This window comes from Hermetia illucens, chromosome 2 (genome assembly GCF_905115235.1).
Source record: "Hermetia illucens chromosome 2, iHerIll2.2.curated.20191125, whole genome shotgun sequence".
In the NCBI taxonomy this organism is placed as follows: Eukaryota; Metazoa; Arthropoda; class Insecta; order Diptera; family Stratiomyidae; genus Hermetia; species Hermetia illucens.
In genome coordinates, this window is record NC_051850.1 from 47,224,287 (window position 1) to 47,296,375 (window position 72,089).

Genomic DNA, 72,089 nt, shown 5'->3' on the forward strand with positions numbered 1-72,089 from the left:
AGCTATTATGGGAACCAAATTATTTAATATTAATTTGTACCATGCGACATCTTACCTAGACCAAAGTGTCTTCGTCAAATAATGCCGCTTAAGTGATTACTTGTTCAGCTGGACAAACACCGCCATAATTAAATCACGTAATTTCCAAAAGACTTCCATCTTAAAAGCAACTCCTGGATTTAATATTTATTGCTCTCCCTTTTCGTAATCCTGGAATCGGATTATGTAGAATCTCTTCCGAGCCGGTCACTTTTGTTGCATTTCGTAAGTAGTCCAAGTACCAAATATGATAATGAGCCGAGCAGCTTACGCTCCGACTAGACAGAAACATTAAGGGTTTGTTGTTTTTCAATTAAACCTGGATAAGCTGTGACGACAACAACGTTACGTAAAGTGCAAGGATAAGCAAACGACGAGATGTTTTCTTAACAGGGACGGGGAGTATGCAGACGCGGGCTCCTGCTTCCTGCTTTTTCATAATGGCAGTTCAAATCATGGTGGATTAGTTAGTCTGCTATACATAAGATATCGCGGACTTTTCCAAGGTCATAATAGCTCCGAAACATGTCATATTAATATATTTTTTTCTTAAATTGAGCAAGCCAATATTATCAGTTGGGGAGCAGTACAGTAGTTTACTACTACACTAAGGGTATCCAAAGCACATAAAAATGGAATCAATGAATTGTAATTCTTCAAGTCAAAGGGAGTTGTAAACTTTGTTGTCACCCGCAACTTTGTTGTCAGCCTTTGAAGTCAGGTCACGGCCGAGGCACGGATTCTCGCCAGATTCATGTTTGTCAAATCTATGGAAGGCATGTTCTCTGCTTCAGTGGAAAGCTTGTATCCAGTATTTATTTCGCGGTCAGCCAGAAAATATTGCACACCAGCTACCTTGATGAGTGGAATTGGAAACCTGTCTGCGGCCAGCCAATCGATGCCACTTTTGCCTAACTCTTCGAGAAAACGGGAGAGGAAGGCTTTGCAGAAGAAACTTCAACCGCAAAGGAGAAGGGACTACAGGCTTATCTACCAGAACCTCCTCTTCAGTCTCTACCATCAGCGGAAGTGGAAAATCCATCTAGTCCGGCGACAACAAAAGGCACTAGGCAAGAAGGATTGGGAGATAGGCGCCAATTGTGGTGATATCCAAGAAAGTCGGACGAAAGGAAACGGTACTTTCAGCAGAAGGTAAAGACAAGCTGGTAACCGCGGTCCACATTAGAAGCAGCAGACTTTTCAGTTAGCGGCGATTTTCACATTATATTATACTTATGTCTACAAATAAAAAGGTTAGTCAAATTAACCTGCAACATGCCGAAGCCTCTGCTATCTGGCAGCAAGAATGCCAAAATTGCAGAACCGTCCTTATATATTTCTAGCACAACAGCCATAGAATCCTTTTAACAAAATTTGTGGTACTGGGTTAGTAAAGAGGACTGAGATCTTCTTTGATGAAACATCCGAGAGACCGAGAGCCTGCGTCTTGTTGTCAACATTGGTAGAGGCAATTGGTTTCCAGGGCCTAGGTACAATGACATGTTGGAAGTTAACAGTCTATAATACAAGGACGCAGTCCTAGGAAAATGGATTGGACAAAGTTTAATGAACTTGTAGTGACCGCGGCTGCGCGACGGTAGCGGAATTTCATTCGGCTCTTTCTTAATTAATTTGCTTAAACAATGCATTTAATAGTGTGCAATTGCCTTAATGTTCGCCGCAGATTGCACATTATTCAATGCATTCGAGCGAATTGATCTTGACAGGAGGCGAATGATTTGCCGCATCTGCAGGCGCATGCGCATGTTGCCGCAACATTGCCGAGTGAGAAAGGCTATGTAGCGGGAACAGAAGCGGTGCACGAACAAAGCACAGCGAGAATGTTGCTGGGTGGAACAGTTTTTGGGCTAGAGAATCGAGGAGGAGGAACGGAATTGAATTTTGATAAAAGGAGATTTGGTTTTTGGTGCGGAGTGGAAGACAGAGGAAAAAGAAGCAGCGGGTTTTGGCTAGAGAATCGAGGAAGAGGAACGGAATTCAATTTTGAGAAAAGGAGATTGGTTTTTGATGCTGAGAGTGAGGACGGAGGAAAGAAAAGAGGAGCGGTTTTTTTTTTTGTTTGCTGGCTGGAGAATCGAGGAAGAAAAGAGGAAGGAATTGGAAAAGTCTTGGAGAAGAGGTTCAGGAACGCAAGTGATTGTTAAACGAAGGTTCGGGAGCGCTAGTGATTTTCAAGCGGAAGTGCCGTGAATAAGTTCAAATCGTTGACAAATCGATCAATCGTTAACAGATAATAAAGGCACAGTGATTTGAAGCAAAGAAATAGAAAAACAATTGAAGGGACATCCTCTAATCGAATAACTGGCCGGAGGATGTCGAGGAAGGGCGGGAGCCTCAGAGGCCGCGCCTCATATAAGATCTGAGGCGGAAGAGACAGCAGTTGAGACAGTGATCCGTCGTGGATCTTCCCCTCCTTGATCGCGGCACTCGGGTCCGGAGACTTACGGCTCCACGCGCGCGGTCGAGCCGGTTTTTTTTTTCTTTTCTTCTTTCTAATTTCCAACATTAGCTCGCGTTCTGGTTTTCATTCGATAGGCCGTCGCGAAATCCTACTTAGAGTCGAATTTAAAATCCGGTGCGGACCCACGCATCGGAAAAGGCACGTTGTTTTTAGTAATGAAGCGTGAGGGATCAAAGCGCTCAAAGGACCCCCCAACATTCCCGAGCCTGGCTAGCACAGAGGCGTGCAAGAACGTGTCGATCGACCACTTTGATGGAGCTTCAATCTTTGTGGGCGGACCTTCACGGTCAATTTAGCCAAATTGTTTAGATTTTTGGGGATAGCTCTGCCCTCTAGGTCGTTATCGGCCACTCAGGATGATCGACCTGATCGCCTATCCCCACTCATATCATTACAAACTTCTTGGCTACAAAGTGCAGCCTGGTAGGCTCCTAGCAAGAGTTATTGAAAGAACTGGATCCAGTTTTCGTAATGCCTTCTGATTGCCGGAACAAGCTCATAGACACTACAGGATTCTGCAGCCGGAGTCTACTTTTCAAATAAAAGTGATGAGTAGGCTTTGCCTTTGGGACAATATTGAACGGTCTTTCAGGTTAAAGTGTATGCGATCTTAAGAAAGGCAACCTGGCTAATTGACAAGTAGTTGAACGGCAGACGCAGCGCATCTGAAGCGATATTCAAGCTGCATTGAGCGCTTGGTCAGTCCTTTGATCACTACAAAAATCTTTAAGGATTCAAAACGGTAGAACTGTAGAGAGAAATGAAATCTTGGATGCCCGGATAGTCAGGTAGTAGCATTGGGTAATTTTGCTATCAAAAACTGGGAGAAAGCTTTCCATAATGGCAGGTAACAGAGACTTAATGCTGCTAACAAACATACACCAAAGTTTGTCCTGTCGGAAAGCAGGAGGACTTGCAGAAGTATTATGGGCATTTTGACCGGCAATAATTCACTAGTTACGCATATGTTCATAATGGGAATTTTTCGAGATGATATGTCTCCATTCTGTAATAAGGAACCGGGATCCACAGAACATTTTCCACGTGAGTTTTCCACCTATGGACGCATCAGAAAGCAGATTTTTGCTGCTTATGTGCTGCAACTGCAACTGATCATGAGAATAGTACTCCATTTGCATTAGAGTCTGCCTTCATAGAAAGAGTTGAGCATTATTTAGTAAGTACACAGAAGTTAATTTAAAACAAATTCAAGCAAGTCGGGAAAGGAGATGCTGCGCGAAGGCTCAATTTTTGTGTGACTATATCAGAATATTCACTTCAATGTGATTCTGAAATTCCATGCTACATTGAATTCACAAAAAACAAACAACTTTGTAGTAGACTACAACTTTGCTAATAAAGGTATCGATGCCCTTCAAAATGAATTTGTTCCTAGGCTTCCGGAAAAATGTTCAATCCTATGAAAATTTTGTAACCTCGTTCTCAGTGGGTAGCAGGTTCACTTCCCTGCTCCATCCTGACTTCTATGGCGATCTTGCGATCTTGGTAGAATAATACTATTTCGAATTTAATTTGAATATAGAACCGATGAATAATAAATAGAGAGCAGTATGGATGTCAACCCAAATTTCAGAGAGGCCATTTTCAGATTTGATGGCTGGGTAGTTTACTTAAATGGTGGTGAAAGGGTAATATAGGTCTCAGGGCGAAACGTGGATTGGTACCCACAATGGAGCATAAAACCTGGGAAATGCCTGTTGAACCAACCCCAACAGCTCTACTACCAAACCCTGTCTCCACCTCCAGGTGGTGACCGTTGGGAGCTCTTTCTTAACGCAAAAACTGCAGATGAAGAAGGCGAATCACCTGCGCCTAAAAACAGAACAAATTCTACCAACTGGTCTTTCAGGTTGGGGGTTGGGTAGGGCTGACAACCCTACACGGAAAACCAATGTTACAAAGCCACAGAAGGGCAAGCGACGAACCCGGGCAACGACAACGGAATAACGATTTGCACATTTTCTCATGGAACGTGCGCTCCCTGTGCAGAGATGGAGCTGCCAAGCAGTTAGCTGACACCCTGTCCCAATATAGAGCAGATGTAACAGCGTTGCAGGAAATGTGTTGGGCAGGGACCGGTATCCTGGAGAAGAGCGACCCTCCAGTAAACCATGTGTTCGGAGTAGGTTTCGTAGTCAGTCAAAAAATGAAACCTGCTGTTATCGGCTTTGAAAATATAAACAAAAGGCTATGCACACTGCGTTTGCGATGCAAATTTAGAAATGTAAGCTTCATAAATGTTCACGCTCCTATAGAGGAGACTGCAGAGTCGGACAAGTATCAAAGTCATACTTGGAGATTTCAACAGTCAAGTAGGGATGGAGCCCGTATTCCGGCGATACGTCGTTGCTGCAATAACTATAATTCATTTATTATTCCTCCACCAAACAGGATCAAATAACTCCATAGCTCCCATAGCTTACATGAGAATGCTAATGACAACGGACTGATTGACGGAATGGTTGTTGGAAGTACCTGGTTTGCGCGGAAAGTGGTCCACAACCATTTATGGGCGTCTTCTGATGGGACCACTTTTAACCAAATTGACCACGTGCTGATCGAACGCCAGACTCGGATCACTATCTCGTCCGCATAGTACTCTGGAGATGAAGCATCAACAAATGATCTTCACAACCACCTGAAGAACGTTATAATTGATACGGCCACAAACATACTTGGCCCCAGCCGCAAAAGGAGTCGGAACGGCTGGTTTGACGATGAATGTAAACTAGCAACGGAACGGAAGAATGCTGCATACGGAGTAATGTTGCATTCGCGAAGAACGCAAGCGCGCGTAGAGACTTATCACGAATTTTGTCGAGCGGGGAAGCGACTTCACAGACGGAAAAAGGAAGCCAGGGGGAACCAAAAAGTCTTGAAGTAGAAAAGGGGAGCAACCGCACCAGGCGCGGAAGTTTTACCAACAAGTCAGCAGGATGAAGCCTTATACACCTCGATGCTCATCCTGCCGAGACAAAGAGGGAAATCTGATTTCCAATAGAATGGGCATATTAGAGTGATGGATTGAGTATTTTGATGAACTGCTCAACAACCAAAATATCGGCGACGGGCAAATGCTGCCACCACCAAACATAGAAGAATCAATCCGTACAATTCATCGGCTAAAAAATCATAAGTCGCCAGGAGCCGATGGAATTACAGCCGAATTGGTTAAATATCGAGTCGAACTACTACACTAAACGGTTCGTCCACTGATGCTCAAGGTATGAGACAGCGAATCAGTGCCTGACGACTGGGAACGAGGGATTATCTGTCCCGTACATTAAAAGGAGGATATCTCACAGTGGGGCAATTATAGAGGTATCACGTTGCTAAGTACCATCTCTAGGATGCCGGCTAGGATAGACTGGAGAGCCGATACGCCCAGAACATCATTGGCCCATACCAAAGGGGCAGCCTATGACGATGAAATCCGCGCGCGGTTTTTGGCAGTCAACAGATTTTCAGCTTTCAAAAATTGTTTCGTTCGAAACGTCTCAGTAAGAGCTTTGATCCCATAGCTCTTACTGTACATGACTATGATCTTGCCAGTCCTCATGTATTCCTCGGAGACTTGGTTACTTAGCAAAACAATGCGAACTCTTGGCCGCGTTCGAAAGCAGAATCCTGCGCAGAATTTTTGACCCCCTACATCAGGATGGAGGAAATCTATGAGCGATACCATGACCGTCGTGGATACTATCCGGCTCAACAGGCTGCGGTGGGTGGGTCACTTAATCCGTATGGATGAGGTTGACCCAGCCCGGAACGCCTATAAGGGCAATGGTAGAAAAAAAAGACGATGCAGACCCTGCCTGAGATGGAGCGATGGCATTGGACAGGACGCCCGACAGCTTTTACGGGTATCGGATTGGTGGACCTCGGCGCAAAGCCGAGATGTCTGGAGTTCCTTAGTAAGACAGGGTTAAACCGATTACCGGTTGTTGGGCCGTCGATGATGTTGATGATATCTAGTGCTCATCGTTATAGATTTTTTTCCTGGACGGGCTAATGCACCATTCGAACGGTGGAGCTAACGGACAACCTGTGTGTTCCAAAGGGATCAGTCCTCTGTCATCTCCTGTGGATAATAATATACGACGGAATATTACGTTTAAGTTCTCCAAAGGAGCCACCGTTTTCGGTTTGTAGATGATATAATTTGCTATCATGACACAAAATATTACGGATGAGTTGCTCTCTTGACGCAAAATATTAGGGGGGTCAAGATTTTAATAAATGAAACAATTTAGGAAAACAGATCAAGGCAGATGCTAGTCTCGGGGTCGCAGATCACAAAACTGATGTAGTTCTATAGTTTTTAAAGATTGGAAGTCATTGAAACCATCGAGCTAAAATATATATCTAGGGGTCATTAAAAAGTAAACTTCAAGCCGCATCTTTAAAGTTTAGCAGCGGTATCTGGAGTTACTACATTCGTAGCGAAAATGTTGTCGATTGTAGTAGGCGAAAGGCCAAGCCATCGGCTCTTTATTTCCAGAGATGTTAGCTCGATTTTGATTTATGCAGCTCTTACCTGGTCGTCGAATTGGAGGAAGAAGCAAATAGGAGAAACATTGCTACCTGATACCGATTAAGGGCACTGCAAACATTGTTCGCCTACCGTACTTGTGCAATTGACGACTCTTATCGTCAGTGGTAAATACGGATTAAATCTACCCTGGATAGGCAAAATAAATATGAAGAGTCACATAAAGGATGCTACACGTACAGAATTATTCCAAATGTTTTGAAAATTATTAAACGACGGCAGCAGTTACTAAGCAGATATTGAGGATATCGGCAATACCTTTTTCGCTCCCGGCGTGATGACTTAAAATATTACCCATGACATGTGAGATGTTAATTGACCGATATATGCCGAGCACAGGGTGGAGGTGGAAATTGTCGCAAGGGCACCAATCGAGAATACCATAGGCTAGATAGCTGAGCTTAGAAACAACTTTATGGGTGGAAGAAAAATTTAAAAAAGAGGTCCACGATAAGTTGAGGAACGAGAAACTATGGACAATAGTGACAAATAACAGCAAGAGCCGCAGTTCGTAAATTAACTTACCGCCGAACTTAATACCGAAATAGCAGCGAAGAAGAAGGGGATTTTTTTATTGGCTAAAAGTGCCATATAACTATATGGCATGAGCCAACTGTAGGTTTTGAACCTTTCTACCTTCTAACGACTAAGAAAAGACGGACAGACAGTAAACCGATTTAAATAAGGTTTGGTTTTTACGCAAAATTTTAACCAGAAACTTCGTTCATAATAGCAGAATTTGCACGAAACTTTCCAGCAATTCCTTTCTATTCGCTAGACTTTGAAAAGTTGGCAATATGTTATTATTACGTTTATTGGAGTTGCTATCAAAATAGGATGTGATTTAGATTTGGTGTAAATTCCTCAGCGTGATTTCTTTGGATTTTTCGGTTGGATAATTCCCGAAAATTAGTGCTAGAAGTATGTTGCCGACGCCAGTCTTCTTTCGTCTTGTTTTGTATAAAGTTTTCCCTCTGGACAGTCAAGGCCTGGACCCCTCTTTCCATTTTTTTGCAAAGTTACCTTCGAAAACCATGGAACCTCTAAGAAGCGACCAATAAAATCTGCCTCCAGTAAAGACCTCCGGTTAAGAACTTTTAGGAGATATTGCTGCAAGCAATCGGGCTGTGATGGTGGGGATGGTGCAAGAAAGTGTGCAGCAGGTGCTCCAAATTAAAGTATGTGTTGTTGATTGGTTTTGTTTGTCCCCTGGGACCCGGAAGGCTAAGAATCCAAAAAGAACCTGATACTACACAACAGGACTGATGGCAGGCACTTAGCCTATGTTGCCTGAAACACCAAAAAAAGGCCAAACACGAATTTTGTAAAATTAGATTCTTTTTTGATTAGCCGATGGAGTTGCAAACATATGAGTGTCATAGCCTGCTCGAACACGCTTGTTAATATTAGTCGTTAATATTTTGGGATTATGAACATTTAGTCGTTAATGATTTGCCATCGTTAAGTTGATAATATTAATTCAAGGGATGCTGCATGTTAGCAGTTTTAGTCGTTATCCAATGAATGGCCAAGATTTATTTTCAGTTATTTAGTTGTTGTTGCATTGATGAAGTTAAAGTGATGATATTAAATCTCCATCGAAAAGGCCCAGAACGGGGTAAAACTTGACGCACGAACGTATGCAGGCTGCTCGGTAATATACCTGCATCCAACTCTACTCACCACAGCGAACCATTGGAACACATTATAGATAAACTCGTATGAATGTTGGCGAAAAAATATCCTTTCACCCGTGACGCTGCCAAAAAGTCATCCTCCCACTCCTTGCATGAATGCTCTTAAACGGCCTTCAGAACATCAACAGGGGAGGCCTCGACCAATCTTGTGCGATACAAACCCAGAAACTTGCGGGCCTCTACATGCGCAAGTTCATGAGTCAGGCACCAGAGAATTTTCAGTGGCTTAAAACAGGGGTCAGAAGCCCACTAGCAAAAAATTCAAGGAAAAGCGTTAGACCTGGGTTCCCGCAACACAAACCACCGCACAGGTCGAACCATCACACCAGGACCTAATTAAAGTATCTCAAGTAAAAAAGCTCCGTCAGAATGTTAAATTCAAATGAACAAAATAGCAACTGTTTGCATGAAACGTCCTTTGAGGCTCCACCGCTAGCATCTGCTAGCAACGTGTATTCTTCTTCGAAATTGTCCAATTTCAGCACAGTTAGGGAGGTCGCTCTATCTTCTTCTCCATGAATTCCCTCTGAGATTCATTGCACATAAATGAACTTCATTTCGCTGCAATTTTCGCGTAATCTGGCATGATTTTCCGGTAATAATTATTTAATTTGTCTAACGGTTTTCGGTTACGCCTAGATCCGGTCTTATATCCTCTTCGAGTGCATGGCCCAGGGAAGTTACCTCTTTCTTCAAAAATTGGCTGATTTTAAGGTTAGCCATTGGAAACTGCAGGAAGATTGTAATTAACTTTTGGATATTCGCGCAAATTGTTAGCGAAAACACAATCTATTACTGCATCCTTATATAAGAATGTCCTACCTTGCCTCTCACCGCCTAGAAATTTAACCTATGCAGTATTGAATTCAAACTCAGGGAAGTACTGCAATAATCAGTACTCTCTTGTCTTCCCATATAACCAACTAATGCTGACTTTCAACTATATCTAACGTATGTCCTCACTAAACATTTCTTAATTAAATTATACCTCACTTCTGTCTGTATACGTGTAATGGACTTTTTCTCAAACTTACAAAAATGGGAACCTCGATGATACACCTTCCGTAGGAAGGGTATTCTAGTGCGTAGGTATCGTATATGGACAACTACACAATTTTTCCACTTCCTTGGGTTAGGTGGTTTCTGAAAATATGTAACTTTTTTTAAAATTCAAAAACCCGTCCGTTATAAGAAATTTTATAACTAAGACCTTCGGAAAGTACTATTTGAGACTTTTCATTTGATATTCACATGGTTCTATATAAATAGAGCGATTACCACCTGTCGCCACTTTCGGTTACGCTGCTCCCAGGCCAGAGGTGAGACAGCGTCTGATGAGTTCCCCCTGCCCTGGACGAAACCGTCAGTCAACCTTTTTTAAAAATGTTATAAGTACTTCGGAAGCTTTACGTACACTGGACAGCAGCGGGGTGAAGGTAGTGGCGTATGCCGTCGACTTGGTGATATTAGTATTAGGGATGTTTCTGTCCATTATGACATCATGGAAGGAGCGTTGCGAAAGGTGTGCCTGTGGGCCGCAAGATGCGGACTCAGCATAAACCCAACCAAAACGCAACTGATGCTATTCACCACCAAGCCAAGGATACCTGAATTCCATCTGAATGAACAAAGATTGGTTCTTTCCTAATCCTGTAATCCTGGATCCTAAGCTAAATTGGAGATTGAACATAGAACTGAGGGTTAAGAAGGCATGTATAGCCTTCTATGCCTGCAAGAGAACCTTTGCAAAGAAATGGGGTCTCTCCCTGTATGGGGGCAAGCTTTGAGGAAAAAATATAATAGAACGAAGCTTAATTGGATTCAAAGAACTGCGTGTGCGGGTGCTACTGGGGCTCTGCAGTCCTGCCTGGCAGATGCTCTCAATGTACTCCTGTATCTCCTCCCCCTAGACCTCCACATTAAATATGTTGCAGCGTGCAGTGCTGTCAGACTACGAGAGTCCGAATGCTGGGCAGCGAAGTCCTACGGCCACAGGAACATCCTAGATGAAATACCTGGCGAAATCTGGGCATCCCAAATTGACCATGTGACACGCAAGCTGAACTTCACGAGAAACTTTACTGTGGACGTTCCAACCAGGGCAAAGTGGAAGACCGGCGTCGTGTTGTAAGACTATGACACAATATTCTTTACGGACGGATCAAAGATGGCCTATGGAGTCGGCGCGGGGATTTTCTCGAATACACACAGTGTATCCAAGTCGGGGGCTACGGGCTGGCTCTGAAGATCCGAGCCGGCTGGAGTCTGCCTCCCTGCTCCCATAACAACAGTCACGGTCCTAGGAGTTTCTGGCGTTAAAACGGTGCACCAAAGCGTTAATTGGGCTCCTCGGAGCGGCTACTGATACCTACCTACAATACTTCGGAAACAGCAATTAAGACCTTTTATTTGATACGCACATGGTTCTATTCGGTGAAAAAAAATAATTGCATCCACCATTCTGCTTGCAAGAGCACTCTCACCGTTTTAAGCTTAATGCAAAAGGAGCATGAAAAATACACAAAATATAGAGCCTGGGAGTCTAGAAAGAAAAATATGATGACCCTGGGTTACCTTAATTTCACTCACATGGCACTCAAACTACATTTAAGAAGTATCTTAGCCAAGTGATTCGGAGGCAAGAAAAGAACCCAACGCCAGCACTTCATTGACTTTTAAAGCAGAAGAAGCATCGGATGAGTATTTAATTTGTCGTGGATCATTCTTCCTCCATCGTGGGAATCGGTATATAAGCTTTCTGGTTTTATTGCGCACGCGATAGGGTCGGTATTTTTTGTTTTATAATTTCAGCTTCCCGTTCGATTTATTAACTTCAGTATTCATCGTTTAGTATTTCACACCCTAGTATGGGCCAAATGCGTGTGATATAACGTGCGGACGACTAAAGTGTTAAAAGGTCAAGGAAAAGGAGAGGGGGTCTCCTAATTGTGCATGCCTGGTAGCACGTGTCGACGGGACACTTCAGTGGAACTCCCTTTAGGTGTTGGCGGACTCGCACAGTTTCGGGATAGTTCTGCGCCATAGGCGGGGGAACACCTCCAACTTTATGGTAGATTACGTCTATCCTACTTTATTACGAATGTAAAGACTGCAGAGAGCTGTTATTGAGGCCTTTTACTTGAAACACAATACGGATTCTTTAAAAAATACTACCGCCTCCTTTTCCAGGTATGCCAGTCTTTAAACTACACACAAATTCATGCCATTCACGATATAAATAGGATTTCATAGTTTCTACATGTCAACCAAATTTCGATTTGAATTTAGTCAATGCAGCCGTTTTCGAGACCAAACTAATTTTAATAAAGTTTTAAAAACTGCTTAAATACTCTTGGTACAACATCTAATTGTTTGTCCCACATCCTTTTTCAACCCTCTCATAAAATATAGGAATAAACATAATTTCCTTTTACTTCCAGAACATTTGTGAGAGCAGAGTAAAACAACATTTCCTGCTTTCAGCTTCTCGTCCTTTCCTATACGTAACAGTTATTCGCTGCAATTATAAATCCTATCTGACGTTTTCGCAATATTCCGCTTTTAGTTTTACTTAAGATGAGGTACCTGGGAGGTATCAAACCGTGTCATGGCAAAGGAAACTCATTCATTCCCAATCTTCTTTTTCAAACATAGAAAAGTTTGTTTGCTCTCAAACATCAGAGAAATGTGCAAAAGGAGTTTTCCTCAAGACCTTTTGCACTTTGCGTCCTGCAGTAGCTTTTCCTTTTCGCTTTTCGCGATTTTTTTTTTTCAGGATTCCTTGTGCAGTTACAAATGGGGAAAGAAACAAAGGAATAAGAACATTTGAATGATTTTATGCAAAAGTCATTGCTTCTAGTCTCGTAAATCATTCACTTTGAGTCTTCACGAAGTTAAGGTAGTTGGCGTTTTCTGATATAAAGGGAATGAGGTCGAACTCATGACTACATCAGGAAAATCACATAAAAGCATCTGTCAATTTATTTCTGCTGTGTTTTCTGACTTGAAACTAAATACAGTACTGAACGTTTGCAAGCATTTCACAGCCGGAAAAAGCCAAGCTTAGTTAAAGTCGTTTATCATTTCTATAAACATAGATAGTTTATAATATATTTCCTTTCAGAATTGGTTTCATCATCATCAAGGGAATAACGACTACTTGACTTCCTGTTCCGCCATGTCTTTTCTTTTACTATAGATATTCATCATCATCGCAGCAAGACGTTGGGCCCAGGCCCCTGGATCGTTGTCCTCCAATTATCTCGCTGATGTTGAAAACCCAGTAGTTGCTTGGCGTCCGTATTTATTGTCCTCTCCCATGGTGCTCTCGGTCTTCCTCATAGTCTCGCATCGCCGGCACGTCGTCCGTTCATAACCCATTTAGGCATACGATTATTGCTCATTCGTTGGACATGCCTTCCCCACTAAAGCCGTTGTAGTTTAACGAATTTCGAGAGTTCTAACTCATCAAGCAGTTCATATAGCTCATGGTTGTATAATGATGCGCCACCCATCACGGTCGCGAACTGCTCCGAAAATTCGCCCACGGATTTTCCTTTCCAATATGTTTAGCAAACTTTCAGAAGATCTTTGATTGCATCTTCCTTGACTTCAGTTGGAGCGTGCGCGTTGCTAGAGTTTGAAAAAACGAGTCCTGATGAGAATCGTACATAACCTTTAGTTGATAGGTGACGTGCGGCTTCAGCTGTTCACCTATAAATGCGACTCCAAACTCCTAGTGACCCGGCGGTTTGCCATTTTTGAAAATTGTGTGCGAAGTCATATGGCTTATTTCGCTACCAATCCAATTTCTTTCCTGGACTGCAACCATGTTCAATCTGTAAATATGTTGACTTGAAATCTTGACCTATTAAAGGAGGGCCTTGACGACCCCTTGTGTATTCAGAGAGCGTACATTCCAGGATCCGAATAGTTTTTACATGGGTAGGTTTTCGACCCATTGAAAAACCCTATCCTGGCTTCGGTGATAGCTGCTTCAGGTGGTTCGAAACGTACCAGAATTCACACAATTATGTTGCAGGTTTCCTCAGGGGCTTAGGTGTAACTCAGCCATTCAGGCTACAGCTATTCCTCTCTCCTCCTTTCTCAATCGTTATTCCCCATGTGGATTAGGCAATCCACTAACCGCAGTGTATTAAGCCAATCAATCAAAGTACCACTCACAAATTTCATCCTTGTATAGGTTGTCCATCCTCCTGTGGGGGCCAACAATTTTCCAGAGGACCTTCCTCTACTAGAGCTCTCAATTTTTCCTGTTAAAAACCGAAGCCTACGCTGAATACATAAGAATTGTCAAGATTGTTGGTTGAACGCTTTTATAATTATAGTCTCAACCGTTTTCAATTGACCAGTGCTACATCCAGTTGGTGCTCTTGTCTTTGGTACTGACGTTGCCATTATGTACTTCGTCCCCTTGGGCATAAGTAGCTTCATAGATCGCTTTTTAAAATCGGTTGACTGTCTGTCTGTTTGTCCGTCTGCTTGCCTGTAACACGCACTTTTTTCAGAAACTTTACACCTATTGGCCCGAGATTTGATACAAGAGTTTGAACTGTGATCACGCAAAGATGGGTTGACTATATTTCTGCATATTGACGGAGGCTGCATCTATTCCCTGTCTTTAAATGGAGGGCCCTGAAACTCGCAGATGGTTGTTGAGCAATCCTGCGATTAAAGTCAAGTGTTTCTGGCAATATCTTTTACTACACTAATTAATTTGGGGGTGTGGATCACCGGGTTCGTGCGACGAAATGGCGGAGGCTGTTCTAAGTTAGGAACGGCCTCTCGTAGTAAACGGAACAATCCGGTCTCTCCAAGGCCGTCTTTCTTGTCGAGGACTAGGTCGTCAGAAAGTCTATGGTTCTCAACGTACACCAATTCAGCAAGGCTGGTAGCACACTCTTCGTAGACGGCTGCACGGAGGCCAAGCAGAATGAAAGGCAAGATCAGCGATCAGGACGGATCGTCGCGTGCCATAATGGCTATCTTCAGCGTCCGATCCCAACGTTCAAGCATCTCATTGAGCTGCGGATGATATGCACTTGTCCGCTGACGTTTAAACCCCATAAGTTTCTGAGCTCCGAGAAGAGAGTAAATACAAATTGTATTCCCTGGTTTGTGCGCGGTATCCACTCTCGACAGATATGATTGTGCTGTTATGTTTTTCATAGATATTGGCGCAGACCACCATGATACCTATAACGCCAAGGTGTTTACTTTTGCGCCTTGTTGACTTAGGCAATACACCTACTTCCTTGGTAGCATGATTTTACATCTTTGGCATGCGATGCACTCTCTAGCCCAAGAATTCTCATCTTTTTTCATGGGGGAAGCAGGAAGCAAATCTTTGCAAACAAACTGACACCATAGGCGGCAGAGGAAGCATCATGGGACCAGGCAAAAATGGTCATTGGACATAGAGACTAATCCCAAGCTATGCAAAAAAAGAAACCACCGCCAATTTCCCCCTTATGAAGGCTTTTTGCCTTCGTGATATGGTCAAAACTACCTCAGATTTATGCTCAGCGAGCGTCTTCTCCAGATCAACCGGTAGCGGTCACGTATCCGCCAATATGCCTTTGTAAACTATTATCCATAATATTGAACCGAAGACGGATGCGCCCTCTTCCGTTGATTTAACGACTGTCCTCCTACTTGGCACACTCGTGCGCCTGCGCCGGTACCTGCCGGGAAAATTTTGCCAAGTTCAACGCCGTCTGAATTGTTCGCTCCTAGTGGTGGCAAACGTAAGACGCTCTAAGTCCGAGGTTTTGATAAGTTTCAGAATTCCAGTGCAAATTCACTATTTCATTGGTGGAAGCTGCCTCAAATAAGAACGACTTGAGAACCGTATACTACGTTAGGCAAGACATTTCAACTCTCGCCAAGGACACTAAAAGTACCCGATCCGAGTGATGATCACCTTAAGTGATCCTGGAGTCGTCAAAGGACATTATGAGAGCTTGAACGGCAAAGGGCAGGTTGACTTTCCATTTCGATTTTTCTGTACAGCAAACCAAACACCAAAAAAAGTCATTTAGTGGGCGGTTCGGGGGAGATTTCCGCTTCACCTTGAATTGAAGAAGACTTATTTGAAGTTCTCTAAGTTGGAGGGACATTTGGAAGAAAATAAAAGTTCGCGCAGGAAAATGACACGTGCTGTAACGAGGCGAAATCTCCGCAGGAATTTAAAGTTCAAGAGGGATTCGCCATAGGTGATCTTGTAGCCGATGTTATTTTTTACAGTTATAGGTCCTGCTTTATCCGGAGAGAGTAGAGAGTAGAGAGAGTAATGGACTAAGCCAGCTTTCTTGAAACACCTTGCCTACGCTGATGACGTTTCCTCTCCCACGGTGTAATTGGCGAAAGCATTCGAACTGAAAATAAATTCCTACATAACCAAAGTATTGCGCGTCATCGAAATCTTCCTATCTGTATTAAGAGGATCAAGGGCGTTGATAAATTTATATGTCTCTAGAAAGCATTTTTCCGGCCCACGGTGACACCAAACTCGGATTCATTGTTCCCTTTATATCGCTATATAGGAGTGGTGCATGGTGAATTACCGTCAAAATTACTGGAAAGCCCCACTCCTTCACTTAAATCTGCCTCCACCGTGTCAAAGAGGCGCTCTCACTAGATGCAATCCTAAGGGAAAAAGTAAGCGCACAGGTCAGATACCCGTGAAAGTACTGATGAGAAGGCAATAACTCTATTGTGTGGTATAACTGACAATATGCAATTGCACCGTATGGAAGGAGTTGGAGTAGTTTTCAAGTAAACCGCCGACAATGGCGTCTAGAGAAGGGCGAAGTAGTATCCCACACTTAGCGATAAACGGCGGTCTTTTATTATCTTTGCAATTTGATTGGCAAAACGATATACAGTCGAACCTGGATATAAGGAATTGCAAGGGAAACTCACTTAAATTCCTTATAAACAAGTTTTCCATTTATCCAGTTTTCCTTATACAGAGGCTTTCAGCAAAAAATTCCTTTTATCCAGGTTTTTAAAATCACCTGGTGTATTTAGTATTACAGCAACTTTGAGTTTTCATTTAAATACAAATAAATAATCCGCATGATAAATAAAATTAAAAAGAGTATATCAATATCAAAGATTCTTTATTTCATAAGTCGTCACTGTAATCAGTCGAATACATAAATGGAATGAGTGTCTATCTCATAGATATTAAGTTTTGAAAAAATCAAATATTTTTGTTTGTTTATCAGTGACCACATTTTCAACGTTTCTTTCAAGAGCGATAATATTTTCGAATATCTTTGGTTCTGTTTCACGCTGTTCAAAAAATTTTGTTAAAGTATGCAGTGCCTCTAACGCTTCCCTCTTCTTTACAAGTTTTATTTCAAGAGTATCGCCGTGATCTTCATCACTATCGTTTTCATTGGTGTCACACATTTGGAGGGTGCTCACAATGTCGTCGACTGTTTGCTCTCCTGTAACCTCGATATTTTCATCGACGTTTACATAATCTTCGAAGCTAGGTACCCTCTCACCGGCATTGGAAGTTAATTCAGACCACTCTTGGAATGAAGGCCGTAACTCCTCATGTGAAGAGTCCCATTCGGAATATTGGGGCTCTTGTAAACCATTTATCCTGAACCCTGCTTTCCTAAAACAGTTAGCTATAGTGGTCTGGGTTACAGATAACCATGCTTTTTTCACAAATCTCATTGCGATGAGAACGTTTATTTCCAAGCTACCGTTGCTTTCGAGATTTGTTAAAATATGGCGAACAACCTCCCGACGATAATTAATTTTAAAATTTTGAATCACTCCCTGATCTAGGGGCTGCAGCTTGCTGGTGGAGTTTGGAGGTAGGTAGACAACTTTTATGTATTGTAGTTCATCTGAGCTGTAATGGGCAGTACAATTATCGATAAAAAGTAAAATTTTCCTATTTTCGAGGCGCATCTGAATATCGATTTTCTTAAGCCATTCCGAAAAAAGTGCTGCAGTCATCCATGCTTTGCTATTGTTTTTGTATTCAACAGGAAGAGTTATCACGCCTAAAACAGAAAAAAATCTATAGTATTTTAACTATCGACTCATAACCTTTATTCTGTTAATGTCATTTATACAGTAACAGCGAACGAAGAATCTTTTACTCACCTGCAAAACATCTGGGTTTCCTTGACTTGCCGATAAGAAAAACGGGTAATTTCTCAGTGCCAGTCATGTTCGCACATAAAAGAATAGTGACACGTTCCTTGCTGTACTTCCCACCATGACACGAAATTCCCTTAAAGGTAAAGGTCTTATCTGGCAAGCATTTAAAAAAGACAGGGCTCGTCTGCATTGAAAATGTCGTTAGGAGAATAATCTCCCAGCAAAGCGGGAAGATCGTTTATCCACTGGCTACATGCGTTGATGTCTACAGCACCACTTTCACCAGAAATTTTTTTAAAAATAAGATCATTTCTTTTTTTAAAGCCATCCAACCAACCGTTGCTGGCGCAAAAACCTCCAATCGTCAACTTCCTAGCAAATTCTTCAGCTTTTTCTTTCAAAATCGGTCCATTTACAGGTACATTCTTGCTTTGGCACTGTTTCAACCACTCCACTAAACACTGTTCCAGATTCGGATATTCCGAATTACGATTTCTTTTTATTTTGCCATGTCCTTCAGAACACTCTTGTTTGATTTTGTCGCTTTCTTTTAAAATACGACACAATGTCGACAGCGGCACGAAATATTCCGCGGATATTGCATTCCGAGTTTTTCCGTTTTCAAACTCCTTTATCAATTTCAATTTCTCACTTAAACTTAAATTTTTTCTCTTGTTTTCGGACATGACAGCCTTTTATTATTAAAAGAAACAAAAGTTATAGCGGCAAAGGAACAGTAAAAGGTTTAATTTGCAAGTGAAAGAATCGTCACCACTATCACCGAGTTTCAAATTAAACTTTGAATAAACAAAAAATTTCAAAACGTGTCACAATAGAAAATTGCACGATTCTAAGAAAAAAAAAAGACCTTCCCTTTTTGTCGTTCAGGGGAAAATTCCATATATAGAGGTCATGACAACTGAATAACATAAAAATTTCCATTTATAGAGGCTCCGGAAAAAAAATGAATTCCTTATAAAGAGGTTTTCTATTCCATATATAGAAGTTCGAAAAATTGAAAAATGTTATTTTTTCTTTGAAAATTGAAGGTGCACGAAAAAATGTTCCATTTAAAGAAGTTTTCCTTATATCCAAGTTCCTTATATCCAGGTTCGACTGTAGATTGTATGTACGTGTCTTAACCGGCGGAACTGAAATTTAGAAACGGGAAGCACTGCCTAAAATTTTCTGCAAATGGAAGTTATTCTGGATTATTATATTCTTGCAAAAATAATGTTAAGTGCGTTTAAATAAATTCTTGATACTATAACCCACAGCATTTTGTGGCTAGAACATTCTCATCCACTCTTTAAAAAGATATCTAGGTTCGTCACGGAGCAAAAAGATAAAAAGTGCTGAAAAAACGGAGTTGAAACGAAACATATCAAAGTGCTGAATGATAAATAAAAATTTTGAATTCAAAGCTTCTGAAAGTGCTGTCAGCATCGCACCCACAAAGTTGTTGGGGTTCAGAAGTACAAACATATCCTCGAAGTTCAGGATAAGATGAAGGCGAAAGAGACTTCAGTTGATTCTAGGAAGAGCTGAGCATTAAAAACTGTAAAAGTTTTTGGGGGAATATATGATTGCATACATTTGTGCTTGGTGCAACACCCCCACACTTACGTATGTTAACTAAGAGTGATAGAATTGTTTAACCATCATTTGTAGCTTGAAAAAGGACTCATTTCCCGCAGTGGTGATGCTCAAACGAAAATGCTTTTCTTTTAATTAAGAACTCTTTTACTCGGAAATTTGTGTAGATGCCATGTTTCATTTGAGTTTGTATAAGGGTCTGGTTGCATTCCATTCTGGAAGGTGTTAACTACTGAGTCTGGACCTGCATCAGAAGGTTCTTTTAATAAAATTTCCAGCTAAATGTTTTTTTGGACTAAGTAATTTCGTAACTTATTTTATAATCCTCAGATATGGAGCAAAATCAATAATAAACAAAATTGCTGAGGGTTCTTCTCATAAGAGCAATAATCATGTAGTGTAATGTAATAATATCCTTTTTATAAGGTTATTTCTTTTGATTGAATTCAATTCAGATTTTTAGGCACCCTCAACCAATAAGTGAGTGAAATATGAGCTTAATTAGATCGTTAATTAACATCGGTGTACAATTTTCTTATACACAGAGTTTGTTTAAAATGTTGTACTTCTAACAAATTTGTTGTACGAACTAATTGAACATATTACGAAAAAGATTCGTCACTGAACAGAAAATGTGAAAAGTCACTACATAATGATGATAATTTCTATCGATTCAGCCTATCATGGACAACGTGAAACCGAAGAAGTGCGATTTCCACCAAATTTACTGCCTATATGATCCCAAGGTAAACTTAATTGGGTTTGCAGTAAATTTCTAAAAATATATAGTAATAATAAAGAGCCAGTCGCAACCCTGGTTGTGAAAGGAGGAGGGATGGATAACTTCACTTTGAATGGCGGTAGCCAGCGTCTGAACGGGTGGGTGCAAAAAGTACGAGAAGTTGCAGCCTGGAATATTACCCACTGGAGAAACTATCACCACACCTGGCAGTTAGGTATAAAATGCACTACCAAAAATGAGGAAAAGGAAAAAGTTAAGGTCCGCTACGTAGTCTGACTTTATGATTGAGTCGAGTTCCCGTAATGGGCAACATAACATGAAAGCCGCTAAATGTGGAGCGGCTCGAAATCAAGGCGTCAAAATTAATGATTCAGCAAGTTCACGTAGGCAGCGAATGAAGTAAACTGAAATATGAGCCTTTTTACCATGCGCTCCTACTACGAGATAATAACGTCAAGAGCAGGTACAAAATCTTACTGTCCCTGATTACGCCAGAGATTCGTCGAGCGCCTCCCGCAATACGCGCACATAGCTATGTAGCGGCGGCATCAGCAACATCACCCCGCACTATGGGCAACAGTTTTAGTACTCGCTAAAATGCAATCCAGCTGAGGTCTCCACTGTGGTATGGGACGAATTCGAAAAAGCATGTATAGGATTCTCAGAAATAGATCCTTCGTATAGACCAGATATTCCCACACTATGCATCTCAAGCAACCCCCAGAATTTTATCTCAAAGCGTTTCGGTTGTGTGCTGTTATGTCGCTGCTGCAACCATAATGACTTGTGTATTGTGATGCAGTTGCGGCTGTCAGATTGGACGGCCTAAAGATTCGCTTCCGCGTTGTTCGTTTGTGTAAATGAAAAGATCAACAATGGAGAATTCGTCTGGAACGTCGTCGGGACTCATTGCGGCAAGACATCGCTCATATCACTGGCAATACCAGCAGATGGGCGAAAATAAAGTGAAAAGGGTTTACCGACTTAGTAGTTGTAGGACAAGCAACTAGAGGCCAAAAAAATGTCTTGAATTGCTATATCGATTATGCCAGGGCTTTTGACAGCGTCTCGCACACATGGGTAATTGATGTCCTACATCTATATCATATTGATCCCAAACTAATAAAGCTTTTGGACGCAGATTTGGAACGGTGGCATAACACCTTATCAGTGGACTCACATGAGAGTACCAACTCCTAATAGCAGCTTCCAGGGGTATCCGTTGAGCGCCCCCTTGGTTTGCATGGCACTGAACACATAACCCATAACAGCATGGTTTTGTAAGAAAGTATAGTTTACGTGCTAAGTGTGACCTGACGCACTTAGATGACTTCAAGGTATATGCTGGTACTGACGACCAACTTAAGAATCTGCTGCGAATGGTAGATATTACTGCGAATGATAGCCTGCTGCTCGATCGTATGAACACTCTCATAGTAAATGTATGGAACAACTCTTTTGTGTCTGGGACGTTCAATATTGGACACGCTAACTACTGGATCGTGTGAATAAAGCTCTCCACTCTCAGTTACTCAGTCTATCAGTATGTAGTCGTATAGGGGATATAGATTCGTATCACTATCTCGTTGTCCCTGGCTTGATAAACGAAAGCACTTCAAATGCCCTCGTAAAAAATGTGTACGATCAAAAGTCAACGGCGTCCATACCTACAGCTGCTATGCTTCTCCTAGGGCAACATTAGCGCAATATGAGAAGATGCTAGACGGCTTGGTGTTGAACGCTAGGGAGCATAGCTCCAAAATCATTGCCGGTGATTTCAACGCGTGGGCTTTCAATTGGGCAAGTCGAGTGACGAACACCAGCGGCCAAATCCTACTTCAAAACCTTCGCGGAGCTGGATATCGTACTTGCCAATGCTGGATGCATGCCCGCCCTTCGAGGCAGAGAGCTGTGCTCAATCGTCAGTCTGACTTACTTCAGCAGCTTATTGGCGAGAGGGATGGTCTGGCGGGTGAGTGAACACTATACCAGCAGTCAGGCAGTTATGTCAACGGATAACTGAGGCATACGATTGTCCAATACCGCGATGCAAGTTCCATCACAATAGGAAACCAAACTACTGGTGGAACACAGAAATCGCGCTGTTGAGAACATCGAACGGGGAGGCTTTGCCAAAGGACTGGAGGGAAGCCAGAACATCAGTAGTCGGAGAAAGAATAGCGCTGTAAAAGAAGGTTAGCGAAATTGCTACAAGCAGTTGTGCCTCGAAGTAAATACGAACCGATGAGGCGCTGCTTACAAGGTTGTAATGAACAAAATTCCTGGACAAAAATCACCCAGTGACGTGCCCGCAACTCTTGTTCAAAATAATCGCAACCCTTTGCCCACAACAAGAAGAAAGTGGACCTCATCCAATGGTTCAACAGGATGTCTTCACAATCCCCGGGGTGACCCAAGAGGAACTACAGGAGATCTGTGGACGAATTAGGGTCAATAAGGCTCCAGGATTGGACGAGATTCCGAAAAAAGCCCTGAAGTTGGCTGCTAAAATCAGGCGCGCGTGGTTCATAAGCACATTTCAATCATCCATGATTGAAGAAGTGTTTCCCGCTCAGTGGAAGAAGCAGAGGTTGGTTCTGCTACCAAAACCCTGAAAGTCACCTGGCCCAACTTCTTCATATCGCATAATCTGTCACACTATTGGGAAGATGTTGCAAAAGGTGATATACAACAGACTGCTTCCGTTCATCAAGCTAGTGGATGGTCTATTGAAGAGGCAGTATGGGTTTGGTAGAGCGCGGTCCACGTGCAATGGCATCGCAATGGTCGTGGACCTGGCTTGGGAGGCATCGGCAGCTGGTAAATGCTGCACGGTGTTAACACTGGATATCTGGAATGCCTTTAACTCAGCTAACTAGAGTGGCTAAACTAGGTGTCCCTGGGTACTTAGCTCGGATAATCGAGAGCTATCTCTCGGAAAGACTTCTATGGTATGAGACGGACGACGGACCGAAGGAATATGTTGTGACAGCATGTGTTTTCCCAAGTTCCGTACTGGGGCCCCTGCTATGAAATATAATGTATGACGGAGTGCTCGGCCTTCGCGTGCCAAGACGCGTAGACGACCTACCAATGGTAGTAGTTGCGAAATACCATGAGGAAGTGAAACTGTATGCAAGTGAAACCATTTACGGACGGATCAAAGATGGCCTATGGAGTCCGTGCGGGGGTTTTCCCGAATACACACGGTGTATCCAAGTCGTATGGTCTCCCAGATTTCACCAGTGTATTCCAGGCGGAAATACTGGCGATATTGGAAGTCTGTCGATGGCTAGAGCGTGATTCGAGCCCTAAGCGAAACATAGCCATTCTGGCCGACAGCCAAGCGGCCATCAAGGCCTTGTACTCATCTTCGCGGCTGGTAGGGCAGTGCAGAGACGCGCTCAACCATCTGGGTGGCACGCTCAAGGTCACTCTCCTCTGGGTTCCCTGGCATAGGGACATAGAGGGGAATGAGCGGGCTGACCGATTGGCCAGGCAAGGCTCTGCTCTTGGCAGTCCTTCGGCGAATACAGTCGGTGTTCCGTTGGCGGCTGTCGGGGGCCGAGTCTACTCGCACTACCTAGCAGCCGCGGGCCTGAGATGGCGAAGGCTTACAAGCTGTGCCAAGTCAAGGAGAATTTGGCCCGCTTATAACATAGCCCGATCACGAGAGCTCCTGTGCCAGACGCGTGCAAATGCATTCAAGATTACGGCGGTCTGCACGGGGCACTGGGCCATAGGGGACCATGCCGCTAGGCTCGGCTTACCTTACAACTCGCATTGCCGAAGCTGCGGAGAAGGAAGGGAAACCCTCATGCACTTTCTCTGCGATTGCCCGGCTCTGGCTCGAGTCAGGCTGCGGACACTGGGTAAACCATTCTTTGGGGACCTGAGTGAGATTTCTAGCTGCAGGGTCGGAGAGCTGCTTTCTTTCGTGAATGCTACGGGCTGGCTCTGAAGATCCGAGCCGGCTGGACTCTACTTCCCTGTTCCTATAACAACAGTCATAGTCTTAGGAGTTTGTGGCATCAAAACGGCGCACCAAAGCGCTAATTGGGCTCGGAGCGGTCACTGATACCTACCTACCTACCGAAACCATTCATGCTATCAAAGCATGGCTCCAAATAGTGAAATTAGACCTGGCAGAAGATGAGACGGAGGCAGTCCTTAGTACCAATCGCCGGTAAAACAACTCTGTCAAAATTCGGGCTGGTAATCACGAAGTCATTTCAAAAGCGATCATTAAATACCTGGGGGTAATGATCGATGCCAAGTTAAGCTTCACGGGGCGACTGGACTATGCTCGCGAAATTGCAGCAAAGGTTAATTCATCTCTAGCAAGGATGTCTTGTCTGGGCGTGCGCACTGTATAAAACAGTAAACCAGAGAAGGATAAGTTCTTCATACCGGCCAATCGCGCTGAGGGTATGCAGTGAATATAGGACTGTATCAAGTGATTCAGTGTGTGTCATCGCGGAGATCGTTCCCTTTGATCTTCTGACGAATGAGGCACACTATCTCTACTGGAAAAGGAGAGTGAATCCGGCCAAAGTAACTGCCGGCTTCCTAAAAGCCACTAGGAAGGAGCTGTACGGGAGATGGCAGCAACGGTGGGATAACTCGGAAAAAGGCCGCTAGACCCATATACTGATCCCGAGTATTTAGAGATGGATCGAGTGCAAGCATGGAGAATTAAATTACCACCTAACGCAGTTCCTTACGGGACACGGTGATTATGGGAAGTACTTTCACCGCTTCGGATTGGATGAGTCTCCAGACTGTCCCGAGTGCGCCGATTCACACCAGGACCCGGAGTATGTTATGCTCCACTGTCCGAGATGATGAATGTAAGATGGAGGTTAAACGATGCCGTCAACGCACTCATCGGACCCTATAATTTCGTGGAGGAGATGCTGAGATCCGCAGCAAACTGGAGTGCGATAAACTGAATAGTAACTGCGATACATAAGAAGTCGAAGGAACTGGAACGAGCTCGGAAAGCATGACAGGCGCTTGACTTAGTTGTCCTGGTATAAACCAGAGCCCACCTCGCGAGGATATGCAGCGTCTTTTTAAGATTTCCACTTACACCCATAACAAAAAAACTTTCTGGAGTATGGTATACGTAGAGCCTAGTTTCTCTTATCCGGTTTCCATTGGGTGTTCTATGCACAAACTTTTTGCCACCAACGAATGTTCCCTAATAACTAAAAGGCGCAGACAAACTCAAAAATCAACAATACTTTTTTCAAATACTTTGATTATGAAAAAGACATTTAATTGCTTTGTGCCGAGTGATAAATCATTGGAGTCGCTTAATAAATAAATTATACTTAATCCACTTTTGTTAAATGATCAACGATGCTGCAATACGATCTTAACGGTGGGAAATGTGGCAGTGACTGCGAGTGGGTCCTCAAAATTAGGCCAAGCTTTTCGCAACAATCCCGAAAAAAATCCCGTTCGTCTTGAGTTGTGAAGTCCATCTTATTTTTTAATTAGCTTAGACCATCAAATAAGTCAAAAAATGCAGTAGCTTTCTAACACACAGCATCTTATGACATTCAATGCACCATATTGAATTATACAATATTAATAAAAAGCCATAAAAAGGGCAATCGCGCCGGCACTTGTTCGGCTTTCATCATATATAGCTGTTAAAAATCAATACTTCTATTCTTCAACAGGTCGCTGTTAATGATCTCCGAATCTTATAGGATCAGCCACTTCACGAAATTCAAAAGATTTTGATATCTTTAACAGCTCTACTCGAAGAATCTTTACTTAAGCTAGTATCTTCTATTCTAATCAGCATCGTTAAAAGCCTGAAACATAATATGGGTTTGATAATGCAAATGCTATGACTGGCCCTCTGGAAAAGAAATAAGTTGGAATTGAAGAAAAATGCATAATAGTTTCCCGAATAGTGCTCCGCTTTCTTAATTAATTATGTACTTTGATGTGACATCTGCAAAGAAACCTTTTAAATTGATGCTAAATGGTAGCGTACCTGGGAACTAAAATATTCTCCGTTCAAATACAGTTATATGTATGGTTTGGTTTTGAAACTATGTGTCGTATTCATCTAGGGGAAATGTTGATATGTAGCATGCCAAACAAATAGAACCTAGTCACCTATCTGCGGATATGCGGTATATGAACTATAAAAGCTCTACGATTTTCAAGCGGTCCAATCAGTTGATTTGAACTGCTCGATACGGCTACCAAATAGTTGCAAGGATTTCTTGAGAACCATGAGGTTCTGTTACTACGTAATTCTGTTTCGTAAGTTGGTTTCTCCAAATACGAAGTTTAGATCAATGTAAACTAATTAAATTAATTCAATTAACTCCCCTTTTAGTTATCTCATCAGCGTCATGTGCCAGTGCGATGATAAAATGTGGTTGCGAACCTGGACCTCGCGGGGAAGAAGGTCGCAAAGGTGACAACGGGTATCCAGGGAGGCCTGGAGATCGGGGTAGACCAGGCCCAGCAGGGTATCCCGGGCCAGCTGGTCCTAAAGGAAGTGAAGGCCCTCCTGGTCATGGCAGGCCAGGTCTACCAGGTATTCCCGGTCGACGGGGTAATCCTGGACCAGAAGGACCTCCAGGTCCAATGGGGGAAATAGGTCCACGAGGACCGCCTGGTCGTCCGTCACGTGACGGTATTCCTGGAAGACCGGGTATTCGAGGATTGCCTGGTTATCCTGGGTTACCTGGAAATCCTGGACTACCAGGACGAAAAGGGGAACCTGGCAGGTGCTACTGCCCACACCCGGGACCACCATTTTCCCCAGGTCCACCGTTCCAGCCAGGCCCACCGTTCCAGCCAGGGCCACCGTTCCAACCAGGTCCACCGTTCCAGCCAGGCCCGCCGTTTCAACCAGGTCCGCCATTCCAACCAGGCCCACCATTCCAGCCAGGCCCGCCATTTCAACCAGGCCCACCATTCCAGCCAGGTCCGCCGTTTCAACCAGGTCCACCATTCCAGCCAGGCCCACCACCCCCGCCTGGCCCACCATTTCCGCCACGTCGATCTTTTCAAGGTACTGATGAATTTCAAGAATTCGATGAGAACTACTATGAAGATGGGATTAACTACGATGCTAAATTTGAAGAAGATGAATCCGATGCGAACAATGTGGATGATAATGACTTAAGTGAAGAAAGCGCAAAGCAGCTGGATAAAAGTAAAAATGAGACCAGTGGGCGTTCGGTAAACCTTCAGAATCGAGGATATCGCATCCGTGCTAGGAAACCATTAGCAACTGCAAAATTTGAAAACCACCTCATAGGTAACGAATCATTAAGGGTTCTTGTAGTAGCGTTGATTCCGATAGATATACTATGATTTACTAAGGTTGGTGGAATGATGTGGTAAACCCACGATAGTGGAACTTTACTGAGTGCATGCTGTAGTTTAATCGTGGGAATTTGTGTGTGTTACTTGTTCATTAAAATCTAAATTCCATCTTAACCCTTGCTGGGTGTAAAAGAAAGAAATTATTTCATCATCATGAATTATTTCTGCTGACAGATTCCAACATTATTGCTGACGCCTTCCCGACGTGGGATGGTACGTACGGACCCACTTTGACAGAAGGCCAAGGAAATGATATTGAAGCGAATGAGTTCCGGAGTTTATCACAAAGTGATGCATATGTCCTGAGCAGTATTCTTGCCGAGATTCGATACGACATTGCACAATTACAGAAATTGTATTCGGAACAATTATCACGGCGGTAGTAACTGGTGAGGTCAATTTAATTTCATTTGATAAATGAGTTAGAAGTATTAAGCGTTAAGTTTAATGTTCGATGTATTAATAAAGGTAATCGCTTTTACAAGCTAATTCTTCTTTTAGTTCTCACTACTTTTTGGCCATATTGTAGGTTTCTGTAGGTTATAGGTTCTGTGATTTATTGAATTGATTTCCGATAAATAACCAACAGTGTGTGTACAACCGGAGGAGACCGACTATTTACGTAGCAGAAAGGATAAAGAAAGGCTGCAGCATCAATTTTTACTAGACCAATATCGTGCAGATCTCTCTGCTAGGTACTTTCTTCAGTTTTTCAAATTAGGTCATCAAAGGATGATCTCGAATTGGGCTTGTTCAACTAAAGAGTTACTGTTTACTTCCCTTGAAATCCCTACTGTGTTAGGTTCAGTTCATAGCCGACTCATTTAGCGATGTCCTCAATGCAGAAAATTATTTTTGAGGTATAACTGATCCCTCAAAATGTTCTTTTATGCCATCAATAGCTATCTATCTGAGATCATCATACATAATTTTGTTGTTGCAGAGGACGTTGCCTTCATCATAGCTTTCGGTGTCTCGTTCTCTTGCTTATTTTGGCTACAAATAGTCTAGTTCAGTCCATCGATTTTTTTGATGTGGTTTTATTAATCACCGCATAAGCATTGAAAAAGTTTCGGTTGCTGCAACTCCCCAACTGCCAACCTGAGATAAACGTCTTATCCAAAGTGCTGGAACAGCTACATAACCAGATTTTAAGAAAAACTTCTAACCCCAACTCTCCTTTCACCATGTCTGTGATCCATGTATGGTGACTAATCTTATCTTTTTGGAATACCAACCGGGTATTTGAGATCAAAGTGAAATCTTGAAATCTCATGATCTACGGAAATCCTTCTGATATTTAACTAACCAACTGGGGAGTGGCGTCCCCATTTACTCGGTGAGGGCCAACAGACCCACTTCTGCGAGGGACTTATCTAAAGTGGCTCTTGCCACGAGTCGTCACCGGAGGTTATCGGGTATCATTTGAAAGCATATGTTCCGGGAGAATTTCTGAGCCCCATCATTTGTAGCTGGCTTCCTGTTGAAGATTCATGGTGCGTGGGGTTGTCCCTATATCGCGGGCGGTCATAAGGTGCTTTGTCCATCCGAACTGAAAATTAAGGATTCAACTGACGAACAGCAGATCAGTTCCTTGTCGTCTTGCCACTCCGTAACTCATGACAAATGAAACATAGGCATCGAAGCACCTTCTATATCTGTGAATTGGCCCAAGGCGAAGTTCATTCTAAACGTTAACCAACCGATTTTAGTTTTTTCTTCTAGAGTACTTTCAATGAGATTTCGCTTTTCTTGTAGACTCCTATTGCTCAATGCAGACTGTGTATTGCTAGCTTCCCATAATAAATCTGATTTGAAGCAATTTCCCAAGTATTCACAATACAGCCTCCTAGGTATCATTGGAAAGCGAGAGTCAGGATAGCACTGAGCAATATAAAACCATTGCGTGTTCGTATATTGGCCGACTGCTTTGCTAGGTCAGTGATATAACTCGATCATAGTAGAATGAAAACATAAGCGAACAGATATGCACGCCCTACAGAGGAGACTGCAGAGTCAGAGAAGGATACTTTCTATGAGGCAGGAGAACGAACCCTGGAAGCCTGTCCCAGACATGATATCAAAATCATACTTGGAGATTTTAACAGCGAAGTAGGGAAGGAGCCCGTATTCAGGCGATACGTTGGCTCCCATAGTCTACACGAAAATACAAATGATAACGGACTGCCGATTATTCAATTAGCAGGGCTACACGAAATGGTTGTTGGAAGTACCTGGTTTGCGTGGAAAGCGGCCCACATACATACGTTGGCCTCTCCAGATGGGACCACTTTCAACCAAATTGACCACGTATTGATTGAACGCCGCCACCTCTCAGCCTTGATGAATGCCAGAACATATAGGGGGCCCAATATTTACTCGGATCACTATCTCGTTGGCATAGTGCTCCGAGCTCAAATAATAACGCCACCTAGAATCCCCTCTGACAATCAAGTGGGAATTAACATTAAAGCCATCCACAACACAGCCTCGACACAATAAGAGGGAAATGGATGTCGCAATAACCGCAGTCAACAGAGGTCCTGGAGATGAAGCATCAACAAATGATCTTCACAGCCACCTGAAGAACGTTATCATTGGTACCCCAGCCGCAAAAGAAGTCGGAACGGCTGGTTTGACGATGAATGTAAGCTAGCAACGGAACGGAAGAATGCCGCATTCTCAAAGAACGCGGCCACAAGCAGAGACTTATCACGAACTCCGTCGAGCGGAGAAGCGACTTCACAGGCGGAAAAAGGAAGCCTGGGAGAACCAATAAGTCTGTGATCTAGAAAAGTACAGGGAGCAACCACACCAGGAGCGGAAGTTTTACAGACAAGTCAGCAGGGTGAAGCCTTATACACCTCGATGCTTATCGTGCCGAGACAAAGAGGGAAATCTGATTTCCGACAGAATGGACATATTGGAGCGATAGGTTTAGTACTTTGATGAGCTACTGAACAACCAGAACATCGGCGAGTTGGAGGTCCCGCCAACTGAAGACGACGGACAAATACTGCCACCACCAAGTTTAGGAGAAACAGTCCGTGCAATTCATCGGCTAAAAAATAATAGGTCGCCACGAGCCGATGGAATTACAGCCGAATTCGTTAAATATGGGGGCGACCAGTTACACCAAGTGGTTCATCAACTTGTGCTCAAGGTATGGGACAGCGAATCAATGCCTGACGATTGGCAACGAGGCATTATCTATCTCATACATAAAAAGGGAGGTATCACACAGTGCAGCAATTATAGAGGTATCACGTTGCTGAGTACCATCTATAAGATATTCTCCGCTATCTTGCTTGGGCGGATAGCCCCATACGCCCAGAACATCATTGGTCCATACCAAAGAGGCTTCACTCCAGGCAAATCAGCAACAGATCAGATTTTCTCTCTGCGGCAAGTGATGGAAAAACTGCTGGAATATGGACAACAGTTGCACCATCTTTTCATCGACTTTAAAGCCGCCTATGATAGCATAGCCAGGGTAAAACTGTACACGGCCATGAGAGAATTCGGCATCCCGACGAAATTAATAAGACTGACTAGGCTGACCCTGACTAATGTGCGAGGCCAGATAAAAGCAGCAGGATCACTCTCAAGACCATTCGACATCAACAACGGTCTACGACAAGGGGATGCCTTATCATGCGTCCTTTTTAACCGGGCCCTCGAGAAAGTGACCCGTGATGCTGAGGTAAATGCAAGAGTTACGATCCTCTTCAAGTCCACCCAACTACTGGCCTATGCTGACGATATCGACATCATGGGAAGAACCACCCGAGGTGCACAAACCGCCTTCATCCAGATCGAGCAGGCGGCGCGAGATCTTGGGCTGTACATCAATGAAGGCAAGGCAAAATATATGGTGGCAACGTCAGCACCGAAGACGAATCAACCAACAACATCAAACCGCACTGGTCAAATGGGAAGAATAAAGATAGGAGAATACAACTTTGAGGCCGTTGACAATTTCTCCTATCTAGGGTCGAAAATCACACCCGATAACAGTTACGATGAGGAAATCCACGCACGGTTGTTGTCAGCAAACAGATCCTATTTCAGCTTACAAAAACTGTTCCGCTCGAATCGTCTCAACATAGGGTCGAAGCTCTTACTGTACAAGACAATGATCTTGCCAGTCCTTATGTATTCCTGAAACTTGGGTTCTTAGCAAGAAAAATTGCGATTGGCCACGTTCGAGAGAAGAATCCTCCGAAGAATTTTTGGCCCCCTACATGATGATAAACGATTCCGTAGCCTACACAATGACGAAATCTATGAGCGATACCATGACCGTCCTGTTGTGGATAAAATCCGGCTCAATAGGTTACGGTGGGAGGGTCACTTAATCCATGTGGATGAGGATGATCCCACCCGGAAAGTCTATAAGGTCAATATCTATGGTGGAAAAAGAGGACGAGGCAGACCTTGCCTAAAATGGAGCAATGGTGGACCTCGGCGCAAAACCGGGATGTCTGGAGTTCCTTATTAAGGCAAGCCTACACCGTATACCGGCTGTTGCGCCGTTGATGATGATGATGATGGTAGTAGAATGAGGATATCTGTGGCCAGTATGAATCTTATCCATGTTCAAAAAATCAAAAAATAGTCGCTAATTATAACTCTCTAACTAAAATTGATATCAGTATTCAATTTATTGGAAAGTAACGCTAAAAGGGGTCTGAAAGCCGACTGACTCCAACAGGACGAAGTCTACAGGCCCTGTTCGTTGAATTAGCACCAATACAATTTTTTTAGAATTCTCTGGGAATTTTATCAGTGACGTTCTATATGTAGAAATGATCACATATTTTCCTTTCTCGAAAAAATGTTAACACAGTTACAAAATACCTTTTGTCTGTTTACTGTTTCACTTTTGACGAAAATTTATTGGTGATTAGGGTTGACAAATGTATTTAGGCACTGAGTGTCTCCAATTAATCAGAGAGATTGGTTGGAATCGTTTGACAGATTACTTTGAATTAACCGTCCCGCTCGCCTTCTTTTTCTTTTTCTTTAGCCTTTGCCCCGTCTACAATCGGAGTCGGCTCGTCGTGATCGGTTTCTATCAAAGGCTTGATCTGGATGCACTCGTGAGGTTTTCAAATCGCCGCCATCCAGCATATCAAACCACCGTTGTTTCGGCTAGCCTTTTTGTCGCTTCAGAACAATCTTAGCAAGTGAATTCTCATTAGGGCGTGACCATACCATGGAAGACGCCCCTCTCGCAATTTTTCCACGATCGGTACAACCCCATATCACGGATATTCTCATTTCAGATGTGATCAAAGCGAAAGATGTGATCACTAGTCCAACGTAACATTTTTGTCCCCATTACCGCAAGACGATGTTTATTGTCTTTTATAGTCGGCCAATTCTCAGAACCAGAGAAGGCGACGGAGCGGACGACATTCCGCTAGATTTTAGATTTGAGACGTTCGTTGACACCACGATCACAAACAACAGCCGTTGTGGACTTCGACTTCATCCATGTTGCGTTAATGAGTGGGGTAACTTCATAACGCAGTTCTTCATTGACTGGTAGCATTGACCCGAGATGTTTAAATCGCTTATTTTTCGGCTCTGTCATTGCCACTTACGGTAAAACAGATTAATAAAGTATAGTTCAAGTTATTCCACTATGATAAATCCTCCCCAATCTCTCTTGGTGCCAGACTCCGCGATAGTCCGACCAGAAAAATGCATTCAATGTCGTTAGAAACAAATGGATTGCGCTGAGTGCTAAGCCTCGGAAAAATACCAAGATATTCACCACAGTCGACGCGACAAGACGGGCCCCAGTCCTGTCGAGAAATGGGCAAGGGTTCTTGACGCATGGACGACCGTTGGTCCCAGCAAACCAAGTACGTGGATGTAGGGTAAATTTTGGCACCCTGATTCTAAAAACCGAGGAACTCCCAAGAGCCCTCCGGATTAGGCGCATTGATATCTGCGCTTTTCAAGAAACCTGATGTTCTGGCGAACGCGATGAAAATGGCTATAAATCTCTCTATTTTGGTAATCCACTAACTCAATAAAGTGTTGGCATTGTCATTTCTGATGGTCGCCGTGATGCGATTAAAGAAGTTGAGCTGATCATACGATTCACTTCTTCACCGCATACGCTTGACAGGTAGGTCGAGCAGATACCGAGAAAGATATCTTCTGATAACTTCTCAATACAAAGGCCTGTAACGAGGCATATTGTTGTAGCGAGTCTGCATCTCATATGTGTGACAAGTATACTAAACGGTTGATCAGCACTAAGCTTGTTATCTTCCAGTCCAGGGAAGGATATCTTCCCTTAGGCAAGTGTTGGAAGTGCCAAGCACTAAGTCCGGTCATGATGAAACACCAATTAGTGTACCTATGTTGGGGTACCGTCGAGTCCTAGCGTCTCTTAATTTCATTCTGCCTTTTCTACCTTTTTTTTGGTGAAAAGTTCTTTTCACGCTACTGGCGTATATCCGAATGGAATGCGCAGGTAACAATGCTAGTAAGAAGCAGTCGGGATTAAGTGAACAGGGAGAATTTCTCGTCCAACTTTCGTATTTGACGGCCGTTAAGATTCGCTTTTTTAAAATAATTTTGAGTTCCTAGGCAGGTATTGGGCTAGCGCTTGATGTATCATCCTCCCGAAGTCGATTCAAATTTGATAAGTGTGAATTGACAGTAATTGGATATTTTTCTTCATCTTCCCGGCTATAAGAATTAAAAATGCTTAAAAATAAAATAATCGTTGGCGTGACACATGTAAAACCATAGTCCCGCGCCAAGGATTTGCTTGCATGTGTGTCCATGACCCATCCGCTCTGTACTATAAAAGGTGCTCAAATGGCCACAAGCCAAGATAGAACAATTTACGTCATGGGCGGGCTAACCATGGGAAACGTATTTTAGTTTGGTACTAATGTCAACAGAGTCATCGTAGAACGAGATACCAGCATCCCACCAGGAGACGGTGGCCATCGGAGGCAGTACAGAGGCTTCCTGTCCTGAAATAAAAGACGAGCACCTCTAGGAGCGAGGAAGCACACAAACTAATGGTTCACAACCTGGGTTAACCATTGTCTTCAATTTTGACATAGCGAATATACTCTATAGGGACCATAGGACTTCTGCCCCCAAACTGCCGATGTTGGTAAGCTGTGACAATGAAGTAGCAGTTCGGAAATCAATAAAAAACGCAAGTCAATCCCTATGTAATAGGGGAATTGTAACGATTGAGAAGTCATACCTTACCAACAGATAATGTGCCTTTTGGGGTAGGTAACTACAGAGTGCCTCATAAGAAACCCTTACTAGATCACAGCTGGATACTTTCCAATACTTTTCCTGGCTTTTCACACACCCCAGGAAGGTCGACTAGGAGAAATTTGGTCAAATTATCAGAACCAAACTGGATGGTGTTCACAATAATCACATCCCCAGATCGACGAACCGGAATTAAAGTCGGGGCGCTATAGAAGGCATATGAAATCGAGTGGTGGGACGGCCTCCGCCAGCAGCTTTATGCAGACGCAGGGGAGCTCTCTCCAGGCAACATTGTCAGAGAGACGCTGAAGAGCGCTGGCAGCTGGAATCGTATTGCGCATTATGTTCGGACTCTTCTTATTACGAAGAAGATTGAACTCGACCGGCGGAGGGATCGGACGGTAAGGGGTTCCCTGAACTAACAACAACTCCCTTCCTCCCCTCACCACCCGTTGGTGAAACGAATTCCCTGACTTAAATGCTCCCAAAGCCGGGAGAGCGGGAGGGCTAGCCCGAAGTAATGTGTCAAACGGTTCCAGGCTAGTTCTCTGATGACAGGGAGGTGTTTAGTTGGCAATCCGCCAGGGTGCTGTTGCGGGAGTCCAACACTCTGTGCGTAAACGCATTCACCTACTCTACTCCCAAAAAAGAAAAAGTTTGGGTGATGTGACCCTAGCGCTGCCAAGGTGGCAGTTGTGACGTGTATCAGGAGCCTGCTCTTTCGGAAACCTAGTTGGGTTGCTCCGAGCGAGCGCTGATCCGCCCGTGAATTCCGGGATCAGCTAAGCGTAGGCCAGGCTTGAGGGAACTGAGGTAAGGGCTGTGATCTCGACGTTTCACCCGTTTCTAACTATTGCGTCCTGTTCCCTTGCATACGATGCGTTGGTGAAATTTCCACACAGAATATACCTATATAAACTCCAACGCCTTGTAGTTTCGCTGTCCCCGAAAAAAAACCCTATCAATATCGCTAGTCCTGGTGGACTCGAACACAAGCCGAATAGAAGTGCAGTCGACCGTCCTAGCCAGAGCCGAAGGGGAAAGGCTCATCAGAAAATGCGCGACAGTGGTCAAGCGTGTGCGGTCTGCAGCGTTGCTCCAGAGGAACGTCAGCAAAGAAGTCAAAAACCGGCATCTCTTTCTATAGGCGAACGTAAAGAGCAGCGGAAAACGCTTGGAAAGCAGAAGCTGTCGTACTTCCCGCTGAGAACACTACTAGCGTTAAACGGATCGTAGATAGCCCACTGGGAAGCGAACTGGGGCAAAAGCGGATTGAGGACGACGTGTCTGAAGTAGTTTCCATGACCCATAACAAGAAGGCGAAGAAGAATAAAAGGAAACAACTGGCTACGCCGCCAGAGACCCGTCTGTCCAAAGAAGGCCTCATTGTCTTCCAAAAGCTAGTAACAGAAAAGACAAGGAAACGAAGAAAGACTAAATTGTCGGCTCTGCTTATTAAACCAACGAAAAGCAATATCTTTGCGGAAATCCTAAATGAAATCAGTTCTGGGATGAAACTCGAAGACAATGGAGCAGAAGTGTCTTTCACACGTAAAATGAAGGGTGACAGAGTCCTCGTCCAACTAGGAATGAAGAGACTAACAAGCGTACATCCTGCGATGTCTAGTTTTGAGCCCGTATGCTCTCTAGAAATCCGAGATCTTGACTATCCCACAGAAAAAGTCGAAGTGGAAGAGGCCATAAAGAGTGAATGTCCAGAGGTAACCAATGCCCGGATAGGTATCACCTCCGCAAATGCTCAAGGTCAAAAACTCGATGTAATGGAAGTCTCCGAGCAATATGCGACTCCTTAGCAGCAGGAAAATTATAATTAGGGTAGTATACAGGGGACGAATGCGGATAATTCTCATCAATTGTTACCCGTGTCTGGACTATGGACACACGTCAGTAACTTTCAAGGGACCCGACAGGATGATAGCATGCCACAGATGCAATCAGATGGGTTATCAAGCGAAAACCTGCAATGAAAACGAAAGTTCCATTCTCTGTAGAGATTGTGACGCGTCTAGCGAGAGCGTCGCATACACTGTGGGGTTGGGACGGTGTAAAATCTTTAGGGCGGAACTAGAAAGGGCTAGGACGCGAATAGCATGATCCGCTTTCTACAAATTAACATGTTTCGGAGTGCAACCGCTCACCGGCTGCCAGCGCAGTTCGCTGTGGAAGTAAGGGCTGATTTACAACTAATCAGCGAACAATATCGGAACAGGGCTTCATGACATCTCGACTTATCCAATACCGCTGTCATCTACATTCGGGACGACGTACCACTTCACTGTTGCGTCGGAATCGGGTTAGCGTTGCACCTGACACTGTCCTAAACTCAGAGATGATCATGAGCCGCCGTGACAAGTCTTCTATGTATTGGTGGACGGTAGAAATTTCCGACCTACGGAGGGTGTGTCATAAGCTCCTACGTTTGGCACAACGTTTACATAAAGGCACAGTATAGATCAGCAAAGAAGACACTCCGCATTACAATAAATAAAAACAAAACCTGCGGCTGATATAACCTAGTCAACGAGGTGAATAAACATATCACCCGAAAAATCGGGGATCTGCGGAAGCCTTGCATTGTACAAGCATTATTCCCCAGACATCCCCTACGGGTTGATGTCAATAGCGTGGAAAGCGTGCAATGAGAGATCTCGAAGAAGTGAAAAACAAGGAGGTCCCAGCGGAAGTTTACAAACATATGTACCGCCGACTGCCAGACTTGCTGCTTGAGGCATTCAATACATGCTTGATGGACAGTATTTTTCCTTGTTCCTGAAAGGTAGTGACACTCGAATTGATCAGCAAAGAAAAAGGAGACCTGGAGCTACTGTCTACATACCGACCGCTGCGTATGCTTGACACAGCCGGCTCATCAGGAGTAGATTCCCTGAAGTGGTCCGCCCTGCCGGCTACTTATCCCCAAGGCAGTTCAGAACAGTATGATGCACGTCTTACGGAGGCCGTGGATGCGGTTCACCGAGCTAAGGCACACAGTCGTCCATCTCAACGAATAATGCTCCTTAGAACGCTTGGTGTCCGAAATGCCTTTAATTCCTTAAGATGGACAGATATGTATTTTAGAAAGCTCATTCCACGTAACAAACTATCTCTTGCGGATATTGAGGGATCATCAGAAAGATCTGTTCCCTGAAATAACTACCCTCTTCCTCCCCTCCCGTTCAGCCCGTGAAAGGAACTCCCTAACTTTAACGCTCCCAAAGCCGGAAGAGGCTGAAGGCAAGCCAGAAGTAATGTGTCAAACGGTTCCAGGTTAGTTCTCTGATGGCAAGGAGGTGTTGATTTGGTAGTCCGACGGCGTACTGTTGTGGGAGTCCAACACTCTGTGCGTACTCCAAAAAAATATCTTCAATAGGCCGAATACTTCAGGTACTTACATTGCTTTTTCAGAGCTCTGGACTACGGGCCCTAGGTAATTGTTTTGAGGACCTAAAAATCATCTCCTATTATAGGATAGAAGAGCTGCTATTCTTCGTGAGCTTTGAAGATCTGAGTCGATTAGATCCTCGTCCACTTCAATTTGTGTGGAATAAAAAACACAGCCCAGCCCTACTTGAAATCACCTTTTCACCATCACTAGCATAATTTTATTCAACGAATGAGTTACCTCAAAGAGCTATGATTCCCCTGACCAAAGAAACAACAGCTTCAAGAGCTGTCTCTTGTGCGTGTATAAAAGGAGGGACTTTGACATAGGACACCAAAGAGACTATCGCTTTTTGGTGGTTTTACGACCCATGGCCGCATAATGAGGTCTGATTCATTCAAGTAGAAGCTGTTTTGCGTCAGTAGAGACAATATAGCATAACAAAATCAGAAACATATAAGGCAGCCGATGTTGGGGTTACTTTGTCATCTCAGCAAGCAAAAATCAAACAATTATGCCCCCAGCCGCAAAAAAAGTCGGAACGGCTGGTTTGAGGATGAATGTAAGCTAGCAACGGAACGGAAGAATACCGCATACCGAGTAATGTTGCGCAATCAAACAACGCAGGCACGCGCAGAGACTTATCACGAACTCCGACGAGCGGAGAAGCGACTTCACAGACGGAAAAAGGAAGCCTGGGAGAACCAACAAGTCTGTAACCTCGAAAAGTACAGGGAGCAACCGCACCAGGCGCGGAAGTTTTACCAACAAGTCAGCAGTATGAAACCTTATACACCTCGATGCTCATCCTGCCGAGACAAAGAGGGAAATCTGATTTCCGACAGAATGGGCATATTGGAGCGATAGGTTGAGTACTTTGATGAGCTACTGAACAACCAGAACATCGGCGAGTTGGAGGTCCCGCCAACTGAAGACGACGGACAAATACTACCACCACCAAGTTTAGGAGAAACGGTCCGTGCAATTCATCGGCTAAAAAATCATAAGTCGCCAGGAGCCAATGGAATTACAGCCTAACTGGTTAAATATGGAGGCGACCAGTTACACCAAGTAGTTCATCAACTTGTGCTCAAGGTATGCGACAACGAATCAATGCCTGACGACTGGCAACGAGGCATTATCTGTCTCATACATAAAAAGAGAGATATCATACAGTGCAGCAATTATAGAGCTGTCACGTTGCTGAGTACCATCTATAACATCATTGGCCCATACCAAAGAGCCTTCACTCCAGGCAAATCAGCAACAGATCAGATTTTCTCTCTGCGGCAAGCGATGGAAAAACTGTTGGAATATGGACAACAGTTGCACCATCTTTTCATCGACTTTAAAGATGCCTATGATAGCATAGCCAGGGTAAAACTGTACACGGCCATGAGAGAATTCGGTATCCCGACGAAATTGATAAGACTGACTAGGCTGACCCTGACCAATGTGTGAGGCCAGATAAAAGTACCAGGATCACTCTGAAGACCATTCGACATCAACAACGGTCTACGACAAGGGGATACCCTATCATGCGTCCTCTTTAACCGGGCCCTCGAGAAAGTGATCCGTGATGCTGAGGTAAATGCAAGAGGTACGATCCTCTTTAAGACCACCCAACTACTGGCCTATGCTGACGATATCGACATCATGGGAAGAACCAGCCGAGACGTACAAACTGCCTTCATCTAAATCGAGCAGACGGTACGAGATTTTGGGCTGCACAAGGCAAGACAACATATATGGGGGCAACGTCAGTGCCAAAAACCAACCAACCAACAACATCAAACCGCACTGGTCAAATGGGAAGAATAAAGATAGGAGAATGCAACTTTGAGATCGTTGATAATTCCTTCTATCTAGGGTCGATAATCACAACCGATAACAGCTACGATGATGAAATCCGCGCATGGTTGTTGTCAGCCAACAGAGCCTATTTCAGCTTGCAAAAACTGTTTCGCTCAAAACGTCTCACCATAGGGTCAAAGCTCTTACTATACACGACACTAATGTTGCCAGTCCTCATGCATCCCTCGGAGACTTGGGTTCTTAGCAAAAAGAATTGCGAACTCTTGGCGCGTTCGAGAGAAGAATCCGCCAAAGAATTTTTGGCCCCCTACATGAGTATGGATGATTCCGTAGCCTACACAATCACGAAATCTATGAGCAATACCATGACCGTCCGGTTGTGGATAAAATCCGGCTCAATAGGTTAGGGTGGGCGGGTCACATAATCCGTACGGATGAGGATGATCCCACCCGGAAAGTCTATTAGGGCAATATCTATGGTAGAAAAAGAAGACGAGACAGACCCTGCCTAAGATGGAGCGATGGCGTAGGTCAGGACGCGAGACAGCTTTTAGGGATATCAAATTTGTGGACCTCGGCGCAAAACCGGGATGTCTGGACTTCCTTATTAAGGCAATCCTGGACCGAATACAGGTTGTTGCGCCGTTGATGATGATGATGCATATATAATGGTGGTCGCTCTTGCATCTCGAGCGGTATGACCATCGTTCATAGTAGAGTGGAATTTACCGGTCCCCAGAGCTAATCCCGATATTTCATACTAAATCGTCAGTACCTTGACCATACTAATTATCGGAATTCTACTGCATATAGATATCTCGTCATCGCAAAATCAAGGTCTTCGCATCGATAGCAGATTGATCTGCTTTAGAGGTTCGCCTGCCATTCCTCGCAATTTGATTTTTGATGTTGATATCTTAACTTAGCACTTTGCACTTTGAAAGTACTTAGACAGGTGAAAGATAATTTATTTGAATATATCAAACGATCAGAGTAATTTTTCAAATATTGCTTACCTCGGTTAGTGCCAAAATTCTGTATGAAATTGAGTTCACAAATAAGTCAATATCTTGGTTTTATACTCGTAGTGAAAATTTTTGAATTTGATGCCTTTTTCGTGTTTCCACCGATCGAAAGTCTAATTCTGGAGATAAAAATGCTTCAGGTCGGGCCATCTTCTAGATTTAGTGACCATAGATGTTTCGTTTATGTAAATTAAGGGCCGCCAAACCTTGTTATGGGCCTAGATGTGGATCATTTGCATATTAAAAATCTTTAGATAAAACTCATAGTAACGGTATAAAGAATATGCATCTAACCTTAGAATGTATTTTATCTAACGATAATTCTTGTTCGGCGATGCAGCGATTGGTTTAGAATGTGACAAATATCAAAGAGTCGATGGTGCATCGTTTGATTATTTGAACAGGGCTGTGGGATTTCTTGTTTTGAACTTAAAGCTTTTGATATGGATAACTGTTTTGAATGCATATTTATTACCTGTAGGTTTACTTTAATGGTTCCACAAGAAAAATCTTCGGAGTATAAAAGCCTCGATTTGGAAATGATGACGCTAGACGTCATGTTCGATTTCAAGTGAGCTGCACGTCGTTGTTTCCCGATTGTTAGTTCTCTCCTTAAAAATGAAAATTCTCGATGTGAATGAGTTAGCGTGCATTGTACTTCTTTCATGTGAGTAGCAAGTATTTTCCATTTTTCAAATTTCGCAAGTTTTTCTTTCAAAATCTAAATTAGTGTTCGGGAGAGTAAAGTTGAGAATTCTAATCATAAATCCATTTAAATATACTAGGTGCACTAGTTCTTCCTATATCGGAAGCAGTTGTACAATGTCGTTGTGAACCAGGACCACCAGGACCACCGGGACCACCTGGTGAACCGGGACGAGCAGGACCACAAGGTTCAGAGGGTAGACGAGGCCCTCCAGGTTCACGAGGATTACCCGGTTGGAAGGGTGACAAAGGTAACGCTGGCAGTGGAGAAGGAGGTGGCTTACCAGGTCCCAAAGGTGATCCGGGAACTCCAGGACAAAAAGGATCTAAAGGCGATCTTGGTTCACGAGGTGCAACTGGTCCTGCTGGTCCACGGGGTCCACCAGGCTCAAACGGACGAGATGGTACACCTGGAACTGATGGAGCAACAGGTGCTAAAGGCGATACAGGACAAAAAGGCGAAGTCGGGGCTCAAGGTATTACCGGTGATAAAGGTGATACTGGTGATACTGGCGAAAAAGGCGAAAAAGGAGATACCGGTGATACAGGAGAGAAAGGTGAAGAGGGAGACAAAGGTGACGAGGGAGACGCCGGTGCAGATGGAACAGATGGAACAGACTGCGAATGTCCTTCAAGATGGCTTCCTAATTACGGAAATTCACCACCATTTACTCCTGCCCAAGGATTCTCGCCCGCTTTACAAGGCTATCCCTTCCTTCACGGTGATAATACTTTCCAATATCCAAATCCACTTGTCTTCCGGCCGCAAATCAAAGATGTTGTAGACAATGATGGCTCCAAGTTTGCTGCATTAACTCCTCCTCCAATTAGAGAAAAAGGTATTTTTTTTCACTCAATTTATCATACCATGTATTTTGTATTCAATCTTTCTAGTAGAATCTGCTACTGCGCCACCTAGGATTACTACGACAGCCCCATCTTCTATTTCAAATGAAATATCCGTAGAGGACATTTATAATATTCAACTAGCTCTTGCTGAAATACGAAAGAATCTGGATGAATTGCAGAGTTCAAGACGACGGCCAAGTTTTCGACGGAATGGTAAACAGTAACGTTCGTGGTGTGACAATCATCAAGGGTTCAATGTTGCCTTTAAACGTGAAGTGAACTGAAATAGCGTAAACTAGCTTAAAAGATGAATAAAGTTATGATTGGCGTGAACAATATTTATATTTATAATATTTTCTCATATCATTTTCGTGACTTATTGTCACCATTTCGGATCGAATTTTTCATTAGTTCTATGTAAAATCATGTGAAAAGTTGAACAATTTATAATGTTGTGACACTATATTTTCCAGATTCGGCTTAAGTGGCATTCTTTCGATTCGGAATAAAGTTTTAATAGAAATGTCTTGACCGTATGCTCTCGTGGCTTTTCACGTAAAATCCAGAGAGCATTACAATACTATGCATTGATAAAATCATGTATTACAGAAAATAAAGAGACCTTCTATGAACCTTCTGGAAACCGACTAAGAAGCGAAGGACCGCTGGTGTCCTGCTAAAGAGAAAGTACCAGAAGATCATACATTTTATTAGCAAGGTTACTAAAAATAAGGAGCCCGGTACTGTCGACGAGCGGAATGAAAAAGACCTCGCTAAATACCAGGCGAAGTCCACCGCTCTGAAACGCAATCGATCTCAAGACGAGGTCGAGCAAGGTCACAAGGGGAGCACAGTGGGCAAGAGCTGGAACGCTAAGCAACTTCTGAAGAAAAGTACGAAATAACAACCAGCCGACGAGCCACGAACTTCGAAAACCTTTAGTGACGTGGCCAGGAGCCACTTACGTGTGGCGTAATTCCGTAATTCCGTAAACAGCAAACTAGCGCCGGATGTGTGGACCAGTGTTGAGGCCAGGCAGTCGGAAATGGGCATTGAGCATCTCCTGGTTCACGAAGGCAAACACACAGGATCCATCCCCTGATTCCTCTCAGGTGGTCCATGGGTTCCATATTGTAGCTTGCGAGGACCAATTTTCCAGGGACTTTCTCATTTCATGCGTTGCTAAGATCAGCGACGCCTGGGAAGGCGTAAAGCTCAATGTCATTCCCTAGGACGAGATTTCCAGGAGCCGAGTCGCACGCAACTCGTTGCCGAAGATCCGAATGGATAAGGACAAGCTCGTCCAACCCCTGCGTCTTCAAAACCTCAGGATTCCCATGGACAACAGGGTTGTTATCAAGAAGGAGGAACCCCAGACAAACAATCAACATTTTCTACTCCATATAAACGGAAAGTATTGGAGGCACAGGAAAACGTCGACTATAAAGTTGCGGTTCAGAGTCAGGAACGCAAAGGTAAAAGTGTCCCGCTCTGCAAAACCGGACTACGACCTAGATCCAATCGACGCCACCGACGATCTGTTGGAAGAGATGACCATCGACGGTCCGACGGGGACTGACGAATCCCCCACACAAGCAGATCATGCTGAGGGTAACGCAGATAAATCTGCAGCATTCGAAGTGCGCCTTGGCTAATCTGCTTGTCTTGTTCCTAGGGGAAGACATTGACATCGCACTAATATGGTCGGAGGCGCCCGAACCATCAAAGGGTTCCAAAGCGTATATTTTAATTTACTCCACAGCGCAGGAGGCGCTGATCAGGACAGACCTTGTGCATGTATCTCTCTCTGCTTTTCTGTGTTCGGACCTGAGTTCCAGCTACCTAATCGTGGTCAAACTGGAGCAAGTGGGGGTGGAGACCGTACATATTTCAATGACTTACAGGGCTCACGCCCGATCAGCTTTACTAGAAGAACTACGATATTTGACGAACACCATCGCAGTAAAGAAAGCCAACCTGTTGATAGGCTGTGGCACCAATGCAAGGTATACGCTTTAGGGCAGCTCGGAAATCAACGAGAGAGGTGAGTCATTCTTTGATTTTATTATTACTTCAAACCTATCGGTGTGTAACAGAGGCAGTACATTTTTCTACCTCGGAGAACTGTGACGGTTGGGAGGAGGTCCTTGATATCACTCTACTAACCGACAATGAGACTCTTAGGTTGGAGAACTGGAGGGTGTCGGACCAGAAATCCTTCTCAGACCACAGTTGGATACTTTTCAGTCTAGACCTGGTCTCAGAGGTCTCCAAACCCTTCAGGAGGATCGACTGGAGAAAGGTTTGTCAAGTAATCAAGAACAATCTCTCTGGTGTGAAACTTGGCAACATTGACACGATAGACGAACTGAAGTCAAAGGTCGGGGTTCCGGAAAAGGCATTCGATATCGCCTTTAAAATCGCATGCCCTGCTAAATACAGCAATAAGACACTGCCACCGTGATGGAATGAAGATGTCTTCAGCCTCAGAAAGCTGACCAAGAAAATCTTCAACATTTGCTTGAAGAAGTAGAAGTCAACCATCGAGACCGCCAATAGGCGGTCTTGGTTGCACTTTTGTCAGAACATCGAAAGCACCAGCAAATCCGCAAGGGTCAGCAAGATTCTGGCCAAGGAATATAAAAACCCATCCTTCCTTAAAAAGTCGGAAGACTCCTGGACAGAATCTTCTGGTGAAACCTTGGAGCTGCTGGTTAAGACGCACTTCCCCGCCAACGAAAAGGAATGTGAGTCAGAGCTATAATAAGTTATAGTTATATATATTTAATAATTTCTTGATAAATTTAATACATTATAATTATAAATTAATTACTCTTGTGAGTCATTTCTTTTTTTGTTAAATTACAGTTATATTACATAATTAATAAATTTGGTTATTCTTATTTTATCCGCTGACTGACGGAAGACTGTGCAATATTATTATCTTTTTTACGTCACTCTGCCGCCTACTTATCGAAAGCGCTCTCCACTCCTGTGGCGAGTTCTAAAAAATGTGTGGAGAGCGCCGGTGGGGTCATCTGACCGCTCACATTCGCAACATCCGAATTAAATTTCGAACGTCGCGAATCCCGCCGCGCCACAGAGCCTTGCTTGGAGAATTTGCGGCTACCCCAGCCATACGAGACTACTAAATCAGTAATAGCCGAGCAGAAACCGCTCTCCACGATGTAATTGGCACGGTTAAGCGGTCGCTGCAGTACAAACAGTATACTCTAGCTTCCTTCTTGGATATTGAGGGAGCTTCCAACAACGTTAATACCAACGCCATCAAGGAAGCCTTGACCAGTATTGGATTGGATTATAGCCATGCTAAATATCAGGATAATCCAGTCGGATCTTGGAGGCAACCACTTGACGGGAGCAGTAAACAGAGACATGCCCCAGGATGGCGCCATCTCTCGGGTGCTCTGGTTTATAGTGATGGACGAAGTTTTGCGAATATTGGGCAGCAGCGGGGTGAAGATGGTGGTGTATGTCAACGACTTGGCGATATTAGTGTCAGGGATGTTTCCGTCTGTTATGAGCGACATCATGGAAGGAGCGTTGCGAAAGGTGTGCCTATGGGCTGCAAGATGCGGACTTGGCGTAAACCCAACCAAAACAGAACGGATGCTATTTACCAGCAAGACAAGGATACCTGAATTTCACCTACCACGGCTGAATGAACAAAGATTGGTTCTTTCTTCCAATGTAAAGTATCTGAGTGTAATCCTGGATCCAAAACTAAATTGGAGATTGAACATAGAACTGAGGGTTAACAAAGCCTGCAAGAGAACCTTCGCTGAGAAATGGGGTTTACGGCCGAGGATGGTTTTCTGGATGTGGACGGCTGTCATGGGTCCAATCCTAATGTACGACTCTATTGCATAGTGGCAGGCTTTGAGTAAAAAAAACAATAGAACGAAGCTTAATTGGACTCACAGAACCGCGTGTGTAGGTGCTACCGGGGCTTTGCAGTCCTGCCCGGCTGATGCTTTCAATGTAATCCTGCATCTCCTCCCCCTAGACCTCCACATTAGATACGTTGTAGCGTGCAGTGACGTCAGACTACGTGAGTTCAGATGCTGGGCAGCGAAGTCGAACGGCCACAGCAACATCTTAGAAGAAATACCTCGAGAAATCTGGGCATTCGTCACGGACTATGCCACACGCGAGCTAAACTTCACGAGAAACTTTGCTGTGGACTTTCCAACCAGGCAAGGTTGCAGGATTATGACACATTATTCTTTACCGATGGATCAAAAATGGTCTGTGGAGTCGGCGCGCAAGATTATGACAAATTATTCTTTACCGATGGATCAAAAATGTTCTGTGGAATCGGCGCGGGGGTTTTCTCGAATACATACAGTTTGTCCGAGTTGTATGGTCCCTCAGGTTTCGCGGATACTGGCAGTTTGTCAATGGCTGGGGCGTGATCCGAGCCCCAAGTGGAACATAGCAATCCTGACCGACCGCCAAACGGCCATCAAATCTTTGTACTCAGCGACGACACCGTCTAGGCTAGTGGAGCAGTGCAGAAATGCGCCGCACAGTTTGGGTAGCACGCTCAAGGTCACCCTACTCTGGATTCCCGGGCATATTCACGTAAAGGGGAATGAGCGTGCTGACGGATGGGCCAGGTGGGGCTCTGCTCTTGGCAGCCCTTCATCGGATACATTTGGTCTATCGCTAGCGGCGATTCTTCCAATCTGTTTGTTTAAATTTCAGTCTGTGGACGCCAATGTCTATAGGCAGAAGGCGAACTCTTCATCCATCAAACAGAACGTCAGCAATACACAAATCCAGATAGGAATTTGCCCTGGGCCAGGTTGTACTATCTGAGCCGTATAATTCGCATTTATACTCTATCTGGTACTGCTCTATCTAAGATTCGCGAAATACCCCTCTGGGATTGTTTGCAGTGTTTAGCCACGAGGCATGCTTAAAGGTTTAAAATTTAGTCAATTCATTTGCCTGAAACGATAATGGCGACCCACAATGGAGGAAGAAGAGATCCGCTCTTCGGTGGATTCCTACGAAGGAATTCACAGATATCGCTATGACTGCAGACCTAGAGGCGGGCATGCTGTTTGTCTAAATATAATATCTTGTTATACTGTGTATTCGTATGTATTGTGTATGTGTAGCGTATGCTGCATGTTTTCACCCATAATTAATATTTTAGTGAGGATGGTGTTCATCCCGCCACTTCCATCTTGTTGGGGCTTCTTAGCTCCCCTTTGTTGAACTACTTCTGCAAAATGGGATCCCGGCACAATTGGTGCCGAAGGGACCGTACCGTTCAACGAAGCTGACATTTTGGGCCTGCTGTCTTGTGACCTTAACATTCCGGTATGCAGGACATACACGGTACGAAGCCGGATACCCACCGCTTCTGCAGTTGACACATAAGGTTTTTTCCTTACCCTTTGCTTCAGTCAACGAACATTCGGTGGCATGTGGTCTTTTCCGCACTTTACACATCACAAGGTCATTTGACAGTTCACTGTCGTATCTTTTTCATAATAAAATTGGAGAGTAGAGTGGCTAAATCTCAACCACATAATTCATGTACATTCACAGAGACACACCTTTCGCCCTTTTCTTTATTTCGAGTGCTACTTTTCGCCCCGGTCAGACCGCTTTTTAAAATTTCAGTCTTAGTTGTGTTATTCTTTTCATCAGTTGCCATTTTTTCTTCATTTTTGTTTTTCTTTCTTTCATTTTTTTGATACATAATGCGTCCAGTTTTCCCTCTTTAGGTCTATCATTGCCGCACTTGTCACTACTGCAACCAACCTGGTTAGCACTCTCTTCTGGGACATATCCACCTTCACCGTTGTCCCCGTCTCTCGTACCGTCAGCTTCATGATCCTCTATGTCCTCCACACGGACAGATTCGCTGCCGAAGGTTTGTTCGCCCTCGAGTGAGCCCGGCTACAACATGGCTGCAATCAATATTGCCATTTGATTTTTAAGATCTTCTAGTGTTTTCACCAGCTCGCCATTTCTTCTTTCAAGGTTGGCTATCCTTACGCTTTTAAAGTCTGGCTCCTTCTCGTTACAGACTCCACGAACGATCCGAGTGCCCCTAGGCCTTATGGTGGGGCCAGTCTAACCCGCCACTCGCCGGGAGCTCGCCGCGGTTTTTTGGACAACATTTTTCAGGGAAAAGTAACTTAAATAACAAATCAAAAGTAAACTAGTTTACTTTAAGTTTTAAATTATATTGTATTAATTAAGTAAAGTTGTTACTAGCCTTAATATCTTTTTTATTCATTTATTTTTATTTCCGAGTTATCACAATCTCGGCAGATGCCGGATTTCACCTAATACTAGCACTAAGTGCCAAGCATTTAGGCTCGGACGATCCTACCTACTTAAAAACTAAAGGGGCGTTGGTGGTGGTGGCCGGTGGTAGGTCAGTGGGAGAATCCGTCGAGTACTCCCCGCAACATCGAGCACGTATGCAGAATGGTGTACTTCTGCATGGTTTGAACCAGACTGTGCGAAAGTCCCAGGACATCAAGGGAAGCCGTCAGGGATTTAGGTACAATACCTGTAGCTGATAATATTATGGGAACTACAACCACCCGCTGGAGACGCCAAATTTCTTTGATTTTCCGAGCCAATGGCTCATAGTTCACCTTCTTCTCCACGTATTTCCGTTCAATGTTGCTATTGTGGGGGATAGCAACATCAATAATATACGCGGAGCGACCCGTCTTGTCAACTAACAGTACGTCAGGCTTGTTGTCTGCGGTATGGTATCAGTCAGAACTTGCCGGTCCCAATACATGCTGTAAGCAGAACTATCAAGTACTGCTTGCGGCTCATATCGGTAAACCGGACATGTCCCCTTGATCAGCCCATGCTTGTATGCAAGGTTTTGATGGATAACCTTACATACAGCATTATGCCTGGTGATGTATTGCACCGGTGCCATAACAGTACAGCCAGAAATGAGATGGTCCAACGTCTCTAACGCCGAACCACACATTCTGCACTGGTTTTTCTCCACCCGTTCTTTCATGATGAGCTTTTTATAAGCTCGGGTGGCGACCACGCCATCCTGAATGGCACACATGAACCCCTCCGTCTCAGCAAAGAGCTCCTCAGCACACAGCCATCTGTTCGACGGATGCAAATCGACAAATGGCTGCCAAAGACAATTCATGTGTTTACCGTGCATTGCCTTCGACTTCCATTCCTCGATTCGCTCCTGGTCCGACTTCACCCCACTAAGAGGATTGAAAGATCGATCCTTCAAGTAAGTGGAGTCAGTCCACAGTCTACCTTACAGACAGCCGCATGCAAGGGGCTCGCCTGCTCTTTACTGTAAAAATAAGCGCGCAGCGAGTCGACTTGGCGATGATGTTGTGCCGCCACGTCAACCGCGCCCCTACCTCCGATGTCACGAGGCAGGTTCATCCGCTCCACGGCAGACTTTGGGTGATGCATTCGGAATTTGGACATAGTTGTCCGTATCCACCGCTGGACGTTTTCCAAATCGGTCTTCGTCCACAGCAATATTCCGAATGCATAAGCCAATGAAGGGATAGCGAATACATTCAACGCCCTTATTTTATTCTTCCCCGAGAAATGCGATTTCAGCACCAGCTTTACACGTCGCAGGAAATCGGACAGCAGAGCATCCTTCAGATCACCAACTCGACTTGCAGAATTTCTAGGTACTTGTAGAATCTGTCTCGGTCATAGCTTCAATGTGGAGGTCACCACTGCTATGTCCGGCATGCGGCTCGTGAAGACCTTTGCGGATGGCTTGGATTCGACATTTGTCTAATCCAAACTCCACCCGAATATCACGGCTGAACATGTCTATTATTCGTAACAGACTTCTAAGATGGTTGTCAGTACCAGCATACAGCTTGATGTCATCTAGGTACATCAAGTGTGTCAGTTCGCACTTAGCACGTAGGCCATATTTTATTGCAGGCATGGTTTTGCGGTCTAGCACCATTCAGTAGCCATGAAAGGGGATTCAGTGCCATACAAAACCAAAGAGGACTCAATGAATCCCCCTGGAAGATGCCCCTCCGTATACGGATGGGCTCTGAGGTATTAGCACCCTCAGATGTACGCACCGATAAGGTGTGGTACGCCATCCTTCCATGACTGTCGCCAAAAACTTTATTAGTTTCGGATCAATGCGATACATATGTAGGATGTCGATTAGCCAGGTATGCGGAACGCTATCAAAAGCCTTGGCATAATCGATATAGCAACTGAAGAGGTTTCTTTGACCTCTAGTTGCTTGTCCTACAACTACCGAGTCGATAATGAGTTGCTCTTTGCAACCCCTTGACCCAACTCGGCAGCCTTTCCCGAGGAGCAGAAGAATGTTGTTGGTCTCGAGGTGCGCATTGATCCTTCCACTAATAATGGACGTGATGAATTTGTAGAGGGTTGGTAAGCAAGTGATCGGTCTTGTGTCTGCGGCGTCCTGCACCGTGTCCTTCTTAGGGATAAGGTAGGTAATCCCCGCGGTGAGGAAAGGTGGAAATTCCTCCGGCTCCGACTCATGATCTCATTTATACTCCGTGCCAACCGACTGTGTACGCTGGTAAATTTCCTATACTAGAAATTCTGCACCCGATCCAGACCTGGGCCCCTCCAATTCTTCGAGATGTTTATGGCTCGTCGAACTTCCTCTTCGGTAACATCCGCGAAATTCATGCCAGGTGTATTGGCATGGCGGGTGCCTTCGGCGGTGATCCACTCAACATGCTCAGCACGCTGGGCAGATAACCCCCAAAGTCCACCCCAATACTCTTTCGCTTCCGTCACCGAGAACTGTATTGTCTGGGCGCTCTGTTGGGATTCGTTGAGAGATCTGAAAAAGCTCCGCTGGTTCCTCGCGTATGTTGCATTCTGGACACATCTGGAATAACATTCGCCATACCGTCGTAACCGACTGCATATGACAGAAAGTTTCTATTTTAGTGTGTCCAGAATTTCAACTACGGGTGTCTCACAGGGGATGGCATAGTTCCGGTAAACCCTCTGCACTTTATTTCTCACCCGTCGGCTGGCATTGCCAGTGCTGATCTGTATCAGTCTGGCAATGTCCTGCCTTAGTGAGTCCCGCCGACGTTAAAGACGAATTTTCCATGGTTGATCTCTTTTGTCACTCAAACCAATAACGCGAAAGCGACTCTTCTGACCGTGCAATCTGATAGCCGCAACTGCACCACAATACACAAGTGATTGTAGTTGCAACAGCGACATATCAGCACTCAGTCGAGATCCAATCTCATCATTGATTTGAGATAGAATTCCCGGAGTTGCTGGAGATGCATAGAGCCTGGGAATACCTGGTCTATGCAAAGGATCCATATCCGAGAATTCTATACACGCTCTTTGGAATTCGTCCCGAACCTCAGCGGAAACCTCAGCTAGACGGTGGAGAAGAGTGCTTCGGCGAGTACTGAACCTGTTGCCTGCAGTGCGGCGTGGTGTTGTTGGCCGGGATTGTGTCGCTGCGAGTAATGAAGCGGTACTGGTCTGCGACTCGCTGCACAGTCACGTGCGCGAATTGCGGGAAACGCTCGACGAATCTCTGGTACAACAAGGGGCGGTAAGATGTTGTACCCGCCCCCGCCGTTATTTCGTAGTAGGAGCGGATGATGAAGAGGTTCATTTCTTCAGTCCATTTCATCCGCTTCCTACGCGAACCTGCTGAAGTGGTCGCCACAGATTGTGGCGAAACAGCTGCAGCAGGCGGAGCTGTGCTCCTGGTCGTTGTGGCGCCTAGACGTCGAACCGCCCCACGACTAGCGGTTTCGACGCCGTGCTGTCCATTACGAGAGCCGACCCAGTCACCAAGTCAGACGACTCCCGTCGGTTATCCGTACCGGACCTTAAATTTCTCCTTCTTCTCATTTTTGGTGGTGCATTTTATCGCTAGCTGCTAGGTGTGTAGATAGCTTCCTTAGTGAGTAATTTGCAAGACTGCAAAGTTCCTGCACTTTCCTCACCTACCCCCTGAGACGCTCCGGTGGCGTACAGCCATTCAGACTGAAGCTATCCATCCCTCCTCCTTTCACAGCCGGGCTTGGGACCGGCTTCGTCGGAGTTATTATTATTATTATTATTAATAAAATTTAATTTAATTTAAATTTTAAATTCTTTACATTATTAATATTAATTTGTAGAAACGTCAGTTCTCTAGAAATATCAGCCTACCGTACCTATGTTTTCCTCCATTGATAACAGATTGATGAAATCGGGAAAAGATAAAGCAGTCAAGATTGAAATTATTTTCTCACAGCAACAACGAAGAAGTAAAACATTATGTGCCAGAGTTGGTCATAGTAGATAGTAGCGGAACTTCTGCCTTATACCTACCTAAATGTTGCTCAGCACGTTTAGTGCTAGAGTGCTCCTTGAACCTGAGCTCAAAAGTAAGTCAATATCGTGGTTTTACAATCGCATCCAATCTTTTTAAGTTTGATGCCTTTTTCTTATTTCTCCCGATCGAAAGTCAAACTTTGGAGCCAAAAAAATACTCTAGGCCGGGTTATCTTCTGAATTTATCGAGCGGAAATTTTTCTTTTATGTATGATAAATGAAGGGCGAGTTCTTCCTATAGGACTAGATGTTGACCATTTGCATATTTAAAAGTTTCAGATAAAACTTATATAAAAAATATGCGTCTTAGAATGTATTTCATCTAAGGAGACATTAGGTTATGTTGCGATTGGTTGAAAATGTGACAAATATCAGAAAGTTAATGGCGCATCGTTTGATTGTTTGAGTAGGCCTATAAGATTACTTGTTTCGAACTTAAGGGGGTCATCCCGTGTGTCGGATTCCCGGAATCGAATTTTTTTTTGCATCAATTGTATCTAGATATAGTGTAGAATATATGGGCAAAATGATTTTTTAATATTCGGAGTCATTCGGAAATTATAGTGTTATACACATGATAAGTCTGCTAGATTTATGTCCTTCGCCGTAATAAAGTTCGTATTTATCGGTCCGAATGACGTTCGAATGACTTTGCTAAAAGGACAAAAATTGAAGCCAAGGCTGTTGATGTGTTTCTTCAAGAAACCTAAGGTTTATGGACTAGGTATAATAGATTAATGGTCAGTTAAGGTTTTATAGCTAAAAATCGCATTCTACTTTTTAAATACGTTTTTCTCGAAACCGCATGTTGAAAATCGGCTGCCACCATAGCCGACAATCTATCCAACCAAATTCTTTGAAATTTTCAGGACTTATTCAGAATATATTTCTACGGTCTGCAAACTAAGATAATTGCGATTTATTCAATAGTTTTTTTTATTCATTGAAAAAACCGTAAAAAAGCCAAAATTCAAAAAAAAAAGTTTAAAACAGCACCAAAAATTTTGTTTTGAATATTTTTTAATAATCCTAGATTGCGGACTGTAGTTAAATCTGTACGTTAAAATGGCGTCTACTTTTTTCTCTAAGATGATCGCAGCGCCCTCTAGCGTGGGAGCAGAAAAGTACCTTTTTTTGGAGACGGCTGTATAAATTTCTCTGTATTTCAATAACGAACTATGTGATCGGGCTGGAAACTTACTTTGCACACCCAAGATATTAATAAATTTATGGTGAAAAATTCGTATTTGCATCTTTCTCCAGTTCTTCACAAAAAATTTCTAAAAAAAGTCAAAAAAAACCGCCTTCACACGGGATGACCCCCTTAATGCTCTTAATATGGGTAACTATTGTCGATGCATAGTTATTACGTGTGGGTTTATTTTAATGTTGGTTGGAAACGAATATTATTTTGAATATAAAAGCTTCGACTTTGAAATGATGATGCTAGATATCGTGTTTCATTTCAAGTGAATTGGTTGCACCTTATTGTATCCCTTTCAGAAGTTCTCTCCTTGAAAATGAAAATTCTGTATGTAAGTGAGTTATCGTGCGCCTTACTTTTTTCATGTAAGTGACTTCTGCAAATGTTTTTTTCAAAAAATAAATTAGTGTGGGTGTTATGATGTCATGAATTATAATAAAAAATTCGTTTAGTTGTATTAGTTCTTCCTATATCGGAAGCTGTTCTACAATGTCGATGTGAACCGGGACCTCCAGGACCACCAGGACCGCCTGGCGAACCCGGCAGAGCAGGGCCACAAGGTCCAGATGGCAGACGAGGCCCTCCAGGTTCACGAGGATTACCCGGTTTCAAAGGTGACAAAGGTAACGCTGGCAGTGGAGAAGGTCCCAAAGGTGATCCGGGAACTCCAGGACAAAAAGGAACTAAAGGAGATCTTGGCCCACCAGGCACAACTGGTCCTGCTGGTCCACGAGGTCCAGCTGGTTCAGATGGACGGGATGGTACACCTGGAACTGATGGAGCAACAGGTGCAAAAGGCGACAAAGGACAAAAAGGAGAAGTCGGACTTCAAGGTAATACCGGAGATAAAGGTGATACCGGCGATACTGGCGAAAAAGGTGAAAAAGGAGCTAACGGTGATAAAGGAGAGAAAGGCGAAAAAGGAGACCAAGGTGATACTGGAGACGCCGGTGCAGATGGAACAGATGGAACAAACTGCGAGTGTTCTCCAAGGGGGCTTCCTATTTACGGAAACATACCACCGTTTACTACTACCCAAGGATTCTCACCCGCTTTACAAGGGTATCCCTTCCCTTACGAAGATAATGCTCTCCAACATCAAATTCCACTTACCTTCCGACCGCAAATCAAAGATGTTATAACTGATGATATTTCCAAATTCTCTCGACCTCCAACTCGAGAAAAAGGTATTTTTGACATTGGCTTTATCACAGCTTATATTTTGAATTTAATAATTCTAGTCAAACCTACTAGTATGGCAAGTGCACCTGCTATCTCAAATCAAATATCCCTAGAAGATATTTATAATATTCAAATTGCTGTTGCTGAAATACGAAAGAATCTTGAAGATTTGCAGAGTTCTAGACGACGGCCAAACATTCGACGAAATGGCAAGCGGTAATATTTGTGGTATTATAATCATCAGGTAAAGTAGATTCAAGTTGTCAAAATTGCTTTTGAAAATAATATGGACAGAAATAATACAATGTAATATAAACTGGCTTAAAAAATAAATGAGTTTGTAGTTGGCCTGAACAATTTTTATTTACGGGCAGAAAAATTGATGGATTCGAATCTTCTTGCCACCACCGGGGATGAATTCTTTCATTCATTTTAGATGAAGTTAATTATAAATATTAAACAGTTCCCCGATAATTGAAGGGGCATTCCTTTGATTCGGATTATATTGTAAAGGGGATACCTAGAAAGTATCTCCTTCTGCATTTCACAAATAATAAAATGGTAAAACAGTTAGGCTTGTGTAGTGTCCGGGGCTTAGAATATCCGCATAATTTTGTGCGGTTTGCCTTGTGCTGGGCGAATAAAAGATTCATTTCATTGTATTCTAAGATATTTCTTTTTAAGGTTTTGCGTAAAACAAAGTCTTCAAAAGACGCTGTCCTGGACACGCCAGTTGTGGGGTTCTTACCCACTAAAACTACCCCCGACTCCCCAGAAGCCTCGTGGAACCAGCATAAAGTATAAAACCAAGAGGTGGAGTCAGCTTTCGTCTCTACGCGGCGTACGTAACCGCGTTTTTCTAGCCCCCTCTGCTTTTCACAGTTTGCTCTGGATAGATGCGACCATGGGGTTGATCGCATCCCGCTCTTTCTGACATGCTAGCAAAACTTTTGTTACGAAGGTTGGTCATAAGGACCGCTTCCGTTTTTTCTTCGCAGAACTCTCTAGCCAATCCTTAATAGCACTGATCGCTTCGCATGAGTATAACTCAGCATCTTCGAGATGCTTTGCGACCACAACCAGCGCTATATCGTCGGCCTAACCCTCCACCTTGGCTTCCTCAGGAAGGGGAAAATTAAGAACGTCGTCGTATAAAATGTACCTCAGTATTGGGCTCAGTACAGAGCCCTGTGGGACACCTGCAGAGACAACGTACTCCTGGGTCCGTCATCAATGTCATACCAAAGCCTCCGTTCTTGTAAATAGCTGTTGACAATGGCTGCAAGATAGGCGGGAATACCAATCTTCGCCAGAGGTTCCCGTATTAGGTTCCAATTGGCCGAATTGAATACAGTTTTCATATCCAGGGTCATGACCACGCTATATTTGCTGGTACTGGCTTTCCGTGGAATGCATTTTCGGCCAAGCCAGTAACCATTTCGATGGCATTAATGGTTGATCTGACTTTATGGATTCCATACTGTCAATCTGAGAGGCCTCCCTAGCTCTCAACAACTGGGAGTAATCTATTATAAATTCCTAGCTCTAGCATTTTTCCCCCAGTGTCGTAAAGACAAACAGGTCTGAAGGAGGTTGGCTCACCTGGAGGTTCGCCAGCCTTTGGGAGTAGCACTAACTTCAGATGCAGGAAATATCCCCACGGACATGCGAACAAGTCCGGTCAAGATTTGATGGCAAGCTGAAGGGCCCTATTCGGCACGCCATCCAGACCCGGAGCTTAAGAGTTTTACAGGCTTCCTTATAGCGTCGCTCTTTTTGCCCTGCTCGATTGTGCCGACCGCTCTCTGACAAGCTGATCGAAGGCTGGCCAGTTCAATATTCCACCAGTAATTTGGCCTTCTACTGGGGAATAAACACCTCCTAGGCATGGACGCGTCACACACTTTAGCGATGCATTGGGCCAGATATCGCGTAAAGTTAATACGTAAACGGTGGGGAAGTTAAAAATCGAGATAAATATCGATTAACCGTGGGCATGGAGCCGAAAAATTCTTTACCCGAGTGCTGCAATCGAGAAGAAAACGCCACGTTGGACCGCATGCACAATCGATATCTTTTATACCTCGAACGTTAATCAAGCCCTTCGGATCCCCACCCATCTTTGGCATCTTCCAGCTATAATGATTCAAGTCCCTTTGAAGACAAATGGTAATGTGAATGCTCTAATTTGAAATATCAACTTAACAGAGCGGTTTACCCAGGAGCTGATGTATCATTACCCCAATTGGGCAAATTTCTGAGCGTAACCACCCAGTCACGTTACTCATTTAAGCTCTGCACCTCTACCCGTCCTGTTTCTCAAAGGAATGCAACAGCCATCATTTCCGGCTCATTTTGTCCCCTTGTCAATGTTTCCGGTCAGAAACGGATATTTTTAAAAACATGCATACCCAAAAATTTCTCTATTTCCAGTATCGAGCCGCTAGGCAAAATGCATCTAATGCTATGCAATATAGAAGGAAAATATCAAATCAGTTGTTTTTATAAAAATTTGGAAGTAGAATTAAATTAATCTTTTATGTATATGTATATTAAATTTTCCAGGAAATTTTTCATACAAGATATCTATCCTAACAAAACTGACCATTAACAATTAGCTGATCCGTTAATTATGTACGCGTCAGTGCAAAAAGTAAGTTGCCAGATGCAATTAACTGTTTTAAAGTTATGATGCCATGCATTTGTCCCAGCCTGATGTTATGGAGTTTTTCGTTTGAAACTCCATATTTTCCATCAGGGATTAATCACTGTACGTACTTCCACCAAGCAGGAATAATCAATTTCAATTAAACCAACATTTTTCCTGAGTGCCCAATGCAGTGGTGCTGCTTTTTTCAGTGTTGAGACACTTGGCATGGGCGAAAGTTGAAAATATACTGAAAATTTCACATCTGACCAAATTTTAATTCCATTTAATCTGCTTTCCATTATATGGGGTTCTGCAGAAGTGGGATAATAGAATTGGTTCCAATTGTAGTTTAAAACTATTTTGGAAGGGTATAAGCAAGAGTTTATAGAGAGCATCTGCTGTATTGATAGCCTGTCTGTTTTGTTCCATGCAAATGAAATATAAGAAAAAAATATCGTAAACATTACCGAGTATAAAATTTCAATATTAAACACCTAAAACCACTTACGGTAATCAGTACAGGCAACAATTCCATTGAATTACTTAACACAACACACCGCAAGCAACACTCTCATCTCAAATGAAAAACGCCTCCTAACACATGACTATATTGATTAATGATTTCGTTAGCACATAGCCTTCAATAAACCTAATAAATCATTAGATAAACTTCTGAACGGTGACATTCCAAATATTTTCAATAGATTGAAGACATTCTGTCACACCTTTAGATGTTCCTTGCACCATTGAGAAAGATACGAGTCCCAAAGTCTTCAGATATTCTTCACAGCATTGAGAAAGAGTCGGGAAGATGAGCTCCAAAATATCGACCAGAATACACTCGGCTACTGAAATAAATACATAGATTATCTCAATTTTCATGATTTATAGCTTTTCCCAGGCCAAACTTATCGGTTCAGTCATTTGCGGAGCATTTTCTCTGCATCATTCTGTATACTATGTGGATTGCCACCATAAAGAAAATGCGAAAATTGATGAAACAGTGACTAACCAATTTTCTGCTGTTCGTCGTGAACAATGCATGGGAAGATCAAAGGATCAAATTAACTTTTCAAGCATGCAGTCAAGTGTTGTTCTGGATTAGCTTCAAGAATTTTATATAAAAAACTGAAAAGAGAAATGACAAGAACCCTCGGTAACATAAACAGGATTAACAAAGGCTGGAAGATGGCTCTGAAAAGGAGAAAATCCAAGCGCAAAGTACATTGTCAAAAGGAAGGTATGTGTAAGTTGCTAATTAAAGGACAAAAGTAATATTAAACTTATGTCAAGGATACTTACTTTTTGAGCAAAAGTGAAACAATTCTCGGAGGGAAACAAACTAGGAAGAGAACGACTCAGATTGCTACTGTGTGGGTAAAGAGATATCTGCAAAAAATGAATTGCTTTTGTATTTAGTGAAATACGTATACTCGTACTATTCAATCGTTTCAGCTTCTAATCCATTTGGGATATATTTTTTACTTGCAGAATTGACGATGCAATTGTCAAGGTAATTAAACGTCGATCTCTAGATCTCGCCCTCTGGTTCTGTCCTGGATATTTGTGATTGGTTTTATGCTTAAACGTAAGTGCAATGAAACATAAACACAGTCGTATTAAAAATCAAACAAGTCGGGAAACCGGAAGCACGCTTCAGGTATGAAAAGTTTTGTGTATTTCTTTTATAGAGAGATTTGAGTGTGCATTTGTCCCACTAGCATGTACCAGGTAAAATATGCATATATTATGTGAAAATATCCACTTTCAAGTGATATTGACATTGATAGTCTTGAAATTGCAGAGGAGCGACAGTTTTGACCTAGTATAACTTTGTTAGTAATAGTGCAATTTTCACCAAATTTGGTAAGATCATGCTCTATGCTGTAACCTATATTGCTGCATTTTGTGAATCTAGGGTGAACTTAAAGGGGATTTTCCTGTCAATTACTAAAAATTATAGTAATGTACTATTATTAACTTTATTTGAACAGGTATCGGTATGGAGGGTATTCCGGAGCCTAGGCACCATAGAATGGCAGCCCCCTGATTTTTTTCAGATTTTTCGGTTTGGTAGTTTCTGACAATGAGTTCGTTAAAAAAGTGATCACTTTCAACCCCCCGCACTCCCCACCTTTTCAATAAATGTCAAAACTTAGACCGGCTTCGAAAAGTACTAACCGAGACCTTTAATTTGATACCCCACATGATTATATTTGATGAAAAAAAATATTACACCCCCCTTTTGCATGTACGGAGCCCCCCCCCTCAAATTCGACGTAAAAGAATGTAACTCAGTATATGTGTGAGCGTTCACAGTTCCCACCTTTTTACCAAATTTGGTGCCAATCTCTACAACTGTCTCTGAGCAAAATGCGTGTGACGGACAGGCAGACAGACAGTAAACCGATTTAAAAAGAGAAATTAACGTTTTGGACCTGGGATCTAATGTTCAAAGTGCCTTGTCTATGAGGATCTCCATGTCTTGATAAGTTGTGGCAGGATAGACACTAAAATGTCAAAGTTTAAGACCACTCCTTTGGGGTACTGTAAAAGAAAAAGTCTTTTATAGATTGTTATTCATTCGAGGACAGATACCTCCACAGTTGTCTAATGCGTTTTAGACCCACTATCTAAATCAACGCCGCTCAGCGAAATTTGATTCCAATTCATTGCTGCAAATTAAGTTCTACTTTGAAAATTATAAAAATCAAAAATACGCGCACTGACAGATGCACTCAGATCAAAGTCACTTTTACAACTCTTGAGGCTGTCAGAAGAAGCACCAAATAGTTTTCATTCCTTGAGCTTTTACCTACAGATGGCATTTTAATTATAGTTGAATGAGGACATCTGGGAGAACACTTAATACCAGATGCAAAGCTGAAACATCTGGAAGTGGGGAACATACTAAAGTTCCTAACGGTTACAGGTCTGCTTGAGATGCTATGATCAATAGGTACACTATAACCAGTAAAAGGGGAACAATAGCTCTTCAAGGATATGGTGCGGCTTTCCCTTAACAGAATAATAATAATAGTTGAATGAGGTCTTCCTTTTTTCCTGTGATCCACCGGAAAAGATTTTCAACTCTATTCAGAAACAACCAACGACCGAGAGAATGGGGCGAACTCAATCTAGACGAGCCAATTCCGGTAATTTCAAGGTAAAAAAATGAATTAAATTGTAGTATGCAATGAGAGTACAGAATGCCAACATAGTAAAAGATCCACTTTAATGCACATCAACTTAAAATCTTTGTATGTCCACTTCTTTTAATTACCAGCAAGATTATGATATATATAATATGATATAATATATGGTTGCCATTTGCCCCTCAGTGCTTCACAGCACATCAACTACGCCTATGCGTCATTGTCCACTGAAGTGCGTTTCAACTTCCTGCAAGACATTCTGAGATGCCTGCACTTCTTCTTTACTATCTATGTAGATCTTCTTTCGCTGTCCTGTCTAAAATATGGAAACGCAGTTATATCAACACTAAGATCAAGTTGGAACTGTTCTTTGCTAGTGTTCTTTCTATGGTGCTATATGGGAGGAGCACATGGAAAGTGAACTCTACTGTTACTCGAAAGGCTTTCGTCAATACCTATCTGCAACGTTGACACTATCTCAAACGAAGAACTTGGTAGACGCGGCTTGGCATTCGTATGCTGAAATGAAAATGAGAGTGGATAGATCAGACATTAAGGAGGAGCGATAATTGCATAGCGGGCTACGCCATGTATTGGTATCCACTCTCCGAAGATCGCCTGAAGACAGTGATGCAGAACAACAGAGGAACATTGCTAGCGGCTCGAGAAATCATGGGGGGAGCTGAAGGGCGTTTAAGGTAACCGCGAGCAATGGTGCGTAAATGAGGTTGATCCGCTACACCCCATCAACGGGTGAGGAGCAACCATATATATGGACCAACTGATGGAGGTGGACTCAGAAAGTTGTAGAGGAGCTGACGCCGGTATAGGCCGGATTGTGCAATTAAAATTGTTGGTGGAAGAGCTTGGGCGAAGATGAGAGTTTTCAAAGGTGATTGTGTACACTTCGGTCCGTGAGGCTAAAGTTGGAACTGACAAACTGAACCCTGTGTCCTGATCGGAGTCGCTGTAGATTCGAGATGAAAAGGTTCAAATTGAATCGCAATTAACCGTAAGTGTTAAGTCAAAGAACATATGTACATATATGTATAAGTCAAAAAACATTTGAAAAGAGTTACTCAATTCTTTACGAGGGAAGTATAATATGTTGAGTTCAAAGCAGTGCGGACATCTTTTGTGCACGATATTTCTAGCGCGAATACAAAAGGGATTAGGTCAGATGCTAATTGGAGCATCTACTCTACAATTCGAGGACAAGCCTTTATCAACGTAGGATTACGGAAGATTGATCAGTCTACAAACAAGGGTATATGGTCTTGTTCTTCCGTCCTCTAGGGTTCCATTTGTCTACGCTATCGACGTAGTTGCATTCTCGGAACAGTTGAATGGGATCCATGGGATCGGCTATTGAGGATAAGGGTGTTTTAACAGCTACGCGAAGAAGTGCACCTACGCTTGATCAACGTCCAACGATTGGAGTGCAATTTGTGATTTAATCGGAATTAAGAATCGAAACAGGTGAAAATCGGATGAATTTAATAGTGAGAGAGCTCTGGGTAAGGGTGTTCGCTTTTTTCGCTTTTGCTTTTCTTATATTAACATTTCGTGTTAACACAAAACCTTATTCGATTCAATGTCTGTCTGTCTGTATCACCCGATTTATTCGAAAACGGCTAAACCAATTGCCACTAAATTTGATAAGAAGGTGTAATCTGGAAATCCCTTTACAGTGGTGGTATTTTTTGTTGAGTTTGAAGAGGGGCTCTCCATATATATAAAAGGGGGGTGTAAATCCCCCCCCCCCCCCAATATGATCTTTCGGGGCATCAAATGAAAGGCCTCAATTGGTACTTTTCGAAAATGATCTTGATTCTGATATTGTGTGAAACATAGAGGAGTAAAGGCTCAAAATGTGTACCCCAAAAAGTGGAGCAGGTTTCGTTCTCAGAACCTATCCAACCAAAAAATCTGATAAAATCACAGTAGTACATCTCTACTAAATCTAGGCCTCAAAATACATCCGGTTCCGACACCTACACAAATAAAGTTAGTAATACTATATCCCCATTTTTTGGAACCCGGCAACCCCCTTAAGTACATCCTAGAAGTACATAATTTAGCATTGGGGTAAGCGATAACATAAGGCACAAAAATAGTTATAGTTCCGATGCTTGTAGTTCTTCGAAATAAAAATAAAACTAGGTAGCTTTCTCCTACTACAATATATTTCAATAGTTAGTAAATACGTATTTCGACAGCTACTTGCTCTCTTCCTCAGTACCTAAGCTTTTTCCTGTTTTTAAATAAAACAAATTAAAGGTCTGTAGGTACAAATTGTAAAAAGTTGTTTAAAGGTTAAAGATCCATATCTGGGTACACATTCTAAAAGGTAAAGAGAAAAAGGTAAAAAGGTCCACATGCAGGTTGGGATGAGCTTATAATTTAATGGCCATCAATTATCAATAGTTAGTGGGTGGTGCGGTCCCTATATTTGTCAGCGAGTTTTTTACTTAGCCTCGATGCACAATTCCCTCCATCTGTGTTCATCAATTTTAACGCATCCTTTCGCAATATTTCCAAGCTTTCCTTTGCGCCCAAGGTGTGTGGCTTATTGACTTGTCGTACCAGCTCCAGATTTGGCTTCGTCACGGAATGACCCTCCTCGATGACGTACATCGCTACTGATAAACGCACCGTGTTGGTTCCTCGCCTTCCCCCATTTTCTACTTCCTTTAAGTGTTCTTGGAACCTAGTCGGGATGAGGCGTTTTGTTTGGCCAATGTAGACTATCTCGCAATAATTGCAGTTGATTTTGTGAATTCCACTTTTTTCCTCTTCCGTTAATGGGTCCTTTTCGCTTCCTAATTGTCTTTTAAGTGTTGCGTCTCTGCTGGATCCGCCCACTTTTATATTGTATTTTCCTAGAAAGGATTTTATTCTATAAAAGTATTTGGACAATGGTATGCTCACCCATTTTGTATCGCCTAGAATGCTTTCTTGTGCGAAGAATGTTGAATGTTGGTTCTTCCATATCTGGTTTTGCTTTCTCTTAATCAGTTTTTCGATTACTTCGGCGGTGTAACCATTCTTGATTGCTGTATCAAATATGAACATCCTTTCTTTATGGAAGCCATCCTTGTTTAGGGGGTATGTGCAGGGCCGGTGTACCATTGAATTGTAAGCAGCCATCCGAATCCATACCCTCAATTCGGATGTTATTTTGGCTATATCCTTCATTGGTGTGTTTTCCCCGAACAATCGCTTTTATGCAACATTTCTCCAACCCCAACTGCGTGCCGATATACCTGCTGAACTGGATGGTGACGTCCAACAAGGAGCGAAGTTGGTTTTCGTCTTTGGCATACAATTTGAAGTCGTCAATGTACATTAAATAACTTAATGTGCAATATGCCATGTTTGACTTGGAACCAAATTTGCTTTCATGCAAATGTTGGGATAGTGGATTCAAAGCCAAACAAAACCACACTGGGCTTAGAGAGTCGCCTTGGAAAATGCCACGTCTGATTGGTATCTCTCCTGATGTTTGTGAGGATACCGATAGCTTCGCGCTCCAATTCTTGGTTACCGTTCTTAGGAGAAGAACCACATTCGGGTTGATTTTGTACAAGCGTAACACTTGTAGTAACCACAAATGTGGCATGGAGTCAAAGGCTGATTTATAAACAATGTAGGCTGTCGAAATATTTCGTTTTGTTTGGGCAGCCTGCTTTACAGCGACCGTATCGTTTATAAGCTGTTCTTTGCAGCCTCGGGAGCCTTTTGCGCATCCTTTTTGCTCCTCAGCTATCAATTTATGAATATCAAGATGTTTTGAGATGTTCGCGCACAAAACTGAAGTAAAGACCTTGTAGATGGTAGGAAGACAAGTAATTGGTCGACATTTAGAAAGGCAAGAGGCACCCTGTTCCTTGGGGATGAGGAAAGTTATTACCTTGGTGAAAAATTCTGGAACTAATTTTGGATCGACAATCATCTGATTAAAATTATTTGCCAATACCCAATGAGTGCTCTTGAACCGCTTCAACCAGAAGTTGTGAATCTCGTCAACTCCTGGCGCCTTCCAATTACCTGCCTTTTCAAGACTGCTTCTAGTCAGCTTCAGTGATGTCAGGCATGGTCATTTCGGGGAGGGCTTCGAATGAACATTTAAGATGCCACGCCGCTACTAAATTACAACGGCTGGATTTGCCCCAAAAACTTCTCCGGAAGTCTTCTTTCTGATCCAGATCGAATTTACTTTCACTACCTGGGTTGTTGAGATTGTTATAGAATCCCCGTTGGTTTTGGAAGAACAAGGTGTTGTCTGTCCTTCGCTGAAAGTTTTTTTGGAAATCTAGCACTGGAGCATACCGCAAGTTTCTGCTTCAGCACCACGAGGATACCTTCGATTGGCATATTATTCGGCAGATGGTCGTTTCCAATGATATTCGTTACCTATCTGTGCACTCTTGGTGATGGATTTCCAAGAAGTGCTTGCGTGACACGGCCAATCTCCTTTATCAATTTTTGACTCCTCTGTTGAGTGGAAATAACCAGAACGGTAAAGTCCTCCTGGACATACCTCTATTATTCGCTCTAAGATATTGATTATGAAGACGAATAACCGTGGCAGCTGCAACGTAGATCAGGCTGTGAACCTCTGTAGCAGTAATCTCGCTAGCCAAACGATCAGCTAAAATTCTGTCAACGGCAGCAATGAAGTTAATAGTTGCCGAAGTAAACTTCAGTTTTGGGATCTTTGGCCTAGCGTCTGGGAGAATCTCAGCATATTCTGTGAATGCGACCTGGAATGTGGTCAAAGCCTGATTATAAATTGGGCCGACATCCCTAGCGACTAAGCTTCTCCTGATTACTGGGTTTATGGAGTGCCTTATAGGTGGAGTATTCATGTTGCTCCTTTGTTCAGTCCGGTAAGTTGGTGACTCCAGACCGAGCTCAAGCGAAACTTCGTGGAAAATTTGTTGCCTGGTTGGTAGGGCAGCTCAATTATTTTTCACTATCACACGGTATTGATTGATGACGTTCTGCTCCGGAACATGACTTAGTTCCGGCAAGCGGGTTATGAACGCGTCAGGGAGTCGGTGTCTGTATCCTGATGGATTCCGTTCCAAATCCGTAACACGATAATAGGCGCGGACGATAAATACGTTGAGCTGGTTCGTCCGAACCATACGACGCCTGGGTCTTCCATCCCTGGTAGTTGACGGCATAATCGCCAAAACATCCATGGGCGAAGAGCCGCTCTGGTGTTGTTGAGCGACCCTTAATCGTGTTGCGTACTGCCTTCGTGTCCGTGGGGAGAGAATTTAAAAAAAGTCCCCAATTTTATTCGCACGAGTAATGGGGAAGCAGTCAGCCCTGCAACAGAGCCCCAATGTTGCAATGCTATGCAATGTTACCTCCAAAGGTAGGAAAGGAAGCGGGGGAGTCGGTGAAATACAGTGTAACATCACTGCAATTCATCCGATAGGCGTGCCGATTCCGTCACCCCAGATTACGGATTTGTTAAGGAGGTTTACTCTCTCAGAAAGGGAAAAATAGGTTAGGGACCACGAATACAAATGAAAACGTTCTGCTTGTCCGCGGCTACTTATTTGCAAGATTAACTTGCGATATTGTGCTGACAAGGTGGGTCATGCCATTATCCGCAACCCATGACACGCGCCTAGTCGCATGCAGCTCTGCGTTTGCCATGCAGGTCGGGACCAACCTGGTACGCGAGGCATAAATATATATACATTACAGGTTATGTACAAATGGGATGGTTCTGCACTCAAATACACTTGCATCAGAAACAAAGAAAACCTTTCATACCTGGTTTCTCGACTTGTTCTTGTTTAATGTCCAGGTTTAGCTCGCGTGCTTATCCGTCCATAGGTGGGCCACAATTCCCATGTTTGTTTGTTCAGGTTCCAGTGAGGAACTGCGCATCGTGTAAAAGGACGCAAAGTTTTTTTAAGAAGCTACTGTGGCGGTGAACATGGTACAGGCGATCGGAAGTAATATATGGTAATTACCTATTATCGAAATGTAGGTCTGATGTTTGTACTACATTGGTGGCCTCCAAACTACAGATGGGGCCTGGGCCTTAGGGACATAACCAGAAGACATGCCAGTTTGCTTGGTGAATGAAATTTAAGCATCGAATGAAGTATGCTCGTCAAGATTGTTCAGTGCGAAGACAAGAATCAATCTGAAGGTAGAAGGCCCAAGATATACTTGAAAGTTTTTTGTAGTCAGGATAGTGTGCTGCATTTTGCTTCATACAGTGTCGGTCTAGGAAAGAGTCCCGGAGGAATAACATGGTGGGACAATAAGTAGAACTTTAACTTCAATCCTTACTATACCGATACGATGACAGCTGGTTAGCAGTTATTAACAGAGGTAACGCAATGTTATACTACGCCCAGCCACGGAAGGCTTGCCTAATGGAAAATTCCTTTAGCTGACTCGGACAAACAGACTTTGAAAGACTTACACACCACACGCAGATGTTTTGTTTGGTTCATCTAATAAAACAAAAATATACGCAATTTTAATCGCTAGTCGACAGTCCTTTCATTTAAATCTAAAAGGAAATTTTCACAGTAATAAACAACAACATTCCAGTTCCATTCTTGAAGGACACAAAGATTTTGTCATTGCCAATTATGCCCTTCTAAGCAATACGCTAATAAATGAAGCGGCAAGGCGGTACCTTCAAACGTAAAAAGCATCTATTCTGGATAAGTACAATTAGCTCTATCCACTCTGCCACTGTACTGAAAGAGAGTGAGCTTCTTCCTCCTTTATAACGAGAACTGAATGATACACTTGCTTTGTACCCAGCAAACTTCAAAATCTCCGAATAAATGTACATAAGCAAAATGTTACGCGTTTCCATTCGCTGTTCCTCTAGCGTCTTTTAGTCACGTCATTCTTTCATCATCCTTTCATTTATTCACAAAGGAAATTTCACCATTGAATTTTCTGTTTTTCCAGTAGATTTGACATAAGAGCAGCAGGAATACGGTAGAGTGGAGTCATACGAAAAATAATATTCGAATCACAGTTACCACCAAAATGAACTTTGACTAGAAATTTGAGTCAAACGTCATTGACCTATTCTCTGTAAAATGTACTGGAAATGAAGAAAGTCTGAGATATTATGTTATTTGGAATATGGTGTATGTGAAAGTATTTTTTAGGCCCTTAGTCCTGAGCGGAGAGAATAGCGAACTCCTTGTCAGTTCAAGGTTGAAACCTATAAAATTAATTTTACCAATGTCGGCTGTATTGCAACCTGCAAACTAATATTCCATCAACTATCAGCAGGAGGAAGTTGCCCTAGTTCAATTTCTTCTTTTTCTCTCGAACGCTCCTCTTCACTCTTTTGGAACTTATATCCCTATAAACTGTACCACGAAACTTACAAAGTTATGCGAAGCGTCGTCATACTTTTATCTGCTGTTTACACTGATACTTTCATCCTACATTCCAGCAAGCCTAGATTCCGAAAGGTGAACTGTGGCTGATTCCATAAAAACATTTTTCATTAAAACAATAATAAAGAACTTCCGAAAGAAAAACCGCTAGCTAGGTTGTAACGATGAGCGCTCCTCACCATGAGGCTCTAAACTAGAAAAATACAAGACGCAGAAATGAATTTCGTTGCTGAATGGTTATCCTTGTCATCAAAGGGATGACTGCATGAAAGTCATCAGGCTTCGTTCCATCCTCAAAAGAAGTCACCGCACTTTTGTTGAGTAAGGTATCTTCTGCGTTATAGGGAAGAAGGGTGGATGTTGCAAGCTTTATTCGGTCCCTTTGATACATAGTCTGAATATCAACAACACTCACGTCCTCGCTATTGTCATTATCTTTTCCATTACCTGAAGTTGTGCGTCTTATGCTTGAATGCTCTGCATCTAATAATTAGCCTAGAACGGCCAATTTTCCACTGCAGGAGGGGCTTGAAATTTATGCTGATACAAATATGTGAAAGAACAAATTTAGGAATTGGGGGTTGTTAGGAGATTCATTCTCATGATTTACTATATTTTCGTCTATTTTCTTTTACTTTAACATTACTTTATACGACTCGACCTCTATGTTTTTTCTTCTCGATTTAAGTCTACATTCTTATTGCATCCTTAAGGACGCGCAGTCATAACGGTGAATGTATGTATTGAGCAGGCGTACCAGCATATTCACTTCTTCGTTAGAGTCCCAAAAACTAGACAAGGCGTGGAAACAATATGAAGGAAAGACACGGTCAAGAATGCTCAGGATAGACCCAAGAAGCAGCGAAGGTCAGCGTACAAAGGGGAATACTCTGAAGAAACCCAAGAGGGAAGGATTCACAATTAAGTTAGAAGCGAAGATACGAGTGAAGAGACTTGGTGTTAGTTATACTAGCACGGTCAAGCATATTAAAGCGACTATTCTATTCAACCTTAACTTGGGGCAAATATGTAAAAAAGTCGGGAAAAATATCGGTGTGGAGGGTATTTCGGAGTCTAGGCACCACATAGTGACAGCCTCTTGATTTTTTTCAGATTTTTCGGTTAGGTAGTTTCTGAGCATGGGTCCGTTAAAGAAATGATCACTTTCGACCCCCCGCACTCCCCAACTTTCCAACAAATATCAAAATCAAGAACAGCTTCGGATAGTACTAATCGAGACCTTTCATTTGATACCCCACATGACTGTATTTGGTGAAAAAAATTTACATCCCCCTTTTGCATGTATGGAAACCCCCTTAGATTCAACGTAGAAGGATGTAACTTACTGTATGCGTTAGCGTTCATTCGACCAAATTCGGTGTCGATCCCTATAGCCGTCTCCGAGAAAAATGCATGTGTCGGAAAGACAAACAGACAGACAAAGCGAACTGACGTACGCGGAGATTTTGCGTAAAGTAAAAGCAGATACTTCGCTGACTGAACTGAGTGGTAATGTCACAGATATCAGACGTACGCAGAAAGATGATCTGTTGCTTGAGCTTAAAGCGGATGAAGATGTAGTCGAAGACCAACGGAAAAAAATCGAAATGTCACTTGCCGAGGCTGCGACCATAAAAATGAGCAGAGATTCGGTGGTAATAGAATGCAAGGACTTGGATGAAGTCGCCACGAAGTCGAGATCTATGAAGCCTTGCAAAGTCAATTAAGGGTACAATCAGTGAGTGAGGCCAACGTACTACGACTTAGGAAGGCGTACGGTGATATGCAGATAGCGTCGATTAGTCTTCCTGTCAAAGCAGCAAAAAAGGCGGGTTTGCCGGATACGAGAGCAAAGCCAAGTACATAAATATTTTAAGTCCTGGCAGTTCGGTCACATTGCAAAAGCTTGTACCAACTCGCAAGACAGATCTAGTCTGTGCCGCAAGTGCGGACAACAAGGCGATTTTGCGAAGGATTGCGATAGGACACCCAAATGCATGTTCTGAATTGAAAGGAAAAATAGCGACAGCGCCCACATTGCAGGAAGCAGTAAATGCTCAGTGTTCAGAAAGGCATTCATAAATAAGTACAAAAGAAGTTTATGCAACTAAACCTGAATAACTGTCGAGCGGCCCAAGACCTGCTTTCCCAGAGCGTGTTCGAAAATAATGTTGATGTAGCTATTGTATGCGAACAATATGAAAATCTGCATAGCGGAGTATGGGTAGCAGACAAAAACAGCAAAGCCGCGATATGGAGCTGCCGAAGTTGAGCTATAGAAGATGTGAAAAAAACATCCAGAGAATGGATTTACACGTGCCAAGATAGGAGGTATAGATATCTATAGCTGTTATGCAACCCCGAGCCTCCCGCTCCAGAAAGTCACTTTATTTCTAGAGCAACTATCCTTCAATGCAAGACGCTACAATCCTAAAATAATTGGGGAAGCAGAAAAACAAATGCAAGGGGTCAAATACTGTGAGAGACATTCTCGCGCTTAAATGTCGTACTTGCGAGCTCTGGGGGAGCCAACACATACCGGAGAGGAGAATTACAGTTGGTAGTAGAACTCACTTTCGTCTGTGATACCCTCACCAAAGACTTGCAGTGGGATGTCAGCGAACAGTGCACACACAGCGATCATCAGGCTATCGTCTTCCAAACCTCGCACAGGAAGTATATGAAGTATATGAAGCCGTTAACGATGGGCTTGGTAATTAACAACTTCGATCCAGAAATGTTCAAGGAGGTACTTATTGATTACACATTATTATCGGGAAGTGCACAAGAAAAAGTTTTATAGGTCGCGGAAAAATTGTAGCGGTCATGCGATGCCTTTACGCCTCGGCATATCACTTTCCGAAGACGAATTTAGAAATTAAGGAATGTCGGAAAAACTGCCCCAGAGCTAAGAGATGTTCTCAGCGCAGGAGAAATCAACCTGAATTCGCTGAGCTACAAATGCAATACAAAAATGCGCCAAAGGACGTGGGCTACACCAATCTGCCTAAAGTCCATGTAAACCCCGACGAAATTCCTGTAGTGGTAGAAGAGGAAATTCCAGATGCATGAAGGAAATTCGCTGAAAATATGACCCCGGGGCCAGATAAAATCCCGAATATCACCCTGAAAGTAGCAGCCAGGACAGAAATAGATATGATTGCCCAAGTTTCTAGGGCATGCCTTAGAGAAGGAGAATTCCCGAAGCAATTGGAGCTGCAAAAGCTGATACTTATTCCGAAGCCAGGTAAACCATTGGGTGATCCCTCCTCATATCGACCGATATGTTTGGTCAATACCATTGGTAAACTATTTGAACGAGTATTATACAACAGGCTGCTCGTTGTTGCGATAAAGGAAGGAGGCCTATCCGACAGGCAATTCAGGTGTTGTAAGGGGAGGTCAACCGTCGATGCA

General features: G+C 43.2%; 1 protein-coding gene across 1 annotated transcript; it reads left to right on the forward strand.

Annotated features, from left to right (window-relative positions):
• Positions 1-26,436: 26,436 nt before the first annotated feature.
• On the forward strand, positions 26,437-55,809 carry LOC119648421 (collagen alpha-1(I) chain-like). The gene is made up of 11 exons (XM_038050173.1): positions 26,437-26,567; positions 26,644-27,576; positions 27,819-28,023; positions 41,632-41,721; positions 41,881-41,891; positions 41,936-42,694; positions 42,750-42,927; positions 52,996-53,172; positions 54,526-54,644; positions 54,732-55,466; positions 55,521-55,809. Exons 1-11 carry the CDS (start codon positions 26,537-26,539, stop codon positions 55,679-55,681), a joined length of 3,399 nt encoding a protein of 1,132 aa, XP_037906101.1. The 5' UTR covers positions 26,437-26,536; the 3' UTR covers positions 55,682-55,809.
• Positions 55,810-72,089: the final 16,280 nt, after the last annotated feature.

Excerpts from the sequence above, each read along its gene's own strand:
- LOC119648421 (XM_038050173.1), top strand. The coding sequence starts at position 26,537 with ATGAGGTTCTGTTACTACGTAATTCTGTTTC. Across the intron at positions 27,577-27,818 it reads ATTTGAAAACCACCTCATAG|ATTCCAACATTATTGCTGAC; the intron begins GTAACGAATCAT and ends TTCTGCTGACAG. Across the intron at positions 42,928-52,995 it reads CGACGGAATGGTAAACAGTA|CAACAACGAAGAAGTAAAAC; the intron begins ACGTTCGTGGTG and ends ATTTTCTCACAG.